Raw genomic sequence first — 72,089 nt, 5'->3', positions numbered from 1 at the left:
AATCTGTTTGATGTCCAAAACAGATATGCGTCAAAAACAGGTAAGTTTGAAGGGCTCCTGGAGCGTTATGACTTTGAAAATGAAAAAAATCCATCGTCCACCTCTTGGGCAACCATTGTAGCTCTAAATGTTATAAAAGATTTTATCATAGTTTAATTATTTCTTCAGCGGCATTTGAACTACCATGTCTCGAAGCACAAAAAAGTGCTACGTTTGATATAAAATATCTAAACAAAAAAATTTTACACAACATTAAATTTTTTTCTGCATATTACCGATTATAAGCACTACATCTGTAGCTAATTTCATTGCCCTAGCGCTTGTCATTAAAAACATATTTGTGCTGAAAAATGTCAATTTTAGGGCAATATTTGGAGGGATGAAAAAAACAAAGTAGTGCAAATATCAAAAAAGTGGATCGTTAGATTCTGCTCCGACATCATCTTAACAAAACTGCTATATTGTAACCCTGCTATCGTTAATGGATCGTTCATAAAACATGAACTAACGGAGCAAGTGAGGGTCCGCGCCATCATATTCGCAACGCTACAAATGCGCATGAACAGTAAAAACCAACACATACATAATATCAAATGAAAGAGGATTGCATTGCCTTTCGAATGACATCAATCCCACAAAGCAGTATTTAAAAGGAGATGAGTAATGACCTGCCAAAAAGTACCTAAACTGCCACATTCAGTGGGACCGTGGCCTTAAGCTCCTGCCTAGTTTCTGCCTCACTTGTGCTACGGTCTTTTCTTGCGATAGAAGGCCACGCAACATAGGCTACTCTTAGAATGCTGAATTCAACAGTAACACTCTAATTTGGTTAGATGCAATATTCACACGCACATCAGAGAAGTAAAATAGGAGTCGTTAGTAAACGTTTTTTATTAAAATATTTTTAGATGCCTTTAGCCCAGTTGGACAGGTATTTCGCTCAGTACAAAAGCTTGAATATGATTTACTGTGATAATTTTATGCATTCTAATATTAAACAAACAAAAAAATGCCCATGGTCTTTGTAGGTTTTGTCCAGCCGTCAAATTATGCCGTCTGCGCACATCACTGCCTGGAGCTTCACGACGAGCACCCTCTTGTGGTCTTCTTCTGATTTTTTTGATGGACGGCATATGGGCATGCTGTGCGGTCAACAAAACCCCAAGAGTTGTTCAGAGGTGTTCCCTTGTCCTTGACGGCCTAATAAAAAAAAAAAAAAAAAAGAAAAACACTCTTACAACACGGCAGTATTTAAACACTACCAAAACATGTGATATGGGACTTGTTACTCCTCTAAGATAAAGCGTATTTCCATTGTAGGGTTGTAAAAAACTGGGTATCGTGAATTAATTATATATATATATATACACGGTAAGAAGGTTCAACGGGCCGGTTGGACGTATAACGAAAGTGGAGGAGATCCAGGAAAGGCCTTTCTTTACTGCACCGACGTTTCAAGCGGGGACCGCTTTTCTTCAGGGTGAATGGTTGTGAAATGTCCTCTTCTTCTTGTTGATGTTCGTGTGGAAGAGGAAGAGTTACAATGAAGGGTATTAAAATATTCAGAACAGGAGCAAACAAATTATCGTAAATCCTTGAAATTAGTAATTATAAACAATGTTAATCCAAATCAATAAAACGAAATAAATTGATTTGTAGTATTTGTCACAGTCTTTGTTACAGCTCCTAAGCACAATCACCCCCGAGCAACCGGAGCGCACACAAAAGTAGCAATGAGGATGTGTTCGGGATTAACACCGCTTCGAGGGCGGAGATCTAGACAGCACAAGGGTGCCGTGGCGGTTTTTTATGAAGTATTTATGTCATATTTGAATGGAGGAGGAGGAGGAATAAACGTCTTTATTTGCTTGCAGAGCTAGGTCAAGCCTAGCCGGTGCGGCCCACACCATCCGACGCCCCAGCGCAGGGGGCCCGAGGTCGGACCTGCCTGCGCAGTAGATGATGCTTACGCGCCCAAGAATTTAACACAGCGGAAGGATTACCACGGGACGCACGCTCACGAGGATGTTCACGAGAGGCGTGGAACGAGCTCACGATGGCAGGCGCCTTTGGTGCAACAATGTCATCGACGCGCTCGGCTAGTACAGTCCGTGCAAAACCAAAATAATTGTGTGGCCTCGGCCCTACACACAGCGTGGCAGCCAAGTGAGCACGCCTGGACTTGCATTAATACCACAAGCAACCGAATTGAATTTGTGAATGAAAAGAGCCTCCTTCAACTCTCTGTCGTGATCAGAGCTAAATCCAGATTCCAGAAGGATGACACGTATGTTTTCAATGCTATGCTCTTTAAGATGCATGTGTTTTGAGAAGGGGAGCGTGAGTAAGGACTTGATATGAGACTTGTGATTGTTGAAGCGCAACCGAAATGAAGTACTGGTTTGTCCTATATAATCTATGTTACATAGTTTACAGCGTAAAAGATAAATAACGTTACGCGTACCACAGTTGAGGTTTCCAGTGATTTTGAAAGAAAAGCCAGAGTTCGCGCTAGTGACAAGATTGGTGGTTTCGACATAATCACAAATTTCACACCTGGGCGTCTGGCAAGGTCTACAACCAGAAACGTCAGAAGTTCTATTTTTCGAGTGCACCAATATGTCCTTAAGGCTTCTTCCTCGTCGATATACCACGCGTGGTGATACCGGAAAAAGGGTGCGTAGTTTATCGCCTTGCTGCAAAATACTGTGATGTTTCCTGAGAATATTGTTTAAATTTGGAAGGCGGGCTGAATATGTAACCACCAGGTTGGTGTGCTCGTTTTGTGACATTTTGGGTTGGGGTTGATTGGTAACTTGCTCTCGGTCGAGAGCACGTGCTTTTTCAATGGCCTTATCGACAATGGCTGGTGGATAATTCTGCTTGGATAGAACGAGTTTCAGATTGCTGGCGTTGCGTTCGAATTCATCTAAACTGGAGCATATTCTCCGGAATCTGTGAGCTTGAGAAAAGGGAATACTTGTTTTGCAATGTTTAGGGTGGGAGCTCTTGAAGTGCAGGTACTGTTGACGGTCCGTCGACTTCCTGAAGAGTTTTGTTGTAAAAGCATTCCCGCTGATCTCGACTGTCACGTCAAGAAAATCAATGCTCGTTTTAGAATAACTGTGCGAAAACGTAATACTGTGGTGGAGGCCGTTGAAGTCCCGAATGAAGTCTGTGAGGGCTGACTCCCCATGTGCCCATACCATAAATATATCATCGATGTATCGCTTATAAACCAGAGGTTGCAGAGAGCGACTAGACAAGAAGCGTGACTCTAAATCGGCCATAAAAAGATTTGCATAGTTAGGGGCCATCTTTGTGCCCATTGCAGTTCCCCGAGTCTGTAGAAAGTGTCGTCCTTCGAATTCAAAGTTGTTGTGTTCTAAAACTAACCTGAGAAGTGTTGCGAGGACGTCGTTGTTGGCACGAATTGTTGGAGGGTCATTGTTTGTCAATTTGTCAATTTCCTTATTATGAACCTTCCTCCTACGATGCCATCATACATAAAGGACACAAATCACTTTCTTCGAGAAATAACAGAACTTGTAATTCCTACTGACGCAATCCTGGTCACCATGGATGTTGCGTCTTTATATACAAACATGCCCCACCAAGGATCCTTCAGTGACGACATCAAGCTCTGCAAAGAGCACCTGCTGGCCATGCTGGAGGAGCGCTACAAGGGAGCCCAGGTGAGGAGCAGAGTCGAGACACTCGAGGGAGAGACGCAGCCCTCGAAGATCTTTCGCACAAACAAGCGGAAAAGGGCAACAGAAAACACCATCAAGGAGCTGCGGCAAGGAGCTCGTGTTTTCACCTCAAGAGAAGACATCGCGGGCGTCTTCGAGACGTCCTTCGGGGAGCTCTTCCGGGAGGAGAGGCTTGACGGTGTCGCCTTCGAGCCCTTTCTCCGGGGATCTCCTTCGGTTCCTGAGGGGGCGGTTGACATTTTGAACTGCCCAATCCGGAAGGCCGAGGTCCAACATGCAATCAAGCACCTTTCCCGTAACGAAGCTCCCGGCCCGGACGGCATCGGGTCAGAGTTTTACAAAATCTTTTCTGACGCTCTGTGCCCCATCTTGGCTCGAGTCTTCAATGACATCCGCAGACGAAGGCTACTTCCTCCGACCATGCGGCAAAGGTTCACGGTACTGATCCCGAAGAAATCTAAGAAGGGCCCTATTTCCGAGGTCGGGGACTTTAGGCCCATCAGTCTTCTTTGCTCTGATTATAAAATCCTGGCCAAGATCCTCGCAAGGCGACTTGACACAGGTCTCAAGTCCATCATAGGGCCCCATCAGACCTACGACCTTCGCGGGAGGAAAATATCTAGGAACCTCCACATCATGCGGGCGATCGGCGAGGCGACGGCGGAGGGTCACCAGCCCCTGGCGGTCCTGCAGCTGGACCTGCGGCAGGCCTTCGACCGGGTGTCCCACAGGTTCCTCCTGGCGGCGCTGGATCGATTCGGCGTGGGGGAGGAGCTGCGGGAGTGGATCGCGCTCTGCTACCGAGACATCTCCACGCGCCTTCTCATCAACGGCCAGAGGGGAGGTCCCATCTCCATCGGGAGGTCGGTTCGGCAGGGCTGCCCCCTCTCGCCCATCCTCTTCGCGCTGCAGTTGAAGCCACTCTGCCAGGCAGTCAATGCGGACCCATCCATCTCGGGTTTACGGCTTGGGGACGAAGACGTCCGCGTTCTGGCCTTCGCAGACGACGTCTCGTTTATCTGCTCGTCCAAGGTACAGGTGCAGACCATCCTGCGACACGTGGACCGGTTCTGCGCTGCCTCAGGGGCCATGATCAACCGACAGAAGTCGGCGGGGGCGTGGCTCGGTGAATGGGCGACTACGCCAAGAACTTTCGGAGGTATAGGATGGAGCACTTCGCTCGACGGCTACCTGGGTGTGCCGGTGGACCCGCAGCGATCAATGGCCGCAGTGTGGAGACCGACCGCCAACTCCGTTGCCGCCAAGCTGTCGCCCTGGCGGTGCAGAAACTTGTCTTTCTTCAGCCGGGCTCACGTGTGCAACACAGTCAGCTACCCAGCCGTGCTGTATAGAGCTCAGGCCGTCTGCTGCCCGGGCAGCCAGGCCGGAAAAGTACACCGGAACTGGGCCATGTTCGTGTGGAAGTCCGCCATGGAAAGCACACGAAGGACCAACCTCTTTCTGCACCAAGAGAGCGGAGGTCTGGGCCTCGTTAACATCGTGCTCAAGCTGCACGTGCAGCGTTTTCTGCTTTTCCGGGATGCAAGGGACCCGACCTTCATCGCCGTGCTGCACCACCTTGGATTCCCACATCTCGGGAATCGGATGATGAGCACGAGTGGCCGCACGACCAAGGGAGCCGCCCTGAGGTTCTACAAGGAAATCGCCAGCTCCATCGAGTTTCTGCAGGCCCAATTTTCCTGGGAATACCTGGCGACCGTCGGAAAGAGGCGGCTGTACTGGGATGCCGTTTCCGCATCCTTCCCGCCACCGCTCTACAGACAACCACCGACGCCCGACGACGCGACGCGACTTTACAAACTCGTGCGAATCCTTCCCATCCCTGTGGCGACAAGGGACTTCTTCGTCCGGATGCACATGGAGGTCCTTCCAGTTAAAACCTGGCTCCATCACAAGGGGTTCTTCGTGCCGTGGTCCCTAAACTGCGACCTTTGCGGGGCGCCCGAGACCATCCAGCACGTCCTAGTCGAGTGTAGCAATGCCTACCTCTTCTGGGACGAGATGAGGACGACGTTTGAGCTCAGGGACTCCTTCGAAGTGGAGTGGAGCGTCTTCAAGTATCTGCAACTCGAGGAGAGGGATAAGACGGAGGTGGCGCACGTGATGATGCTGCTGGGCCTGCACGCCATCTGGCAGTCGCGTACCGCAATGGTGCATTGCCATCTCGACGCGCGTCCAACCTGGAGCTACTTCGTGTCCACGTTGGGGTGGGTGCTCTCGGTGACGTCGCGGCAGCCGAACGCGGCTGATTGGGAGTGCATCGAGCGACAACTCGAGGAAGGGCGTCGCCGCTGCGTGCAACGACGTACGCCAGGCGTGGGAAACTGGCGAGTTCCTGTGAACTGTAGGCGCGTTGGCGTTGGCTGAGGTGCGCGGTGCGCGAAAGTGGACCGTGGCTCTTCCCCCCTTGGAACTTCGCGTCCTTTTTTGTTCGATTTATTGATTTTTTTTTTCGTACAGATTGCATAACCGCTCACGCGGTCTCATACTGTATCGTTTGCGTTTCCTCTCAATCGTTTCCGCCAAGTCTGGTCAGGTTTGTGTGACAGCTATTTACCGCACGGCGATAGCGTACCTTTCTTTTTTTTTCTCTCTTTTCAGAGTGTTTGTTTTTCTCACTCGTCTCTACAGTTTGTACAACGTTTTATACGAGCTATCCACCTGTCGTTTTCTGAATTACTTTTCAATTTGGTCTTGTATAATGTTCGCGGAACCTACTGCAAGGATGTCTGTAAATAACTTGTAAATAAACTTGTTTCGTTTGGGGAAAAAAAAAAAGAGGCATAGCATAGTGGTTAAGATGCCCGATTTGTATGGAAGTGGTCGCGAGTTCGACGCGCGGAGGACCAGTTTTTTTTTCTTTTTTTTTTTGAACATTTTGTTTTATTGAGGCATTTGGAGATATTTATGAGTGCGTATAGCTTTACTCTTATATAAATGCTGCCCTTGTTGATGAAATTCCCTCGGCAGTGGCAGTCAGACGTCATCTGATGGACCATCAGATGACGTCTGATGGTCCCTCACGTTCCACCAAGGCTGCTGACTGGCAGTCAGTGTCCCAAATTACGTACCTTGATGGAATTTTCAATAGGGGTCCATTATAAAATAAAAAATAAAAAAATACCGGAAACAATGCAAGGTACAAATCTGCACAACAGGCTTCCGAATTCAACTACTTCGTCATACTGGAGTCTGTTACAGTAATAAAAGCTTTGGATGGGCTGTGAGGACAGCATTCGCACTGAACTGGGTGCCTTGGTGACTATCACCAGTGTTGTGGAGTTGCTACTCCAGAGTTGGAGCGATTCCACACTTTCACAACCTTGGAATCGAATCCAAATAAAATGGTGGCAGCACTGGAATAGAATGGAAATGAAATTAGTAGGTGCATTTTACCCAAGAATAGAGTAGGAATGGAATAGGGCTTCGTTCTAATGCGAGCTGCGTCGATGCCATCAAAGGGGCTTTCGAAACGGCATCATTGCACTTAGGTAACTGACGGTTTGGTTATCTGACTGCTTATGCTCCCTCGAGGATGAAAGTGGCAACCCCAGTGAAGCAACCCAAACAGTAGAGTTGTAGGCGGACAAGGCGTCGTTCCTGGCGCTGCGAGATGCAATCATAAGGCTGTTGGGACTATGTGTGATTCCAGCACCAGTTGCAGGCCACCAGGCAGGGACAATGTCACACCATCCGCATTTCGTTAATACATGTGACTCCTCACTTATTTTGTATCTCGTAAAAGTGACGACATATACGATTCTTTTGTGGAGAAGATGGGTGACTTAGTTTTCCTCTCTGTCTTGGGGCCTTTACGCTCGGTGGTGCGATCGATATCTGCAGCGCCCCCATACCAATTGCCACTAGTGCTATGTGCGACCACCGCTCAACTTAGTAAAATCAATGATTGCAGGGAGGGTTTTGCATAATTTTGCAGTTGCCTACGCATTTCACAACGCCAGCTTTATGCTGACGTTATTTTGCGGTAACTAAGTACCAGCTGTCAAGTGCCATTTTTCACAATTGGGAGGGATTGAGAGGAATGGAATGGAGCAGTTCAGCCATTCCAGGAGTGGGGATGGGCCCAGTTTTTCCTTTTCAGGAGTTTGAAGGAATGGAATTAGTATTAGAAAATTCAATTCTCTGGAATGAAGTTGGGTGGAATGGTGAATCTTTCTTTTGTTTGCATGCCTAGAATGCTTGAGATGAATCGAGAATCTTGTTTGTTCGAGCTCGGAACCTTCTAGATACCTACGGGCTTACAAAAAGAGCTTCGCATGGCTGCTCGTGTCAGTCGTCCTTCCGTCGCCGTCAAAGTATGTGCGGTCTTCGTTACTTTATGTTTCTCGGCATAAGTTCGCTGCATTAAACACTTATTTTAAGCTTTATTAATCAAGTTTGTTTTTGTTCATGACATATTGGTGGATGTGCAGGGTAACGCAATCTATGCCCATGAAGCGTACCATCTGTGAACACTATAACTCTGAAGACGACGATGACTTCAACGACAACCATGACTACAAACTTGACGACGACCTTGATAATGAACCCGATGACGATACCTACGACAAGTGTGGTATCTGCCACGAAGACGAACAGGGCGACGACGCTTGGTTTGTCACTCAATACGAACAGAGGAAGTTTGCCAGCTTGGTCGCATTTTGATGCAAGCCACATCTTCCTGACGATGACTGCTACAATCTTTGTCGCCACGACGCCCAGTTTCAGCCTGGCTACCAAGTGTGAATCTAAACACCAATTCATCGTCGCAGCAAGGAACTGTTGAAGTGGTGCTTCGACCTCAAGGTTATTCGCTACTTGAGACCTAAGTTGTAAGTCGTTGGCCAATGGCACATCAACATTGTCACGCCGCCCTCTGCGACCCGAAGGTGATTCACGTCTTCCGACTCAACTGAACTAGGCATGCTCGGTAGGACTATGAAAATCTGCTATTTACGTGACTCTGTATTTTGACCTAGTCTTGTTTAAGCTGTTAATTTCATTTTGTGTTGCATAGAGACGATGAGTCTTTCACAAGAGGGGGGTAATGCCACGTGCAAATAGCAGAGTCAGCAGCGTGATCACTCTCATGCCGCTGACCCCGCCAGCGCATGTCCTTCTTATCTTTCTTTTGTTTGCGTGACTGAAATGATGAATGATGAGATGACTCGAGAATGTTTTTTGTTCGAGCTCAGAAACTTCTAGATACCCACGCGCTTACAAAAGGACCTTCGCATGGCTGCTTGAGGCAGTTGTCCTTCCGTTACCGTCAAAGGTATTTGTTACTTTATGTTTCTCAGCACAAGTTCGACGCATTACAGATTGATTGTAAATATGTATGTTTTTATTCGTGACAATATTTAGATGAATTTTGATAATTCAATCTTCTGATATTTCAAAATAAAGCGTGTGGCTTCCAGGGCCCGTTTGCTCGAAGCGCTAACCGCGGCTAAAGTTAGCCGCAGTACCTAGGAGAGGGATTTTGAATTCGCGTGACTGGCTCGGTAGGGATGCAGGGAAACATCGCGGTGCCCCGGTGAGTGAGCGCCGCTCGCTTTGAAACTAATATGTTGTTGTAGCTGCAATATTGGGCGCGTTAGTCAGCAATGAATGGTGCCGGAGGCTTTCACTTTGCCTTACCTCGTTTAAATCGCAAAGCACGAGCATATGACCTCGCCGCATTTTTTAGATAGTCTTTCGATTCTGGCCATTCCTAAGCCTAAATGAACGTGAAAAATGTCGGCATGGCAACGTTTTTGGAAAGTGGATTGCCTTGACTCAATCGGTCGGGTATTAATACCATACAAAAGCAGACAGTGTCCCAACAGACCCATAATAGACCTTTCTCTAAATTTCCCAAGCACCGAGGTGCATGCTACAAGGGTAGTTACACGTGTTGCACGTGCTGGCGTCTGCAGTAGTAACTGTTCTGAAGCAAAAAAGTCTAAAACAAATTTTCTCTTGCACGCGCGTTCGTCAAACTTTTATTATTATTATTTACTTAGAATCTTTTATAAGAGGAAGGCCAGTGCGCGCGGGCCGTAGAATTACACTTCCAGCGTTCTTCTCGATGCTTGGGTAATTTAGAAAAAGGTCTATTGGGATGCTGAGTCAATTGAGTCAAGACAATCCGCTTTCCAAAGACATTGCCAAGCCGACAATTACCGCGTTCATTTAGGCTTAGGAATGGCCAGAGTCGAAAGACTATCCAAAAAATGCGGCGAGGGCCTTGCTCATGCTTTGCGATGAAGTGAGGTAAGGCAAAGCGAAAGCCTCCTGCACCATTCGTTGCTGACTAACGCACCCAATATTGCAGCTATAACGTCATATTAGTTCCAAAGCGTGCGGCGCTCACTCACCGGGGCACCGCCTTATGTTTCCCCGTATCCCTACCAACCTCCCCCCCCCCCCCCCCCCCGCCCCAGTCACGTGATTTCAAAATCCCTCTCCTAGGTACTGCGGCTAACTTTAGCCGCGGTTAGCGCTTCGAGCAAACGGGCCCTGGAGTTTGAAATAATGAGAGTCGACTGTAAAACACCATTTTTGCTACCCCAAGTAGCAATTTATTTTAGTGTATTTTCTGGAATCTTTTATTCAGACCGAACACTTCTTTTTCAATACGCTTGCCGGATTTTAGTTGCACTGGTTTTGAATGCTCATAAAATTTAGACTATTTTGTATGGCCTAAACGTAGCAAGTGTTCAAAATAAATACAACCTAGTGCATCAGATACACAGAGAACACAATATTAGAAAATGCTACTTTTATTGAACACATTTGGAGTTTCTGTTGCATGCATACAGCGCTGTGAAGAAGTACACCATTCTTATATGAAAATAAGCTTCCCACCAGTGAAAATTCTCAAGCTGGACAGCCTTGTTGTAAGTCAGGCACGTTAAAGAGAACCCTGCAAAAGTTTTCATAAACACTTTTACAAAGTTGTTTCATCCGTACAGTAGCGAATTCAAGGTATATGTGTAGAAACTTCCCAAAATGCAAACATTATGTGAAGAAATTCAAAGTTGACGTCCTTGCAATTCCACTATCGGTAGCTGCTCTACCGTCAACAATGAAAAGAACTATACAAAGACTGCTGAGGCCACATAACGTAAGACATCGTGTCCAAGATTCGCCATGGACGGCATTGTTGGTAGTTGGACTTGTTTGTGCTCACTCTTTTACCCAGTTTGTCAATTGACAGCTATTTACAGTGCATGATAGGAACTATTTTATTTGTGTTGTAGAGACAAAAACATGTACATGTTGCCCTCCCCCCCTTCGCCCCCCCCCCCCCCCCCCCCCCTGAGTCTGGCAGGCGAGACCACTCAAAAATGTTTGAGAGTAGCTGTGTAGAACTGACATGTTCTGACATTCTGATGACACAATTATTCATACTAAAAGGCATGCTTAGCCGAAATTTGAAGCTTGCAAAACAACACTGGAGCGGTAGGCGGGACACTGCAAAACCCCCAAAACATCACACATACAGCATTATTTCTAACGGATGGCCGTACTTTTGGAAACATTTGGGATTCAACATGCCGACGAGACATGTGATGTCGCGATTCTCATTCTTTCTCCACTAGGCTTCCTCACCTTAAGTAGGTGAACCGAAGCGGGAAAAAGAGAAGCAAGGCTGCTTCCCCTCATTCTAAAGTGTACCAGGAGAAGTATGACGTCACATTTCTTGTTTGATTGCGCCCTTTCTTTTCCAAGAATACGGCCATCAGTTTGAGATATTAATGCAAGAGTGATGTTTCGGAGTTTGTAGAGCTCCATTCAAAGCTTCCGCGGCCTTACTTTATGAAATACAAATTTTGGTCCAGCATCCTTTTAAACAAGATTTTTCAAATTTTAGCATAATGAACATACAATTGGACAACTTGCTAATTTACAACGATGTCCTCCCGATGATGCCGTACAAAGGTTCTGTCACACGCACCAACCGAGAGGATTGCTGCAAGTCCATCCACCCTCAACGTTTAGTCACCTTTGAGCCCGAAGAACTGCTGTATGAGGCCCGTCCAGCCACTGAGCACGCAAAGAGAAACACGGGAAATAACACTCTGTGACGAGCAAAGTCTCTGGGCGGAAAGCCCTCCATGCCAAATGAGCACTGTTGGGTTACGGCAACGGCGTAATACACAGGTTGAGCTTCTTCGATGCCTTCACCACTGCGGTGGGTGGTCGTAGCTAGTTGTAGCAGATAGTGTCACGTTTGTTGCTCGTACCAAAACACCAGAGCCGCGTAGTATTCTTGTTGCCGAAGTTTATAAGCCTATGTTCCCGGTCTACACACACTACACAAAGCCAGCCACGAGCAAAGCTATACGCCTCGCAAGTGGGTTCATTTTAGTCTTCTGCGCATGAGAAAGGAAGTAGCGGTGACGTCAGAACGCCGAGCCCTGATTGGCTGATCGCGACCCCCAACTCAGCGTCGTCTGCTCCTTTGCAACGTCGTCTGCTCGCAACATCGTCTGCGTCTGTCTTACCTTTCCTGCAACTTTCGGAAGTGCAGGTCTTTACGAGCGAGCTCGACTTCGCCTTTCAGAGACGGCAGACGAAATAACTCGAGCGGTACGTTATTTTTGTCTAACAACTAGCGGGCACGCATCAAGGAAGGAAGTCAAAGGACTGACTGGCGAGGTGTCCCGAGGCGCCAAGGTTTGTTTGCTAAGAACCGAGAGTGAGCGTGTTAGTGTCCGCAAATTCCCTCCCAAATACTTTTTCCCTCCTTTCGTGTGCGGCGAGACCCCTCATTCTTTAACGGCGTGGGCGGGTTGGCGAAGTTAACGTCGTCTGCTTTACGTCTGCTAGTCAAAGCGATGGCTGCTTTACCTTTCCTGCGTCTGTCGGAGATTCACCGCTTTTTCATCGGCGAGAGCCACCGTTGCCTCGGGAAACAAGGAGATAACAAGAGGAAGAAATTGACCTCTTAATCTAAAACTGAAGTCAGCGATCAAAGTATAATACGGGAAGGGTTCACAAGGGTCGCGCGGGCATATTCCATTCAGCACACCAGCCGGTCGTGGGCAGACGGTCGCCGAGTCGCGGAGTGCCTGCTAGGCCTAACTGCCGTGCTCGCTTGGTCGCGTTCGGTGGAATCGTGGCCGTTGGAGCTTTTCCCGGGTGTTCGTAGATCCAGCGTTCTTGTTCGTCGTGGTCTGCTTTAAGTACTTTTCACTTTTTTCTTGCTGCTTGAAGTCGGGACGCGTGAGAAGCGCACGTAGAAAAATAACCGTCCGTGGGTCGTCGCGACCGCGACGCTGTCGGCCATGCTGATTTGATCGTAAGAAGTGCGTAAGACAGCTTCCGAGCTGTCGTAGGATTTCGTCGTAACCTGCGCAAAACTTACGAAAATTTCTTTTCGTGATTACGAATTTGTTCTTAAGTTATGTCTTACGCACATTTTTGGCGTAACATCGTTCCGTGAATCTGACCTCTGCACTTCCGAAAGTCGCAGGAAAGGTAAGACAGACGCAGACGACGTTGCAAAGGAGCAGACGACGCTCAGATAGGGGGTGGCGATCAGCCAATCAGGGCTCGGCGTTCTGACGTCACCGCTACCCCCTGCGCAAGAAGCAGACGAACTTGCCCTCCGCATAGCTAACCCGGTTTCTGCTTCGGCGACAAGCCGCCAGGGCGGTGACACCGCCGCTGAAACTTCTGCCTCGGCTCTTCAAACCAGGGCCCCTCAGTGCACAAGCATGACACTTGCTAGGCTGCTCTGCCTGTACCAAGTGACACGCGCACGCATGTTGCTCTCATAATTCTTCTGACTGTACGTGCCGCGAATTGTACACGGTCATACTGTGCACACGGCGAAAGTTCCCTTTTGAAAGTGCTCCACGGTCGGCCCATAATGCTGCAAACACATAGCACATGACCACTGTAGGTGATGACACTTGGAATACTTGTTATCCGTCGTTGTGGCGCAGTCGCTTTCTCAGTCGTCCTCACAAGGGGCAAGGAAAGGCAGGCACTGCATACAAAATCAATATATATTATAACACTGGCGGTGGCAAACTAGTTTCAAAGATGATACAGTCTCGTCTTCTTAATATGGACACCTCCGTACTATAGAATTTTTTTTAGAGCGCAGCACTTAGGGGCCCGTTCCCGGCTTGAGCGGCGTCGCCGTCGCCGTCGCCGTTGGCGTCGCCGTCGGCGTCGGCGTAACTAAGGTCACCCCAAGGTCACACGACCCCCAAGGTCACCCCAATGTCACGCGACCCCCAAGGTCATCCCAAGGTCACGTGACCCCCAAGGTCACCCCAAGGTCACGTGACCCCTCCCCAGGGTCACGTGACCCTGCCAAGTCACGTGACACCTCCGAGGTCACGTGACACCCCCGATGTCACGTGACCCCCGAGGTCACGTGACACCCCCCGAGGTCACGTGACCCCCCGCCGAGGTCACGTGACCTCCCAGATGACACCGGCATCCGCATCGTCGTCATCATCACTGATGACCTCACCGGCATCCGCATCGCCATCGTCATCATCACGGATGACGTCATCAGTGACGTCACTGATGACGTCACCGACATCCGCATCGTCATCGTCATCATCGCTGATGACGTCATCGGAGTCCGCATCATCATCGTCACTGATGACGTCATCAGTGACGTCACTAATAACATCATCGGCATCGTCACGTGACCCCTCAAGGTCACGACACCCCAGAGGTCACGTGACCCCCAAGTCACGTGACCCCCTGAGGTCACGTGACCCTGCCAAGTCACGTGACACCCCCGAGGTCACGTGACCCCCTGAGGTCACGTGACCCCCCGAAGTCACGTGACACCCCCCGAGGTCACGTGACACCCCCCGAGGTCACATGGCCACCCCCAGGGTCACGTGACCCCCCGCCGAGGTCACGTGACCTCCCAGATGACGTCACCGGCATCCGCATCGTCGTCATCATCACTGATGACGTCATCAGTGACGTCACTGATGACCTCACCGGCATCCGCATCGCCATCGTCATCATCACTGATGACGTCAACGGTATCCGCATCGTCATTGTCATCATCACGGATGACGTCATCAGTGACGTCACTGATGACGTCACCGACATCCGCATCGTCATCGTCATCATCGCTGATGACGTCATCGGAGTCTGCATCATCATCGTCACTGATGACGTCATCAGTGACGTCACTAATAACATCATCGGCATCGTCACGTGACCCCTCAAGGTCACGACCCCCCAAGGTCACGTGACCCCCCCAGGTCGCTTCACCCCTCCCAGTACCCTTCCCTCCTCCTCCTCAAGAGCTGCGCTCTAATTCGGCGTTACAGGGAGTTGTAAACGGCTTTCACTTTTTTTTCTATAATGTAAGGTGTTTATATGAGAAAATTAATTTAAAACAAAGATTGGATAACAAGCATAGCCAAACAAACAGTTTATTCAGCTAAACGATAATGAGATGCGAGTTTGCTCCACCGCTTAGCCGCTTGACATGTAGCACTACTGTCGTTTACAAGAACAGAAGGTTGTAAAGTGATGACCGGTTAAATAGCAAAAGATGTTGCACTGTGTGCACAAGACTGATGTAATTGACACTTAGCTGCCGGCCAGTTAGAATCCTATAATCTTATGATCGCAGACGGGAATGACATCTGGTGCCTACGGCCGGCCGGAATAATGCCTTGCTTCGTGATAGAAAAAGCACAAAATAAACACAGCATGAAGAAACCGGGTGTCACAAATTCAGGCTTCTCTCTATATTTTTTTTTTAAATACTTTTATGATCTTTTTTCGGATCACTTTAAGAGTCGCTACGGTCAGGAAGGGGGAGTGCGGTGCCGCTTTTAATCTCAGTTCGTCCTGTCGTAGTTCCTTTCTAGGTTCCTAACGGATTTGCTCGTTTGCGGAATGGGTTTTTGTTGACGGGCGACGTAGATCATCCCAGGTCACAGTTTGTGGCTTTGACCTCGCGGACGGAGGGGTGCGTATGCTGGCTCGCATCTGGTGCCGATTAGACATGCGGGGGCGCCGCTGGGATACAAAGATGTTTACGCTGGCTGGCGTGCTTTTTGAAGGCGGCGGCTTTCCTCAGTCTGCGGCCTGTCGTGTTCTACGTATCGGCGATAATTGATGTTTTTGGACTCGTACGGGGGAATGGATGGGCACATATGTTTGGTTGTCGAAAAAATGTAATAGGTTTTGCCATTTGGGTCGCTGCTGTGTAGCTTTGTTTTTCTTGAAGGTTGACTGACCCGAAAGGCGGGGAAACGGGAGGTTGGTCGGCAGACAAGCCTATAAAAGGGGGTTCGGGAACAAAGGAGGTAGTCCAACCCCAGAGCTGGCCGGGTCGCTGCTCAACGCGGTTACTCCCTGCACATGACTCTCGGAACGTTTAATTTTTGGCTTCTGCCCTGCCTGTCAGGCAAGTGTTCGAGTTTGTTTTGCTGAAGCGTGTGTGGCTGTGTGGTGCGCGGTGTCGACCTCATTAAGCTTCTAACCAGACCGCCGGACTCCGAGACGCCATGCTTCGGCCGACAACACCAGACTACGGACTGCTCTGGACTCAGCACCTACCGGAAAGCTAAGCCTGGTTTTCTACGACTTGTCTACTTCATCCTCTGGCTCTGAAGTACAAACTGTTGAACGTTGGGACGATTTTTACACAGTGCTACTTTCTGTCGCGACTGTTTTGGGGGATTATCCCATGTGTGTAGCGGTAACGCTCGAGTTCCATCTTGGTTTGCTCTCGTTGCTAGTTAGTGTCGGGTTTCGTCACTGTTTTGTTGGCTTCTTCCTGTTTTATGAGCGTTGAGTCTTTTTAGTATTAGTTTCTGGCTCGCAGGGCCCCAGAGTGTTGAGCTGGAGTGTGGTTTGTGTTGAGTGCTCTACAGTGAAACCCGTTTAGAATGAACACAGGTACAGCGAAATATTGTTGGCATCAAACTCACGGAAAATATAAATAAAAATGCGTGTAAAAAGTACTTTTTATAACGAACAATATATTGGCTATATTGAACTTTTTCCACCCGGGAAGGCTTCCAAAATGTGCAAACAATCGCCTTCTAGCCTGTCCCTTCCAATCCACAAAAAAATCTAGGAAAGAAAGCAAATTCTAAAAGCTGAAGCCGCGAACGAAGTTGACAAAGATAAGCGATTAAGGGGAGAAAGCTGAAAAGAAAAAAACTGCACGCACTCAAAGAGAAAAACAAAAAAACCTCATCCCAAAGCGGTTGCCTATGAAGAGAAGTGATTCGGAAGGGGAGATAAGCTGAAAAAGAAAACTCTACAAGCATGCAAAAAATTAAAAAAAAAAACACACATTCCAGCGCTTTGTCACAAGGTGTAAGAGAAGAGATGAGAGAGAAAAAGAAACTCTCACATTACAACAAACGCATCGTGGAAGTTTGTTGTAGCGGGTTTTTGCTATATCCAACTGATTGGAGCATTCCCTGCTGTGCGTTATACACGGGTTTGACTGTATTGCCGTGCGCGGCTTAGGTTTTCACTTTATTTAATCTAACCCTCTGTTTGCTTATCCTCCCTGTGTCATTGCCTTTCTCTAGTGATTATACACCAGGCGTTGGCCTAGCGCTTGTCACCGGTCGAACTTAGCTCTTTTGTTCTTTCTCTCGTTTATCCGTAAGTTCTCGTTTATCCTCAGAGTGGATCATTAATTTATTTTTATTAATTTGGTCCCACTCCGTGACAAACTGACGTACGCGACAGGACCGGTGGCATGGTGTAAGGTTAGGGAGATGACCCCACTGCGGAGGAGGGCCACGAGGGAGAACGAAGGCGGGCGATTTGAGTAATTGTTTGTTTCTTGCTTTGGGTGTGAGAGTTATTGTGCTACCATGTCGCGAGTAGAATTAACCACGCTTGGGAGAGAGCTGGGCTACGAGGGAGTGGAAGTGCGAAACTGGGCGAGAGATGAGATGAATCGGGAGGACGAGCGGCAAGTCAAGGCGAAGGAAATGATAGAGTTGAAGATTCGGCTTAAAGAAGTCGAAAATGCGAGCCCTACGAATGGGGCTCTGGTGACTCACAGCGCCGTCCTAACGAGCCCTCAACGATGAGAAGGACGACGACTTAGACGCATATATATGATGCTCGCATTGTGTTTGAAGGGCGAGGCACTGTCGGTAATTTCTCGACTTGCACCGGAGGAGTCCGTTGACTATGAAGGTGTGAAGAAGGCATTGATAAAACAGTTCCGTCTGACTGCAGAAGGATTCCGGGAAAGTATCGGAACGCCAAACCGGAAAGCGGGGAAACGGGAGCACAGTTTGTAGCATGCCTGGCGAGCATATTCGACCGTTGGGTCAAACTTGCCGAGACGATCAAGGAGTACGACGCTTTCCAGAATCTAGTGCTCACTGAACATTTCATGAAGGGGTGCTCGCTAAAGCTCGCCATCTTCATCAAGGAGAGAGGATCTAAGGCTCTGGACGACATGGCCGACTTGGCCGATCGGTTTTTGGAAGCACAAGAGGCCCAATCTCTTGGATTCAAGGCGGAAGAGAAGAAACCGAACCCTGATGCTCCACAAGACATTAACAAGGAACCTGCGGGAGAAGGACGGCCTCCCTTAAGATGCTTCCTCTGCGACCGCATGGGACACTGGGCTGCTGACTGCCGGGAGTAAGGCCCGAAGACACCCTCCTGCAGGCGGGGATACGGCCCATTCGTCACATGTCGATTCGTCATAGGGTAACTGGTAACAGGCCCGTTCGTCACATCGGAACATTCATCATAGGATGATTCGTCACGCTGGCAGTTCGTCACACAATGACCCTAAAATTGTTAAACGTTTTATTTCTATTTTGTTAGGGAAGCTACGAAAGGGGGTCACCCAACCACATGCGTACAAGGTCAGTGAGGTTGACCACTGTACGAACGGGAACAATAGCATGTCCCAATGACCCCAAGATAAGGCGACGTGCAGCCTTTTGGCTGCATGTTGTCTTATCTGGATAACCTTACTATAGTCAGTTACAGGTTAAAGGACCCATGAAACGAATTTTGGGCTGGAGTAAATCAATTTATATTGGGATCTTACTAATAGCACATCGTTCAGTGGGCCAAAAGAACAAAGGTAGAAGGTCAGAAGCCTGACTTTCGCTACAAAAATTTGCAAAACATAGCGGACTATTCCGTACCTCCTTCCCTTCGTAAACTCTCCGCCTTTTCACTGTGATACATCCGCCGACCCCGCAGCGCCTCACCGGGCTACTTGCCACCATAACCGGGCCCCCGCAGCGCGTCACCAGGGCCCAAGCGCACGTCACACGACACCGGACCTCACTTAATCCCTTTACCCCTAGGCTGACAATGCGGTGGAAGCTACACGCTTGCCGGACCAATCAGCCGCCTCCCTTTCATCACCTGACCTCAGTCTCTGCGGGTCGGTATGCGCGAGAGAGCGTGATCACGTGGAAAATGTGTGGCTGGCCCAACGAGCACGTAGCTTCCACAGCACTGTCAGCTTCGGGGTGAACGGGGTGGGGAAAGCAACTAGTCGGAATTTTGAGCGACGGGCTAATCTTCTAGGGGGACAATGGCTCTGTCCGGGCTACACAAGGGAGATTCCGAGCAAGAGGGGACTCCCCCCTTTCCGACTTCTTGAACTGTTTGGTACAATGCGCGATTTATGAGTGGAGGAGGAAAGCTATACAGAAAAAAGTTGAAAAAGCGTTTCATGACTCCTTTAAAGGGCCCATGAAACGATTTTTCGGTTGGGATAAATCATTTTATATTGGGATTTTACTAATAGCACATCGTTCAGTGGACCAAAAGAAAAAAAGTAGAAAGTCAAAAGCCTGACTTTCAGTGCGAAAATTTGAAAACAGAGCGGACTATTTCGTACCTCCTCCCCTTCGCAACCTCTCTGCCTTTTCACTGTGATACATCCGCGGTCCCAAAAGCGCGTTATCGGGTCCAAACTGACGTCACACGCAACCGGACCTCACTTATTCCCTTCACCCCTAAGCTGACATTGTGGTGGAAGCTACGCGCTTGCCGGACCAATCAGCCGCCTCCCTTTCATCACCTTACTTCATTCTCTGCAGCCACATTTGCCACGCTCACGTGGGAAGTGTGGCTGGCCCAACGGGCACGTAGCTTCAACAGCACTGTCAGCTTCGGAATGAACGGGGTGGGGAAAGCAACTTTTGTCTGAATTTTGAGCGACGGGCTAATCTTCTAGGGGGAGAATGGATGTGTCCGGGATTACACAAACGAGAGTGCGAGCAAGAGGGGACTCCCCCTTTTCGTCTTCTTTAACTGTTTGGTGGAATGCGCGATTTATGAGTTGAGGAGGAAAGCGAAACAGGAAAAAGTTGGAAAAGCGTTTCATGACCCCTTTAAGAAGGTAGCGGCAAATGCCCCTCAAAGGGAATCAGATATCCCTCCGCCACCTCCGCATCCAATAGCATCCCACCGTTTCCGTGACGTCGCAGCCAACGCGCGAGGAGGGTCTTGCCTTTCTGTACATATTTGCTTTATCTTTCGACTTTGTCTTAGCATTGTGGAAGCCACGAGAGGGAGATTAGAGTTCTCCCCCACCAACGGAAACAAATACGACTTTCGGGGATTAGCTTCCCCCCCGATGGATACAAAGGCTGCTTTCAAGGGCTCGGTTCCCTCTCGGATGAATACAAAGGTCGCTTTCTTAAAAAGTGGGATCGGAGACAAGTTGGAATTCATTGAAGCGGAACAAGGAGCGTTTCCACTGAACTCTTCTTTCGACTGCGGAGGGATTTGAAACAGGCGCATCACACTTGTGGGAGGAGCTTCTCCTACCTTCTTGACTTGTAACCGACTATAACAGAATAACTTCGAGAACATAAAGATCACAATAAGAAAAAACCCACTAAACCCTATTTTTTATTTTTTTTTTTGTGCCCCGCTTTAGGGCTTACATGCCGGTTTCTCCTGACTTATCAAAGACGGATCTCTTTTGCTTCCCATGTCTCTCTCGATTTCTAAATGGAGGTAGTTACTACTAAGAGAGGTGGCGATATGTTTCTTCACGAAGGACATTCGTATACACTTGCATTAAGGTTAACAAAGCTACGTTGTAATGGGCCTGCCGGCGAAGGGGAGTTTGTAAAACTAAGATAGTCACCGATCACGCCAAGACTCGTGAAATCTCTTATTCCAGTGACCATACGCATCCATTTGACGCCACTGAGATAAACGTGCTTCGGGTTCGTCATGAGATGAAGGAAAAGGCTAGTATGTACCAAAATTTATTCCTGCTCTTATATCCCCAAAACAAGTTCACTAGTGTCTTTATTCCCGTAAAACGGCGTCTAGCCCCGTACCAAATATTTCTGGATGCGGCTGGCTGTGTCAGTCACGACACTGCATCGCAGATTCCCGCACCGTCAACACTTCGGCGCACAATCCGCAAGCAAAGGAAGCGGCGAATTTCGAGTTCAGCGTATCATCTTGCAGAGCCGACATACGATGCAGTGCAAAATCACAGTGGGCGACATATTATGATAATGATGTCTGTTTTACCTGCATACAGACGGCAGCCAAAGGAGATTCCTTTGGCTGTGGTCTGCGACAGCGAAAGAATCCTGATCTTTGCTATCGAGCGCAACTTGAGCTGTCTGGCTCAGGCGACTACATGGTTCGCGGAGGGACCTTTAGGTCACCTCGGCACAGTTTTACCTACTCTACACGCTCCGTGTACAGTTGGTAAAGACATGCCACAGCCAATGGCGTGGTAGTGCCAATGGTTTACGTCTTGCTGCCCAACAAACCTAAAGCTGCCTACACAAGGTAAGCATTCAAGAGCTCTGATAAACGTATAAAACGAAAAGCTCGGTGGCCCTATTATTGGATATGTGTTCAAACACTTCCAGATATGTTCGCTCTTTTTAAGGTTTTTCGACGTCGTGCTGAGTCACATGGGGGCGAACCGCCTTGAGGTAGCGGCCATCAACGCGATATAAGCCATGATTCCCGGCGCTAGGGTACAGGGATGCTTTTTTCACTTATCGCAGTCGGTGTACAGAAATCTGTGCTCCAGTGGTCACCAGGGTCGCTACGATTCAGATGAAGAGTTTGCTGTTCTGGTATACGGCATTATATTTATATGCCTTTTTTTCAGTTAAGCTAATTGGTTACTTTATTTCTTGTGGACCGATGTCTCACTCGTGGCGGACTACTTCGAGAACGTGTATATCGGGAGACCCGATGGAAACTGCTTCTCGTCGGCGACCTTCCCTCCTCTGGTTCGGTCAGTCAGTAAATCAACACAAGCAGAAATGTCAAGGACGAACAACAGCATCGAAGCGTGGCACCGGGGACTGCAGGTGAGAACTAACCTAATTATCTGAGAGCTTGGAAGTTTTCTGTAGCGCATTTTTCCATTTGTGGCTCAAAATTTGAGTACGGTGCCCGCTCAAAAAGCTTTCTCCACGAGTGTGTGTGTTCTTTTTTTCTTTTTATGCCAGAGCAGCGTGGGCTGCAGTTCCCCAAGGTCTGGGTGTTCCTGGGCTGCATCACGAGAGAGCAGTCCTTGACACAGATGAAGCTGACTCAAGCAGAGGGCGGCACGACATCGTCGAGGGTAGGGTGTCCAAGAGGCACGCCGATTGCAACCGGCATCTTCAGATCATGGCGAGCCGCTGCGATGGTCGCTATCGTCTTGAAACCTTGAGGAATATCGGAATATGAGAGCTCGGAATATCGGTTTTTAGTTTGGTTTTATTTCGCTCAATAAACCTGTTGTTTTTTAAGTACAAGGATGACTAGTTTGGATGTTCCCACTCTTCAGTAAAACTGCAATATAACGTACTTATCTTTATTGCATGCAAAGTAAAGTGAATATAAGTTGTTCAAATTCGTGAAAATCCGGTTCGCACAGTGACAAACTTTCCCGGTGACAAATTCCCCTATGACGAATGTTCCGCTGTGACGAACGGGCCTATTACCAGTTGGCCTATGACGAATTCTGGGCAACATTCCCGGGGCTCTGGCAGCAGGAAAGCCCGATCCCGAATGTGATGTAGACGCAGCTGATGACGGGATCACCACCGAAGCCGACAGGAAAGATGAAGTCGAGTCTACCACGAGTGCCGCCGTGGAAACCAGGCTTCAAAAGAAGAGCAGCCAGACGACTGGATCTAAGCCACTAAAGGTCCCGGAAATCCAAAATGAAACCGTCACTCGCGAAGCTCTGTGGGCGGAACAACGTAAGGACGAGGGCCTCCGGAGCTGTTTCCTGAACGAGGGCAAGGAAATGACTTTCAAGAAGAAGAGACATCCTTGCGAGTTCGTTATCAAGGAGGTGGATCTGGGGCACTCGACAAATTTGTTTCACGGCAACCTGCTGACGAAGTACGAAGAGCGACAGACGGAGTGGGCAACGAATGCCTGCAACATAGTAACTTATGAAAAAAAGGAACGAAACAGGATTTCTCTTTACTAATGGAAGCAAGCGAGAGCTCGAAAGACGTTGTGTTTGGGACGGGCCTTAGCCCTCAGCAGAGGACGGACGCCGAGGCAGTAGCAGAGGAGTTCCACAGAATCTTCTCGGACTTTCCGAGAAGGACCAATCTCCTCGGATATGAACCAAAAACCTCTACTGATCTGCCAGTGCGAACGAAGCAGTACCCGCTGCCATATGCGGTATGAGGCGTCATTGAACAGCAAGTTTAGTACATAAAGGGCAGGGAAAACGTTGGAGGCAATTATTTAGGCAGGCGGCGGAGAAAACGATATAGAGACTCCTCGCGCTTAAGTTTCTCTAGAACGTCGGAATACGCGACACCCAGCAGCGAAGTGTCGATAGTGCCGGTGAGAGTGGCGGGACAACGATCAGCCCAGGATAGCGGCTTCGTCACTTTTATGCGACGGTGTCTTCGGTTTCCGCTCTCTGCAGCTTCCACCGGGACGATAGCCCTGCCTAATTGTGCTACCTTTGCGCACCACAGTTTGTGCGGTTGTCAGCGCCCGAGCGAAAGCTCGCGCAAAAGAACCGGCAAGCAGTCAAGTCGTTTCCAATCGTCGGTGTGGCTGAACACCGGCTGTGTGAATCGGGCCTAACGATATTGCGTGATATAGAGACCTGAGCCGGCTTGCTCAAAGCAAATCTAACGTTCTTGAACAGCATGTAACAAAAATTTGAGACGTGCTACGTTCTATACAAACTTGATAAAAAAATCAAACACTCACCTTCGACTCCCAAGACCGCCGTACCGCTTCGAGGCAAAAGCAACATGGCGCTCGACGTTTTGGGGCAGCGTTGGGGTGTTGGCGGTGTTGGCCTGGATGTTTTCAGTGTTGCTTACACGCCTAGTCGTGTAAACCGAAACCGAAACACCAATTTTTACTACCCCAAGTAATTTTTTGACGATTTATCACTAGCAGAGCGTGTAAGAATATGCTAAGGAGTGAAAATGGGGTGTAAACAGGGTGAATATTACATTTTCGCTAACAGTGCATGGCTCCTACACACACAGCGAAAAAGTACACCCCTGGACGTGTAAACCGTTGTCCCAGGGCGGACTCCCCAAATGGTGTTCTTTTTACACGCGAGGTTCGGTATATTTTGTTTGCACCCGAGGTCTCGTGTAAAATGAACATCTTTGAACGTGTACTTCGTTCTGCGATCACACGTCTAGGGGTGTTTTTTTACAATGGCGGCCGTTTGATGTAAGACGGGTTCTACGAGCGAGGCCCAGCGCTTTACACGGCTTTTCGCCGCAGCGAAAGCGTAGTTTGCACGTGTTTGTTCGTAATCGTCCATACGCGCTAAACTACCGCAGGCATTCACCACCAAGCGCCGACGCCGTATCCTTTACGGCGATTACGCGGCAGTGGGAGCGACCATCGACTGCATCCACCAGCGTGTTTCCCCATAGAGCAGGTCCCGTTCGCGTGGCGGCTCAGCCGATCGCCGAGGCCTCATGCCGGTTGCATTGTCGCCGACAAAGGGTAGTTTCCACAGGAGGAATCTTTTCGCGACCACAGACATGAACTTTATTGAAAAAGCCCGTTTGCCGTGAGCGACGACGGATCGCTCCGACACCGACCCGACCCTACCCGACCGGCGTTTCCGACGTCCAGCTCATCCTTTTACCGCGAGCAAAGTTGTGCGCGACGTTTCGACGTATCCACTCATACCTCGTGTGTACGCAAATTTTGCGGCTTTCCGGATACGAATCGGCTACTGAAACGGCCAGCGAACGAAGACGAACTGAACGCCGACGATGCGCGCCATTTAAACACGCGCTTACTTTTCTACTAGACTGTAGCTATAGTGGTGTGGTTCCTTAAACACTAAATGGACTACGTACGAACAAAGCTAAAATAAAATTGGGCGGCTGCTTGCGCCACCTAGTGAGTATGCGGGAAACTACAAAAATGAGAGACATTTTGGCATTTGCGGAAGTGACTCGCTCGAACGAACGGCGGCATACCAACATATACATCACACCACACACCACAAGATCAACATACAAGCATACACATGCACAAACAAAGAACAGAGGCACTAGCGACCCGACACTTCTCAATGCCAGTAGTGACCCGCTCGGTATATATAGCAGACTTTTTGTTTCAGAGGAAGGTCCGGTGACCCCCACCGTATTGTACATGAACGTAACGATACTACACAATTATTACTTATATAGTACGGTTGCATAAATATAATTTGGGAAGGTACACATTTCTCTTAGTCTAGATTATGGCTGAAAGACACCTTATATTAAAGAAAAACTGTTTCGAGCTAGCCAGAATGTAGCAAAATCTAGTTTCGTTTTCGGAAGTTCGAGCGCTCAAGGCTGGAATGCGCTAGCGAAGTGTGTGCTTGCTTCTTCCAAACTATACTCCATTGTATGACGCTTTCAAAGCTGCTGGCTGCAGCCCCCGTCTTGGTTTAGGGTTTGATTTACACGGGCTCCCGTGGAAATGAAATTATGCGCGCTCGAGTCGATATTCTTGACAGCGTGAAGTATAAACCGCATGTAAACGATTTTGCGAGCGACGAAAAAAGCGACGGCAACCCGCTTCGCTGACGCTCGGTCACTCGCGCGACGACGGAAGCCGCATGAAAGCGAAACGATGTTTTCTAGAAATCCAAAAACCGAGTGACGCGACGAGCGATAGTAAGAAATCTTCGTCATTCGTCGCTGACTCTCGTCGCTGCCGCCGTCGGCCGCTAAATCGCTTTATGCAGTTCAACCTTTATACTCACGCTAGTGCCGACTTGCATTACCCGCTGAGCCCAAGCAAGCGATAAGGATATTCAAATATGTCACAACAGTGGTGTGCATTCGCTAAGAAAACATATATCTCAAATTCCTGCAGTTTGACGTCGGGATCCGTTACTTGTTCTGCTGTCACATTGGCGACACGGTCACTAAAGAGAAACTAGTCAGTTTGTTTTATCAGAAATTATGAAAACCTTATCAAGCCACTGTTAGCACAAGCGCTCTGGCATTTCATATAAACAGTTTAGAAAAAGCTGAACACGAAACAGGTAACTTAATTTTCCAAGCATAATAATAATAAACAGTCTTAGAAAAGACATATATATTTTTTAAGTTTGTTTCAAATAAAAAACTAAAAAAGGAGCCTTCAGCTGCACTATAACGTAAATACTTTGGGAAAAAAATATCTATCGAGAAGCAGGTTTTGCAATCTCTAATTTGCTTCTTTCAACTTTCCAGTTACTTTATGCGTACTTGCAGATTGTATCCTGACAAGTTTAGACAAAATTGTACAAAAAGTAACAGTCTATATAAAATTTATAGCTTAATTCAATTCACATTTGTTTGATAATGTTCAATCTTAAAAATTACAGTTTTAAATTTCACATCTATTATTACACGTGATTGAATTACATGCTGCTTGATGCTTGCTGTGCCGTCCCCCCCCCCCCCCCCCCTTTTTAAATATATATATCCTGTATATTTGCTGGTTAGTTGATGTAAACCTTTTAATGTCGTGTTATTTGTTTGTTGTAGGCGTGTGAATGCATATGTTGTACAATGGCCTGTATCCTCTAAATAAAATTAAAAAAAAAAAACCAGTGAGCAGGAAAAGTCTGGAAGACTAAGGTAAACACAGAGCCGTGCAAAAAGGCATTCAGTGCATGAAACAGACACAGATATGGGCCTCTGGCGGTCCATTGGTTCAGCCTCCACACCGCCTAAAGACGGCAGTGTTGCAATATTATGAACCAGCGCACAGGTAGACAGTTACCCAAAATCCAAACATAAAAAGCTCGCATCAGCGCTGTGCGAGTGTATATTTTTGTGTATTTGGATTTTGAGTAACTAGTCTACCTGTGCGCTGGTTCGTAATTATGCCTTACCAACTCGCCCAATCTGCCGTATTAAGTGTTGTAAAACACTTAGATCAACTATAATGCTAATGACTGCAGTGTATAAAAGCAAGCTACTCGTCAGAACGAGCTCGACGGTACGAGAATAAAGAGAATGTTTTCACAGTTAAATTCAGAGTTTGTTGCACCGTCTCTTATGTTCTCAACATCGAAAGTGCTACAAATTGGTGACCTGGACATGATGATAGACTCCGAGCACCTGCTATCCAGGGGAATGTTCTTCGTGGCCAAGGACACGGCAACGGCTCTGCCTTTTCGGACGAAAATGCAGTAGGCACATCTTCAACTTTCACAGTCTCCACATCTGCAGCACCTTTGCCACCGCCTCTGCTCTGTCGCATCTAGCACCGGCATCTCCCAGCAATGGGCTGCGACCACCTTGCTTGCCCCACCGGCTCGGCCCCAAGTGAATATTCATCGACATTTTCACACTGTTCACAAGGCATGTAGCTAGCCGACCAGGGTCTCCTCATCGTTGCTACGTCAGGCATTCGCTCTCAGCTCGGTTCCTCATCTTAGGGGATGTTGCATCGGCCCTGCAGTCGGCTGGCATCCCCCTTTCAGTCCGAGGCTGTGCACTCCAAACGGATCGAGCTGGACTGAAAGCACAACAGGGTCGATTTCCCCCGTCTGCTGCCTCATTTCCTGACCTCGGCGTCGACTACCATGCACGGCTTCCGAACGCTCTTTCCTGCTTTCTAGTATGTCATCCTGCTTGCGGTACATGTAAACAGCAACAACACCTCTCTGGAGCCGCAATCACTTCAACGAAATCGTGCCATTCCTCACAGTGCAGAGCTGAGGGCGATAGCTCTGCGGCAATCTATCGGTTCAGCCTCGGCACCGCCAAGGATGACAATGCTACTCATACTCGTTGCCGTGAGCTCAACGACATGAAAATAAATAGAACGTTTTTATTGCTCGGAGTCGGTCACAGCATTTTTTCCGTCCTCAACATCATATACTCTATAGGTAGGAAGCAAGAGACACACTTGAGATGAAAAGAACAAATGCTCAGGTTACACATGCCGCAGGGGTCCAGAAATATTCATCATGTCGAATATTGTTTTGGTTTTTGAACAGAAGACAAACATCATTGTCGCGCAATCAAAATGAATACTTACGAAACACCTAAGTCCCAGTGTAAGTGGTCATTGCTGATCCGCGGCTGTGTTATATATTTATTTAAAAGTGCACCGATGATAACACCAGCAGGTTTGGCAAAAATATCGAGATTACAATGCTTGTTACCGTCTTAACAAAGAAGAGTTGTCCATTATAAAATACAAAATAAAAAGTACCGGAAACAATGCAAGGTACAAATCTGCACAACAGGCTTCCGAATTCAACTACTTCGTTGTACTGGAGTCTGTTACAGTAATAACAGCTTTGGATGGGCTGTGAGGACATGCAGCATTCGCACTGAACTGGGTGCCTTGGTGACTATCACCAGTGTTGTGGAGTTGTCACTCCAGAATTGGAACGATTCCACACTTCCACAACCCTGGAATCGAATGCAAATAAAATAGTGGCAGCACTGGAATCAAATGGAAATGAAATTAGTAGCTGCATTTTGTCCAGAATAGAGTAGGAATGGAATAGGGCTTTGTTCTAATGCGAGCTGCGTCGATGCCGTCAAAGGGGCTTTCGGAACGGCATTATTGCACTTAGGTAACTGACGGTTTGGTTATCTGACTGCTTATGTTCCCTCGAGGATGAAAGTGGCAACCCCAGTGAAGCAACCCAAACTGTAGAGTTGTAGGCGGACAAGGCGTCGTTCCTGGCGCTGCGAGATGCAATCATAAGGCTGTTGGGACTATGTGTGAATACTGCACCAGTTGCAGGCCACCAGGCAGGGACAATGTCAGACCGCCCGGATTTTGTTAAAACACGTGACTCCTCACTTATTTTGTATCTCGTAAAAGTGGACGACATAGGAAGCGAGGAAGCCGGCCGTGTCGCGGCGGTCGCCGATTGTTCGCCGCGACCTGGCGGTAGCCGCCGCAGGAGCATCGGGCAGCAATGGCGACAAACAGCACGGTAGACAGTGTCCCCGTCGTGATTACGACGGAATTTAAGGCAGTTACGAGTTCGGAAAGTTCCTTCGGGAGCCGGTGCCGCCGGCTCAGAATCATCGCGAAGTAATAGCAACGAACATCACAAAGGACAGTGGGCGGCTAAGAATCCGTAAAGCTTCTTAGGTAGCCGGTGCAGAATCATCGGGGGAAGCAGTGGCGATTAGCAGCACAGCGGTCAATGTTCCCGGGGTGATTACGACGGGGTTTAAGGCGGTTACGAATCCAGAAAGCTTCTTCTGTGGTGCCAATATGACGAAGAGAAAACTGTTTCATGAATCTGGCCGCGTGTGCGACGTGAAGGAGATCCGTTTCGACGGACAAGTGGATGTCACGGGGCGCCGTACTCTGCAAACAAAATTAAGCGCGCCCGCAAAAAAATTTTGTTGGCGTTGAGTGGACTGCGGTAATTATGTATGTTTATTTTTGAATCAGCTTGAAAATAACTGGGCGATTTTTTTTCGCGCCGTTCCGCGATTCTCTTTACTATCTTCCTGTAAGCTGATGGAAACATCCAACGGTAGGCTTAGGAGGGCGTCCGCTTCTCGATTCCGGTGAAGTATTTGCTGCATACTTTAGAGTTTGCCGTCGGTGTCGATGCTGTTCCATCGTCGCTGGAAGAGAAAAAAAAGTTAACTGTATTATTCGTCAGCAGCTTAAACAAAGCGCGACCTGGAAGGTGAGAAACACCACTAACCTGTATGGACGCACAAGTCGTACCATCAGTGGCCGTACCCAGGTCGCGCAGTACTCCGCCTCGTACGGCTTCGAAGGGACGATGTAGTACTTCGTGCCGTGCGCGATCTTGCCGACCACGCAGCAATTGTTGCGGCTTTCTTGGTGCGGAATAGCCATCCCAGAAATTACAGCGCTAACCCACTACAACGCACAACCAACGCAGCGACTGGCAGAAGATGCCCGATGCAACGGACCCGTTTGCCGCTAGGGGCGCCCTGGTCGGGGCTTGAATTAGATCCGCACGGTTCCTATATACGATTCTTCTGTGTGGAAGATGGGTGACTTAGTTTTCCTCTCTATTATGAGGCCTTTACGCTCGGTGGTGCGATCGATATCTGCAGCGCCCCCATACCAATTGCCACTAGTGCTATGTGCGACCACCACTCAACTTAGTAAAATAGATGATTGCAGGTAGGGTTTTGCATAATTTTGCAGTTGCCTACGCATTTCTCGCCAGCTTTATCATGACGTTATTTCCCGGTAACTTAGTACTAGCTGTCAAGTGCCATCTTTCACAATTGGGAGGGATTGAGAGGAATGGAATGGAGCAGTTCAGCCATTCCAGGAGTGGGGATGGGCCCAGCTTTTCCTTTCCAGGAGTTCGAAGGAATGGAATTAGTATTAGAAAATCCAATTCTCTGGAATGGAGTTGGGAGGAATGGCGAATCTTTTTTTTGTTTGCATGCCTAGAATGTTTGAGATGAATCGAGAATCTTGTTTGTTCGAGCTCGGAACCTTCTAGATACCTACATGCTTACAAAAAGAGCTTTGCATGGCTGCTCGAGTCAGTTGTCCTTCCGTCGCTGTCAAAGTACGAACGGTCTTCGTTACTTTATGTTTCTCGGCACAAGTTCGCTGCATTAAACATTGATTTTAAGTTTTATTAATCAAGTTTGTTTTTGTTCATGACATATTGGTGGATGTGCAGGGTAACGCAATCTATGCCCATGAAGCGTACCATCTGTGAACACTATAACTCTGAAGACGACGATTGTGAAGGCGACGTCTTTGAAATCATCCGAGGACGACTCCAACTGTGACATCAACGACGACCTCAACTATGGCCTCGGAAACGACCCGGACAATGAACTTGACAAAGCCCCTGGCTACCACACTTTCATGACGACTTCTACGCTGATGATGAAACGGACGACGACTCCAAAGACCAACCCCGGCTACAATGTCAACAACCAACCTGACTACGGCCTCGATGACAAACAGTCTTCGACCTTGATGACGAGACTGATGACGACACTGATGATGACCCAGGCAAAGACTCGAACAAATGACATGGAAGACGATCTCGACTACGGCTTTGTCAGCGACCCAAGGACAATCCGGACGATGACTTCAACGACAACCACGACTACAAACTTGACGACGACCTTGATAATGAACCCGATGACGATACCTACGACAAGTGTGGTATCTGCCACGAAGACGAACAGGACGACGACGCTTGGTTTGTCACTCAACGAACGGAGGAAGTTTGCCAGCTTGGTCGCATTTTGATGCAAGCCACATCTCCCCGACGATGACTGCTACAATCTTTGTCGCCACGACGCCCAGTTTCAGCCTGGCTACCAAGTATGAATCTAAACACCAATTCATCGTCGCAGCAAGGAACTGTTAAAGTGGTGCTTCGACCTCAAGGTTATTCGCTACATGAGACCTAAGTTGTAAGTCGTTGGCCAATGGCACATCAACATTGTCACGCAGGCCTCTGCGACCCGAAGGTGATTCACGTCTTCCGACTCAACTGAACTAGGTATGCTCGGTAGGACTGTGAAAATCTGCTATTTACTGACTCTGTATTTTGAGCTAGTCTTGTTTAAGGTGTTAATTTAATTTTGTGTTGCATAGAGACGGTGAGTCTTTCACAAGAGGGGGTTTAATGCCACGTGCAAATAGCAGAGTCAGCAGCGTGATCACTCTCATGCCGCTGACCCCGCCAGCGCATGTCCTTCTTATCTTTCTTTTGTTTGCGTGACTGAAATGATGAATGATGAGATGACTCGAGAATGTTTTTTGTTCGAGCTCAGAAACTTCTAGATACCCACGCGCTTACAAAAGGACCTTTGCATTGCTGCTTGAGGCAGTTGTCCTTCCGTTAACGTCAAAGGTCTTTGTTACTTTATGTTTCTCAGCACAAGTTCGACGCATTACAAACTGATTGTAAGTTTTATAAATAAGTATGTTTTTATTCATGACAATATTTAGATGAATTTTGATAATGCAATCTTCTGATATTTCAAACTAAAGTGTGTGGCTTCCAGGGTTTGTTTGCTCGAAGCGCTAACCGCGGCTAAAGTTAGCCGCAGTATCTAGGAGAGGGATTTTGAATTCACGTGACTGGCTCGGTAGGGATGCAGGGAAACATCGCGGTGCCCCGGTGAGTGAGCGCCGCTCGCTTTGAAACTAATATGTTGTTGTAGCTGCAATATTGGGCGCGTTAGTCAGCAATGAATGGTGCCGGAGGCTTTCGCTTTGCCTTACCTCATTTAAATCGCAAAGCATGAGCATATGACCTTGTTGCATTTTTTAGATAGTCTTTCGATTCTGGCCATTCCTAAGCCTAAATGAACGCGAAAAATGTTGGCATGGCAACGTTTTTGGAAAGTAGATTGCCTGGACTCAATCGGTCGGGCCTTAGATTAACACTTCCAGCGTTCTTCTCGATGCTTGGGTAATTTAGAAAAAGGTCTATTGGGATGCTGTCTGCTTTTTTGTATAATCAATACCAAACCGATTGAGTCAAGACAATCCGCTTTCCAAAGACGTTGCCAAGCCGACAATTACCGCGTTAATTTAGGCTTAGGAATGGCCAGAGTCGAAAGACTCTAAAAAATGCGGCGAGGGCCTTGCTCATGCTTTGCAATGAAGTGAGGTAAGGCAAAGCGAAAGCCTCCTGCACCATTCGTTACTGACTAACGCGCCTGATATTGCAGCTACGACATATTAGTTCCAAATGTGCGGCGCTCACTAACCGGGGCACCGCCCCATGTTTCCCCGCATCCCTACCTACCGAGTCACGGGATTTCAAAATCCCTCTCCTAGGTACCGCGGCTAACTTTAGCCACGGTTAGCGCTTCGAGCAAACGGGCCCTGGAGTTTGAAATAATGAGAGTCGACTGTAAAACACCATTTTTGCTACCACAAGTAGCAATTTATTTTAGTGTATTTTCTGGAATTTTTTATTCAGACCGAACACTTCTTTTTCAATACGCTTGCCGGATTTTAGTTGCACTGGTTTTGAATGTTCATAAAATTTAGACTATTTTGTATGGCCTAAACGTAGCAAGTGTTCAAAACAAATACAACCTAGTGCATCAGATACACAGAGAACACAAAATTAGGAAATTCTACTTTTATTGAACACATCTGGAGTTTCTGTTGCATACATACAGCGCTGTGAAGAAGTACACCATTCTTATATGAAAACGAGCTTCCCACCAGTGAAATTTCTCAAGTTGGACAGCCTTGTTGTAAGTCAGGCACTTTAAATAGAACCCTGCAAAAGTTTTCATAAACACTTTTACAAAGTTGTTTCATCCGTACAGTAGCGACTTCAAGGTATATGTGTAGAAACTTCCCAAAATGCAAACATTATATGAAGAAATTCAAAGTTGACGTCCTTGCAATTCCACTATCGGTAGCTACTCTACCGTCAACAATGAAAATAACTATACAAAGACTGCTGAGGCCACATAACGTGAGACATGATGTCCAGGATTCGCCATGGGCGGCATTGTTGGTAGTTGGACTTGTTTGTGCTCACTCTTTTACCCAGTCTGTCAATTGACAGCTATTTACAGTGCATGATAGGAACTATTTGTGCTGTAGAGATAAAAACATGTACATGTTGCCCTCCTCCCCCTTCCCCCCCTTGAATCTGGCAGGCGAGACCACTCAAAAATGTTTGAGAGTAGCTGTGTAGAACTGACATGTTTTAACATTCTGAGGACACAATTATTTATACTAAAAGGCATGCTTAACCGAAATTTGAAGCTTGCAAAACAACACTGGAGCGGTAGGCGGGACACTGCAAAACCCCCAAAACATCACACATACAGCATTATTTCTAACGGATGGCCGTACTTTTGGAAACATGTGGGATTCAACATGCCGACGAGACATGTGATGTCGCGATTCTCATTCTTTCTCCACTAGGCTTCCTCCCCTTAAGGAGGTGAACCGAAGCGGGAATGAGAGAAGTGAGGCCGCTTCCCCTCATTTTAAAGTGTACCAGGAGAAGTATGACGTCACATTTCTTGTTTGATTGCACCCTTTCTTTTCCAAGAATACGGCAATTCGTTTGAGATATTAATGTAAGAGTGATGTTTCGGAGTTTGTAGAGCTCCATTCAAAGCTTCCGCGGCCTTATTTTATGAAATCCAAATTTTGGTCCAGCATCCTTTTAAACAAGATTTTTCAAATTTTAGCATAATGAACATACAGTTGGACAACTTGCTAACTTACAACGGTGTCCTTCCGATGATGCCGTACAAAGGTTCTGTCACACGCACCAACCGAGAGGATTGCTGCAAGTCCATCCACCCTCAACATTTAGTCACCTTTGAGCCTGAAGAACTGGTGTATGAGGCCCGTCCAGCCACTGAGCACGCAAAGAGAAACACGGGAAATAACACTCTGTGACGAGCAAAGTCTCTGGGCGGAAAGCCCCCCATGCCAAATGAGCACTGTTGGGTTACAGCAACGGCGTAATACACAGGTTGCGCTTCTTCGATGCCTTCACCGCTGCGGTGGGTGGTCGTAGCTAGTTGTAGCAGATAATGTCACGTTTGTTGCTCGTATCAAAACACCAGAGCCGGGTAGTATTCTTGTTGCCAAAATTTATAAGCCTATGTTCCCGGTCTACACACACTACACAAAGCCAGCCACGAGCAAAGCTAGCTAACCCTGTTTCTGCTTCGGCGAGAAGCCGCCAGGGCGGTGACACCGCCCTGGCGGTGTCACTTGCTAGGCTGCTCTGCCTGCACCAACTGACACGCGCCCGCATGTTGCCTCTCATAATTCTTCTGACTGTACGTGCCCCGTATTGTACACGGTCATACTGTGCACACGGCGAAAGTTCCCTTTTGAAAGTGCTCCACGGTTGGCCCATAATGCTGCGAACACATAGCACATGACCACTATAGGTGATGACACTTGGAATACTTGTTATCCGTCGTTGTGGCGCAGTCGTTTTCTCAGTCGTCCTCACAAGGGGCAAGGAAAGGCAGGCACTGCATACAAAATCAATACATATTATAACACCGGCTGTGGCAAACTAGTTTCAAAGATGATACAGTCACGTCTTCTTAATATGGACACCTCCGTACTATAGAATTTTTTTTCTATAATGTAAGGTGTTTATATGAGAAAATAATTTAAAACAAAGATTGGATAACAAGCATAGCCAAACAAACAGTTTATTCAGCTAAACGATAATGAGATGCGAGTTTGCTCCACCGCTTAGCCGTTTGACATGTAGCACTACTGTCGTTTACAAGAACAGAAGGCTGTAAAGTGATGACCGGTTAAATAGCAAAAGATGTTGCACTGTATGCACAAGACGGATGTAATTGACACTTAGCTGCCGGCCAGTTAGGATCCTATAATCTTATGATCGCAAACGGGAATGACATCTGGTGCCTACGGCCGGCCGGAATAATGTCTTGTTTCGTGATAGAAAAAGCACAAAATAAACACAGGATGAAGAAACCGGGTGTCACAAATTCAGGCTTCTCTTTATTTTTTTTTTTAAATACTTTTATGATTTTTTTTCGGACCACTTTAAGAGTCGCTACGGTCAGGAAGGGGGAGTGCGGTGCCGCTTTTAATCTCAGTTCGTCCCGTCGTAGTTCCTTTCTAAGTCCCTAACGGATTTGCTCGTTTGCGGAATGGGTTTTTGTTGACGGGCGACGTAGATCATCCCAGGTCACAGTTTGTGGCTTTGACCTCGCGGACGGAGGGGTGCGTATGCTGGCTCGCATCTGGTGCCGATTAGACATGCGGGGGCGCCGCTGGGATACAAAGATGTTTACGCTGGCTGGCGTGCTTTTTGAAGGCGGCGGCTTTCCTCAGTCTGCCGCCTGTCGTGTTCTACGTATCGGCGATAATTGATGTTTTTGGACTCGTACGGGGGAATGGATGGGCACATATGTTTGGTTGTCGAAAAAATGTAATAGGTTTTGCCATTTGGGTCGCTGCTGTGTAGCTTTGTTTTTCTTGAAGGTTGACTGACCCGAAAGGCGGGGAAACGGGAGGTTGGTCGGTAGACAAGCCTATAAAAGGGGTTCGGGAACAAAGAAGGTAGTCCAACCCCAGAGCTGGCCGGGTCGCTGCTCAACGCGGTTACTCCCTGCACATGACTCTTGGAACGTTTAATTTTTGGCTTCTGCCCTGCCTGTCAGGCAAGTGTTCGAGTTTGTTTTGCTGAAGCGTGTGTGGCTGTGTGGTGCGCGGTGTCGACCTCATTAAGCTTCTAACCAGACCGCCGGACTCCACGACGCCATTCTTCGACCGACAACACCAGACTACGGACTGCTCTGAACTCAGCACCTACCGGAAAGCTAAGCCTGGTTTTCTACGACTTGTCTACTTCATCCTCTGGCTCTGAAGTACATACGGTTGAACGTTGGGACGATTTTTACACAGTGCTACTTTCTGTCGCGACTGTTTTGGGGGATTATCCCATGTGTGTAGCGGTAACGCTCGAGTTCCATCTCGGTTTTCTCTCGTTGTTAGTGTCGGGTTTTCGTCACTGTTTTGTTGGCTTGTTCCTGTTTTATGAGCGTTGAGTCTTTTTAGTATTAGTTTTTGGCTCGCAGGGCCCCATAGCGTTGAGCTGGAGTGTGGTTTGTGTTGAGTGCTCTACAGTGAAACCCGTTTAGAATGAACACAGGTACAGCGAATTATTGTTGGTATCAAACTCATTGAAAATATAAGTAAAAATGCGTGTAAAAAGTACTTTTTATAACGAACAATATATTGGCTATATTGAACTTTTTCTACCCGGGAAGGCTTCCAAAATGTGCAAACAATCGCCTTCTACCCTGTCCCTTCCAATCCACAAAAAAATCTAGGAAAGAAAGCAAATTCTAAAAGCTGAAGCCGCGGACGAAGTTGACAAAGAGAAGTGATTAAGGGGAGAAAGCTAAAAAGAAAAAAACTGCACGCACTCAAAGAGAAAAACAAAAAAACCTCATCCCAAAGCGGTTGCCTATGAAGAGAAGTGATTCGGAAGGGGAGATAAGCTAAAAAAGAAAACTCTACAAGCATGCAAAAAATAAAAAAAAAACACATTCCAGCGCTTTGTTACAAGGTGTAAGAGAAGAGATGAGAGAGAAAAAGAAACTCTCACCTTACAACAAACGCATCGTGGAAGTTGTTGTAGAGGGTTTTTGCTATATCCAACTGATTGGAGCATTCCCTGCTTTGCGTTATACACGGGTTTGACTGTATTGCCGTGCGCGGCTTAGGTTTTCACTTTATTAAATCTAACCCTCTGTTTGCTTATCCTCCCTGTGTCATTGCCTTTCTCTACTGATTATACACCAGGCGTGGACCTAGCGCTGGTCACCGGTCGAACTTGTAGGGGACGAGGAAGAAGAGAGGAATAGGGCGAGGCGCGAGGGACGAGAAGAAAAAGGGAAAAGGAAGAGGTGGGACGGGACAGCACGGGCGAGGCAGTCGAATCCGGCGGAGCTCGAGGACAGAAGCCTTTCCATCGCGGGGTCGCGGACCCAGACCTTCACGTCATACAAGGGCCTGCACCATCGAGGCAGACTTGCAAGGCAGCGGCGTTCACCACAACCGGGGAGGCCAAGCCACCGGCACAGCAGATAACTGTATTTATAAAACCTCTTCTTTTGTCGGCTGGTGTCGTCTGGTTTCTCGGTGAGCGAGCGGAGCGCGGTCCGAGCGGGCAGGGGCAATAGGACACCCACATAAATTGGCGCTTCCAACGTGGGGCCCGATCGGATTGCCGCTGCTCCTGTTCGTCCCGGGAGGCGACACACATTGCGCCCCGTTCTCTTTTTGGACGGAAGTTCCCACCCAAGCCCGTTGAGTGTTAGTTAGACACTAACGATGTCAAGGTCAGCTCGGAATAAGGGCGTCCCGGCCGAGAGAGATGTCCAGGCGGTGTGAGACGTCGCTGCAGGTGCGCAAGAAGGGGCGAATGCACAGGCGCGCGGCGCAGCGACGCCGGGGACCGGGACTTTGCTTACGGCTGCGGCGACAGGCGCGGGAGACGTCAACGAACTTCTACGTTCCATGACGGCGATGTTCGAGACGTTTTCGCGACAAATGGGGACCGCCCCAACAGTCGCGAACGCGGCACCGATGTCCGTGCCCCGTCCGCGGTTAAGCGTGCCCACCCCGAGTTACTCGGGATACTCAGATGGCAAATCGGTGCACGATTTTCTTCAGGACTTGGACACATACATTGTCGCGTTGGGGGCATCGGACGTAACGGCCTTGACGCAGATCGTCCCCATCGCATTGACGGGCGACGCCGCGCGCTGGAGGCGGCTGCAAAGACCGTTGCAGACAATGGTAGATTTTCGGGTGCGATTCACGGAGGAATTTTTACCTCCCGACTATGAGATGCGGATCAGGGACGAATTGGCTAGCCGCACTCAGCAGCCGGACGAGAGCCTCGTGGAGTATGTCCGCGCATTACAAGAACTCGAGGGCTGAGCCTGCAGCGTCCGACGCAGAAAAGGTAGCTAGGGCAATCCGCCAGTGTCACCCTAGGTTCAAAGCCTACCTGCGTGGACGCGATTTTGTTAACCTAGAAGTGCTTGCCAGAGAAGCGCGAACCGTTCAGGCGGGCTTGCTCGCTGAGCTACAGTATCGCCCCCCTCCACGGGCAGAGGAATCTCTGGAGCCGGATTGCGCCTGGGCAGGACGAGGGACAGGAGTTTGCGACGACCCACGTACGCCGTACGTAGCCGTTACAGGACGCAGGAGTGGCGAAAGTGCTGTGCCCCGCGCCCTAGATCCCTTCGCTTTTGAACAGAGGCGCAGGGCAGCTGACGCGGGCTCTTCCAGGGCGCATCCCCGTAGGGGAGGCGGCACAGCCGACCACCGCGGAGTTGCGGATCATTACGAGGGTCGCGGGAACTACATTGACCCTCGGCGTGACACTGCATCGGGGGTTGGCAATGGCGGACACCCAGCACACAATGACAGAAGTCAGGTCAGGTGCTTTAAATGCAATCAGCTTGGGCATATCAAGCGCCAGTGCACATGGACGGCAGCTCCCCCCCACGGGGCTCAGGGAAACGGGAGAGGCCGGCGCCACTAATTGGACTTCCCGACTCGCGGTTGCCGGCCGCTGCCGAGGCCCCTCATCAGTCTGCCAACGGGGCTGGAGTTGCGGTCAGCGACAGGTCGGTGTTTGCCCCGTCGGCATTTCGAACTCAGGGTTTGACATCTGAGAAGGGGCCGTAGTGCGCGTCGAGATCGGTGGTAACATTTACTACGCACTAATTGATACCGGTTCGACTCTTTCCCTAATCGGCGACAGAGTCTACGAAGACTGTCGCCGACGAGGACTTCACGTGCGGGAAGTTTCCACCACTCTGCGTTTAGCAGCAGGATCGGCTAGGGCACAAAGCGCAATACGCCTTCACCTTAGCCTCGACGGCAGACGAAGGAGGCAGCGTTTTCTCTATCTGCCAGGCATGCAAATCCCTGTGATCTTAGGACAGGACTTCGTCTGCCGGGAGGGGATTATCATAGACTTGAAGAATAACGGGTACCACTATAATCCGTTGACTTCCCTTATCCCCTTTGCCGTCCCACCGAGTTTCGGTCAGGACACAGAACGCTCACTAGTCGGATCACGAGAGGAGCAAACACTAGCTGCGCGAGTCGTATCGGGAAACGTTCAAGCGATTGTCGCTTCTTATAACGGGCCGGTAGAACAACGGCGTAGGTTAGCAGACGCCCTGCATCGTCACGCAGCTATGTTTACCGAGAGGCCAGGACTTACAAATATTTTACAACACAGAATTGACACAGGAGATGCTGGACCATGGGGCTGTAATCCCAGACCGCTGAGTGCGCACAAGCGAGCTCTCCTAGATAAGGCTCTCGATGAAATGATAGACACAGGAGCCGTGCGGCCGTCACAAAGCCCCTGGGCTTTTCCGGTAGTGTTAGCGCCGAAAAAAGACGGTACCGCTCGCCTCTGCGTTGACTACCGCCGACTTAACGAGGTGACACGAAGGGATTCATATCCCTTTTCATCTATTGAGTCCATCATGTACTCGTTGGGTAGCGCGAGAGTTTTCACTACCTTGGATTGTAGTAGAGGTTTTTTGCAGATCCAGGTAGCACCAGACGATGTCCAGAAGACGGCGTTCACCTGTCGCAGGGGTCTGTTTCAGTTTATCCGCCTTCCGTTCGGATTGTCTAACTCACCATCGAGTTTCCAACGGCTTATGGACATCGTGCTGGCGGACGCGAAGTTTAACCTTGCAATGGCGTACATGGACGACGTTGTAATATTCTCAAAGTCGTTCGAAGAGCACCTAGCACACCTTGAGATCATCTTAAGTAGGATGAGCAAGGCGGGACTAACGATTAATCCAAAAAAGGTGCAGCTCGCGGCCTCAACCCTAATTAAAAATACACCAGGCAATCCTGGTGTGACATCAAAGAATCCTGATGTGACACCAGAATATCTGTTGTGCCCACCAGCGATGCTGATGTATCGAGCACACCAGCCTGGCGTGCCCACCAGAAATGCTGGTGTACCCGCACATCAGCCTGATGGGTACACCAAGGGAGTCTGGTGTCACATCACAAGGACTCATGCGCCGACCAGGCAGCCTGGTGTGCACACCACGCAGTTTGATGTGACACCAGAGTCGTGTTTTTGTTGACTTCTCCCCCCAGTCCGCGCGTGTGTTTTCTATTAGTTTGTGTGCCGCTCCGTCCCCCGACGGGGTGCCTTGTTTCCTCCCGTCTTGGTGGTCGCCGGAAACCCCGCGGCGGGCTCCTTTGTGCTCAAGAAGTGTCCCCCTCGTCCCGAGCACTTTCCCGGGCGGCCTTGAGCAGCTTGGGGCGCTCGCCGGCTCGCCTCTTCGAGGGTTTCTCCTTCCCTTTCCGCCGGTATTCTTGTTTAAGTTTGAGAATGTAAAGAAGTCTTCTTTGTGAGTCGAAGCCGAAAAGATGTGTTGGTGCGCTTTCCTTACTTCCGACGAGCTTGGTTTGGTAGCAAAGAAACAAAGGAAGCTAGTAATTATTACGATTTTTGGGGCCGAAATGCCTACTACGAGCGAGGAGGGCGTCGACCGCCTGAAGCGAAAGAGGATTACCCTGCGAGCTGCCACAACAAAGATCATCAACGAGACTGGCGTCTGCTGGCCACGGATCCAACCGACATCGGTGAGCTCGAAGAAACATTTGATATTCTTCTACTTAAGGAGGTTTCCCTGAAAGAGCTGGACAAGAAAATCGAGCTATCTGTCGAATATGATGCCTTAGAAGAGGAAATTTCTGGTGCGGAGGGGTACGCGGAACGGATCAGCGTAACTAAGACACGAGTCAACCGCAAGCTGAAAGGCCAAGAATTTCGGAACGACAGGGCGTCCGGTTCTTCGACGCACGGCAGTGGCTCCGGACAAACTCCAGTTGATCACGGCCAACTCCCTACAACAGTAAAGCTCCAGAAGCTTTACTGTTGTGCTTTTTTGCTTTTTTGAATAAAGTAATTATGGCAGCAGCGTTGTTGTCAAACTTATCATTGTATGCTTTTTTGTGAGTAAAGCAACACCCAGTCAACAGGTGATATATCATATTACAACAAAACCTGATGTCCCGCCAGAACACCAGATTTCTGGTGTAACATCAGAACACCAGATTTCTGGTGTCATACCCACACATCAGATTTCTGGTGTCACAACAGAACACCAGGTTTCTGGTGTCACACCAGAAAACGTCCCAAATCACATCTGTGAAAAAGTCTGGTGTAACATCAAGTCCCACCAGCCCTCGAGCTGGTGTATTTTTCACTAGGGAAGAATTAATCTCCTAGGTTTTATTGTAGATGAGGGCACCTTGAGGCCGAGTGAGGATAAGTTGAGGGCCATTCTTGATTATCCACCACCGCATGACGTGAAGAGCCTTCAAAGGTTCCTTGGAATGGTCGGTTTCTATCGGCAGTTTATCCCAGGGTGCGCTGGACTCGCCCGACCATTGAACCTGCTGCTCCACAAAGGCTCGAGATGGGCCTGGGGCGGAGAACAAGAGGTAGCTTTCTCTTCCCTCACGAAGGCGATAGCAGATACAGCCAGTCTGTGCCTGCCAGACCTTAACCGTCCGTTCGTGGTACAGACAGATGCGAGCGACTACGGTGTCGGAGCGGTGTTATTGCAAGAACATGACGGACAGCTGCGCCCGGTGGCATTCGCCAGCCGAATTCTACACCGCCAGAACGCAATTACAGCGTGACGGAGAAGGAGGGCCTGGCCGTCATGTTTGCTCCAAAGAAATTCGACCTGTATTTAGGCGGGACCACCTTCGTCATTCAGACAGACCACGCCGCTCTCACCTGGATTCAAAGGTTGAAAGAGCCGGCGGGGAGGTTAGCTCGGTGGGCACTCACTTTGCAGCGATACTCCTATACTGTCGAGTACCGAAAGGGCTCCACCAACAAGGTTGCAGACGCACTTTCTCGGGCGCCCCATGATAGTGGTTGGAAGGAGGAGACGCAACCAGGGGATTGCGAGAGACAAGCTTCCCGCGCGGCCGCTCATAAGCGAGACAGCGGGAAGGGATCGATGCAACAGGAGCTCGTCGCAGTGTTAGGAGGCCGCATGAGGGAACAGAGGATCGTGGCTTGGGGTGAAGTGGTGAGCAAGGAAGAGCTTGTCGAGGCCCAAAAGGCAGATGGTTTTTGTCAGCGGGTGTTGGGGAAAATTGCGGAAATGGCAAGCAACACCGGGCACGCTAGCGGTGAATTTAACGAACATATTGATTCATACCTGCTGGGTCAGGACGGCTTATTGCTCCGCTACATTCCAACGATCGACGACGAGGAGGGGAACGACTCTCCCTTCAGGGTGGTGATTCCTAGGAGGCTACGGAGGCGGTTTATCGGATACTTCCACGACTCGGCTTTGGCTGGTCATGGCAGCGGCAGCAAGACTTTTCAAAAGTTATGTCGCGTCGCGACCTGGCCGGGGATGAGACAGGACACACTCCGATAAGCCCGTAGCTGCCCAGCCTGCCAGAAAGCGAAGCCGCGAGGGGGAAAGCCCCCAGGCCTGATGCAGCCTGTAGTGAGTCACTACCCGTGGGAGATGGTTGCTTGCGACATCATCGGCCCACTTCCAAAAAGTCCCCGTGGGAACCAGTATTTATTGGAAATAACCGATCATTTCTCAAAATGGGTGGAGGTACACCCGCTGAGGAGGCTGGTCTCGGAGCGCATCTGGGAGAAGTTGTTGGAAACTTTCATGCGCTTCGGTATACCCACGTGTCTCATCAGCGATAATGCTAGCTATTTTACCAGCAGAGTGTTCACTGACTCCTGCTTGGCGCTAAACATAAAACACAGGAGGACAACACCATACCATCCTCAGGCTAATATCACTGAAAGAGTGGATCGGAACTTGAAGAGTATGTTGATCGCGCTAACAGAGAGACACCGGGACTGGGATCAGTACGTCAGCGAGATGGGCTTCGCCATCCGGACGACTGTGAACAGATCGACTGGGTTCACGCCAGCGCTTCTAAACTTGGGTAAAGAGCTACCGTCTCCGCTAGAGAACGGATTACGGAACAACCAAGCACCACTAGAGCGCTCACTTTCTAAATACGCGGTAGAATTAAAGAACCGCTTGGCGAGCGCAATGCACGACGCTAAAGAGAATCTCGATGCTGCAAGGATCGAGTAGGCTGCCCAGTACGATAAGAGTCATCGTCACCTGGAATACAAGGTGGGGGACCTGGTCCTTAGGAGAACCCATCCTTTGAGCAATGCAGCGAGTGGATTCGCAGCCTCACTTGCTCCGAAGTGGGAAGGGCCCTACGTGGTAAAGGCACGACAGTCACGTCTTACCTACAGGCTTGCTCAGCGAAATACGAACGAGGAGTCTGGCCCGGTTCACATCACAGACCTGAAAAAGTACCATCTTCGTGATTGGGATGACGATGAACGAGAACGCACACAAGGGGACGAGGAACTCCTTGTCCCGGGCGTTTCTGACGTGCAACCCACAACGCGCTGTAAGCGCGGCAGTCAAACGGTGCATGAACCTGTCGGGGAAGAACTTGACAGTGGCTCTGCCCGGCATTACTATTTACGGCCTAGAAATTTATATTTTCAGGGTTACTAATTCTGTTTCTTCTGCCCAGAATGCCACCCCGGAGAGGTCGACGCGGAGGCTACCGTCCCAGGGGTCAACCGGGATCGGGCACAAGACCACCCGGTTCGGGAGGCAGCCAGGCTGGGTGGCAAGAGGCTGGCCGGCCCAGCCCACAGAGTTATCGACCCTGGGGTAGACCAGCCGGTGGCTCAATGCAGCGGGACGCGGGGAGCTCCACTTCCCCAAACGGTTCGGCTAGCCGATATGGATCAGACCGGTCCAACTCGCGCGGAGGCCGCCCATGGAGACGGCCACGCCATTTCCGAGGAGCTGGTTCCCCCGCTCAGTCTTCTACTCCGAACGGGGTGAGCCCAGCTACGTCGAGGGGACAACCAGAGTCAACGCAGAACGGTGTGAACGGAACCGAGAGGGGAAGACCAAGGGGACGCAGGCCCCTTTGCCACATCGTGGCAACCTGGACGACGTGCGACGGGCGAGAAGACCGCCATTTTGTTTCAAGACAGCGTTGGAGAAACCAACCGGGACCAACCCTGTCCCAACCCCTCGACCAGGTCCCGCAGCCCTTCAGGGGACGCACATTGCCGGCTTTTTCCGGCGTGCGTCCCCTGAAGGGGACGCACGCCGTGCGTCCCCTTCAGGGGACGCACGGCGTGCGTCCCCTTCTTCTCGTCCCTCGCACGACGTGCGAGGGACGAGAAGAAAAAGGGAAGCGGAAGAGGTGGGACGAGACAGCACGGGCGAGGCAGTCGAATCCGGCGGAGCACGAGGACAGAAGCCTTTCCACCGCGGGGTCGCAGGCCCAGACCTTCACGTCATACCAGGGCCTGCACCATCGAGGCAGACTTGCAAGGCAGTGGCGGTCACCACAACCGGGGAGGCCAAGCCACCGGCACAGCAGAGAACTGTATTTATAAGACCTCTTCTTTTGTCGGCTGGTGTCGTCTGGTTTCTCGGTGAGCGAGCGGAGCGCGGTCCGAGCGGGCAGGGGCAATAGGACACCCACAAACTTAGCACTTTTGTTCTTTCTCTCGTTTATCCGTAAGTTCTCGTTTATCCTCAGAGTGGATCATTAATTTATTTTATTAATTTGACCCCCACTCCGTGCCAAACTGACGTCCGCGACAGGACCGGTGGCATGGTGTAAGGTTAGGGAGATGACCCCACTGCGGAGGAGGGCCACGAGGGAGAACGAAGGCGGGCGATTTGAGTGATTGTTTGTTTCTTGCTTTGGGTGTGAGAGTTATTGTGCTACCATGTCGCGAGTAGAATTAACCACGCTTGGGAGAGAGCTGGGCTACGAGGGCGTGGAACTGCGAAACTGGGTGAGAGATGAGATGAATCGGGAGGACGAGCGGCAAGTCAAGGCGAAAGAAATGATAGAGTTGAAGATTCGGCTTAAAGAAGTCGAAAATGCGAGCCCTACGAATGGGGCTCTGGTGACTCACAGCGCCGTCCTAACGAGCCCTCAACGATGAAAAGGACGACGACTTAGACGCATATCTCCTTCAATTCGAGCGTTTAGCCCTGGGATAACTCTGCCCTCGCGACCAATGGGCTATGATGCTCGCATTGTGTTTGAAGGGCGAGGCACTGTCGGTAATTTCTCGACTTGCACTGGAGGAGTCCGTTGACTATGAAGGCGTGAAGAAAGCGTTGATAAAACAGTTCCGTCTGACTGCAGAAGGATTCCGGGAAAGTATCGGAACGCCAAACCGGAAAGCGGGGAAACGAGAGCACAGTTTGCAGCATGCCTGGCGAGCCTATTCGACCGTTTGGTCAAACTTGCCGAGACGATCAAGAAGTACGACGCTTTCCAGAATCTAGTGCTCACTGAACAATTCATAAAGGGGTGCTCGCTAAAGCTCGCCATCTTCATCAAGGAGAGAGGATCTAAGGCTCTGGACGACATGGCCGACTTGGCCGATCGGTTTTTGGAAGCACAAGAGGCCCAATCTCTTGGATTCAAGGCGGAGGAGAAGAAACCGAAACCTGATGCTCCACAAGACATTAACAAGGAACCTGCGGGAGAAGGACGGCCTCCCTTAAGATGCTTCCTCTGCGACCGCATGGGACACTGGGCTGCTGACTGCCGGGAGTAAGGCCCGAAGACTCCCTCCTGCAGGCGGTGTGGTTGGGCGGGCCACACCGCAAATTCCTGCCAGGAAGGATCCCAAGAAAGACCCAGGGGGCGATCTCAAGCTTTCTGCTGCGTGGCTGCTGAGAACGCCCAGATGACCGACGGGCTCATTCAGAACGGGTACAAGAAATTGAAGAATGGACAGTGACTCCCGATCGTAAGTTCGATCATTGCGGCCGAAACGAAGCACTTGACGGATAGAGTACCAGTACGAATTGGAAAAGTGGGAAAACGGGTCGTCACAATACTCCGCGACATCGGGGGCAACACCGTTGTCGTTTGGAGGAGCCTTATCGCAGATGAGGACCTCACGGGAACGTCTAAAGCGGTTTACCTGGTGGATGGCACGGTCAGGGTACTCCCCGAAGCCAGGCTGTCGATGCGCACTTCCTTCTTCAGCGGCGAGGTAACAGCACTCTGCATGGAGGGTCCATTATACGACATAATTCTGGGCAACTTTCCCGGGGCTCTGGCAGCAGGAAAGCCCGATCCCGAATGTGATGTAGACGCAACTGATGACGGGATCACCACCGAAGCCGACAGGAAAGATGAAGTCGAGTCTACCACGCGTGCCGCCATGGAAACCAGGCTTCAAAAGAAGAGCAGCCAGACGGCTGGATCTAAGCCAATAAAGGTCCCGGAAATCTAAAATGAAACCGTCACTCCCGAAGCTCTGTGGGCAGAACAACGTAAGGACCAGGGCCTCCGGAGCTGTTTCCTGAACGAGGGCAAGGAAATGACTTTCAAGAAGAAGAGACATCCTTGCGAGTTCGTTATCAAGGAGGTGGATCTGGGGCACTCGACAAATTTGTTTCACGGCAACCTGCTGACGAAGTACGAAGAGCGACAGACGGAGTGGGCAACGAATGCCTGCAACATAGTAACTTATGAAAAAAAGGAACGCGAACAGGATTTCTCTTTACTAATGGAAGCAAGCGAGAGCTCGAAAGACGTTGTGTTTGGGACGGGCCTTAGCCCTCAGCAGAGGACGGACGCCGAGGCAGTAGCAGAGAAGTTCCACAGAATCTTCTCGGACTTTCTGAGAAGGACCAATCTCCTCGGATATGAACCAAAAATCTCTACTGATCTGCCAGTGCGAACGAAGCAGTACCCGCTGCCATATGCGGCATGAGGCGTCATTGAAAAGCAAGTTTAGTACATAAAGGGCAGGGAAAACGTTGGAGCCAATTATTTAGGCAGGCGGCGGAGAAAACGATATAGAGACTCCTCGCGCTTAAGTTTCTCTACAACGTCGGAATACGAGACACCCAGCAGCGAAGTGTCGATAGTGCCGGAGAGAGCGGCGGGACAACGATCAGCGCAGGATAGCGGCTTCTTCACTTTTATGCGACGGTGTCTTCCGTTTCCGCTCTCTGCAGCTTCCACCGGGACGATAGCCGTGCCTAATTGTGCTAGCTTTGCGCACCACAGTTTGTACGGTTCTCAGCGCCCGAGCGAAAGCTCGCACAAAAGAACCGTCAAGCAGTCAAGTCGTTTCCAATCGTCGGTGTGGCGGAACGCCGGCTGTGTGAATCGGGCCTAACGATATTGCGTGATACACGATAGAGACCTGAGCCGGCTTACTCAAAGCGAATCTAACGTTCTTGAACAGCATGTAACAAAAATTTGAGACGTGCTACGTTCTATACAAACTTGATAAAAAAATAAAACACTCACCTTCGACTCCCAAGACCGCCATACCGCTTCGAGGCAAAAGCAACATGGCGCTCGACGTTTTGGGGCAGCGTTGGGGTGTTGGCGGTGTTGGCCTGGATGTCTTCAGTGTTGCTTACACGCCTAGTCGTGTAAACCGAAACCGAAACACCATTTTTTACTACCCCAAGTAATTTTTTGACGATTTATCACTAGCAGAGGGTGTAAGAATATGCTAAGGAGTGAAAATGGGGTGTAAACAGGGTGAATATTACATTTTCGCTAACAGTGCATGGCTCCTACAGCCGTCTGGATAGGGCTTACTTTCCCGCGAACTTCCCGTTCCCTGTGACCCGGTGCGAGACCGTGCCCCTCCCGCCTGGCACGGGGTTCATCTCGGACCACCGCGCACTGCTCGTGGCACTGGCGGTTCCTGAGTACGGGGCTGGAAGAAGCGCCCTGTGACACATGGACGTGAACTTCCTTCGGGATCCGTCTTCCGTTGCTGAACTTCGAAGCAGCATTGCAGAAACGTTGAGTCAACAACCAGTGGGACGGTCTGAAAGCCGTCTGGCAGGCCTTGCTGGCCTCGGCTGGCAGGCGCCGCAGAGCTCAGCAAACTGCAACTCTGAACGACCTGATAAGGCGGATGCGCATTGTTCAGCGGGGAGGGACAGGGACCTTGCTCATGCAAGAGTACCTGAGCGTGCTTTGGGCGCGCTACAGCCGCGTACTTAGGTACAACTCTCGAACCACCAGTGCCCAATTTCTGAGGGGTAGACCTGTGTCCCCCCCCCCCCCCCCCCCCAAGTTTCTGCGGTATTTGCGCGTGTCTCGCGGGGGAGGGAGGGAGGGGGGGGGGTGCGGGGCCTCTACGCGGGTTTCGCAGCTGGTCCTGCCGGACGGCAGGTTGTCATCCAGGCAGGATGACAAAGACGCCGTGTTCCGGGAGTATATCTCTTCCTTGTACGCTGCAGCTCAAAGCGATAACCCCAGTGAATTTGCCGCAGACGTGCGTCAGTTTTGTGGGGACCTCCCTGACGTTCCGACTGAGATGAGCGAGGGGTTGGTGCGTCCCGCCACCCGTCAGGAGGTGGAGGACGTTTTTCGTGCCATGAAGACCGGCTCGGCCCCGGGTCCGGACGGCTTGCCTACAGAATTTTACTCAAAGTATTGGGACGTTGTGGGCGACGCGCTGGTCAGGGTTATTAACACATTCCTAGATTCGGGCTACGCCCCCGATTCTTTTAAAATTGGACGAGTCATTTTAATCCCCAAGACGGGAGTTTCTGGCTCCGATCCTCAATCGTGGCGGCCAATCACGCTACTAAACGCGGATTACAAGATACTAACCAGTCTGTTAAGTAAGTGGCTTCGCGATATTTTGCCCGTGATCATTAGTCCGTTTCAGACGTGCAGCGTCCCCGGGCGCACGATCTTTTCTTCTTTAACTTTCACGAGAGACCTTTTTGCATACGCGTGTTGAAGATGTCTTAACGGTTGTTTTATTTCTCTTGATCAAGCCAAAGCTTTTGACAGAGTTGAGCACAATTACCTCTTTTGTGTCTTAGCTACGTTTAGATTTTCCAGTCTGTTTATAAATTTGTTAGAAAATTTGTACTCAAACATGTCTAGTGAGCTTTTAGTAAACGGGCGCCTGACAGCGGCTTTCCCCGTAACGAGAGGAGTGCGTCAGGGCTGCCCGTTATCGCCACTGCTCTTTGTTTTGTGTATCGATCCTTTGCGTCGTAGAATTCACACAAGCGAAAATGTTTGGGGTTTCCCGCTTCCGGGGCTAAGTACAGTTTCTGTTTCAGCATATGCTGATGATGTTTCTTTATTTTTGCGCGACAGTGACAGTTTTCTGGCAGTAGATCGTATCTTTTCGAACTACTCCGCGCTGTCTGGGGCTCAATTGAACCCCAGGAAAAGCCAGGCTTTGTCTTTTGGTTCGTTCCCGCGTACTTCACTTGGTGCTATCCCGTTTGTCCAAACTATTTATATACTAGGCGTACCTTTCTCGCACGAGGGAGTGTCACACCTGGCTTGGGACGAGGTCTTTGGTGAAGCTCGAACACAAGTTCGGCTGGCGTCCGAGTTTGAATTATCGCTTAGTGACAAAGTTTTTTTGATCAAAAGTGTAATCTGCGCCCAGCTCTAATACGTGTCGCGGGTGGCACTTCCTCCTGCTGTTTTTACCCGACGTATGACATCTTTATTGTTTTCTCTTATATGGAAAGGGAAGACTGAGCTCGTTGCCAGACCGGCGCTGCGTCTACCGCGGTCCAGCGGCGGCCTGAGCATTCCGTGTCTCAGTACGTTTGCGCAGGTACTGGCCCTCCGCTGCGTGTTAGATATTTTAGAAGATGTAGACTATATCGGCCGTGCTCTAATGCTGTACTGGTTGGGTCATTTGCGCCGGACGCTCGTGCCTCGGGGACTGGGGAACCTGGCTCCGGCGGCGGAGACACCTCTGCCGCATTACGCGGCGGTCGTCGCGACGCAGCGCCGGGTCACCCAAGATTTACACAGCGTTTACATTCAACAGCTACCAGCATCCCGTGCTTGTAAGTCGCTTTGTGCCGCAGAGGTGTCTCCGGCGAACCAGTCACGTAGCTCCCAGGTGTCTTGGGAGAGCCTTGTTTCTGCGGACGTCCCTGCGCAGGCAGCCGATACTGGCTGGAAATTTGGGTGGGGGGTCCTACCAACGAGAGACCGACTAGGACACTGGGGAGTTTCCGCTACCGACAGCTGTCCCAACTGCCCTTCTATCGAATCAAATGAGCATTCCCTCGTCGGCTGTGTTGTCGCCAGGACGTTCTGGAAACTAGTGGCACGGGCCTTCGCGGTGCGCCTCCTCGCGCAGAGACGACCCAACCGTTTCCCTAGACTTTTAGAAATTTTAACGCGCCAAGACTTGTAGGAGTTTAGGTGTCGCGCTGTGGTCCATCGTCGCCGTTTCAGGCCTCTGTTCCCCATGCTCCCAACTTTAAGAGAGCAAGTTGCGGACTATCTGGAGAAACAACTGTGGACGCTTGGGGAGCAAGAGTTCCTAAGACTGTGGCACTCGCGGTTTCTTCTCGTTAATAACAACAGAATTTTGCTGCGGCCTACTCCGGTTCTGCACGGAATGTGACATAAATGAGTGGTGAAGTGTGGCCTGCGTGCCACCAACTGTGAGCAGTGTAGTCATAGGTGTGGCATTTGTGCCAAGATCTTCGTAAATATGTAAATAAACTTTTCTTTCCAGCAGACTTGTACACGTTACTGAAAAATAGTAAGAAATTACATTTACAATTACTGAAGGCTAAATTGTAATTTATTAAAATTACAGTTACCTTGCCATAAAAGTAAGTGACCGTTACCCCCAAGAGTTATCCGTTACTTTCGTGGCGTTACTTTCAACAATATTGACCTAAATTAAGAAACAAAGGGAAGAGGGTTATTCAAGTTCTTATTGTTGACACCTGTGCCATTTATTTACCTTGAGTATTTTGAGCAATAGCTGACTCTCGAAAGTGTCGTCAGACATTTTGTGTCATCTCTTACTCAATATGTTGACTGCTACGCTGAGCATCATTTGAACTGAGACACTGGATGGGAGTGCCAAATTGTGCCTCACGAATGTTTTATGCTCTTCATTGAGCGTTTTCATCGAAGCAATGGAAGTACTATTTACTTTGAAGATAGAGTTAAGCTTTATCGCTGCAGCCGTTGCCGGATGTTCGAGAGTTTTAGTAGAGTCGGTAACAGTAAGGTGATAATTAAATAATAATTAAGGTTTGGCTCGACATTCTTCTTCCTTTGGTTCTGAACAGGTCGAGCCTCGGTTGAGACGTTGGTGAATTAGAAAAAAAGTTGCCAATATTTAAATATAAGTAATCGAGAAAAAAAAACAGGACACTGATAACAACAATTAATTAGAACGTTGGTTAAAACAAGGAAATGTTGACGCACGTTTGCCATGTGTACCTTTCTTGGTGCCGCTCAAAACGCACGGAGCACGGACCGACTGCAGTTTACTCCGGTGTTCTCCAGATAGACGTCCGGCGATGCCATGGGCAGCGAAGGGCAGAAACCTAAGTAAGCCGCGCAATGGCCCCACTCACTATTTTCACTCTCTCCTCAAGCCCACAATATCAAGTCTACGTTAGCCCCCGTTATGCTTTATTCGTAAAACTATCTGCTTGAGATAAGATGCGTCCTGCTGGGGCAAAAAACAGGAAGAAGAAAAAAGAAAGACTATTACCATTTTCGAAGTGCTCGCAGAAAGCTGACTTACAAAAAGAGTAAGTGAGATGCAGATAAACTGGCTGGAATCGACAAATAAAGTGGGCCAACCCTAGAAGTTGGACTATAAATAAGTAAATAGCTTTTAAAACATGGTCAAATAAGGTTCAAGAAGCAGAGAAAATACATCCTGTTTTCTAAGAGAAGATGATAATTGAGCATCGACGAACGAGGATGCTTGTGGCTGTAACACCTTCACATATTATCACATCTCTTTTAGTGGATTTTAAAGTAGACGGCGCTTTGTCTTGTGTTGTGACATTATAAAAATGGTCCTAGTCACTATTAGCCCCAAGACGTTTGCGTGGCGCCCCCTTACAGCAAACCGGGGTGACGTCACGGCGAGGAGAGAATTTTCCCCCGGCTCGCCCCGTTCGCCCTGTGGCGGCTGTGACGACGCCAGCTGTCGTCGCGCTCGTTTCTATTTAATTTTTTTTGGTCTGTTTTTCGTAGGAACTGTAATTTTTTTTTATGTGCCTTTATTGAGGTATGGCCTGTAGCTACAGGCGAAACTTCAACCAATATTTTCAGCGTGGTTGACAGAGCAGGCAACGTATGAATCTCAGCTGGTATATGAAAATAAAGAATTATGGCCACAATTGCAGGAGCATCACTATAGATTTACATGGCGTACAATGAATGCTGCTGATGGTCTGAATGAATGGGCAGGTTATGTATACTATTTTTTGTTTTGTATCTCCGTTTTTAAACAAGATCGCCGAAGAAGAAAAGCTGCATGCTGCTCGGGCAACATACTAAATACAGTCTCGGCCATCGGGAGAGAATCAGAAGTAAGACAGCCCAAGTGCAGGGGCAAAGTGAAAATACAAGGAACATTTATTATATACATTGCTCGCATATGACCTTTGCTGTATTCGGATAGTATTTCAATGCACTACACGGGTGATATCTGTGGACTTGTTTATATCAACCCTCAAGTAATGTATAACAAACGTAAGCGAAGGTGTCTAGCTCGTTATTAGTCCGTTAAGCCCTAACATTGAGATTTTACTTAAATCGAATTGTCCTGAAGCTAAAATACCAGAACCTTTTCTCACGCAGACTGTCGCCCTTCACGGGTTACACATTTTGTGCAACTAGTGCCGCAACTACCACTGGACAGACGTTTGAATGCTTGCTTTTACTCCTGTTTTCCTCTGTTGTCAGAGAGTCCAGCTGTTGGTAGTCTGGAGGCTGAAGAAGCTTTTGGGGACCTGCAGCAGTGTCTCTTTTAATTGTAAATGACAATTCAGACAAAATGGTGTATTTTCCAAATACGCAAGGCTGGAATAAAAATGTCAGGAAAAAGTATAAACATTCCAAATTATTTGGGCAGTTCAATACATATCATACAGGAAACTGCGGGCAATTCGGCCGTTTTCGCTAATACCATACAAACTAATTTCCAGTAATTCTGCATCTTTGAAGAAATATGCCTGCATACGTGTATAAACTATATAATTTGCGAAGAAGCTACATTTATGTAAAACAACCCTGTTCCATGAGCACTTGAAAGATTATCAGACACAGGGCCTTTAAAACATATGCGAACCAGCGTATGCAGATCGGCAGCGCAGAGTCGGAGTACCGAGTTAATTTGCCGACCACCCAAAGGCCCATGATATAAATGCCACTAAAAATGCCTTGAAAGCGGGATGTAATATCGTCCTAAATCGAGAACATGCAAGGGTCAAAATTCCAGCGTCTGAAACACTTGCGCCACCGCTCCACCGATCCTTCGCAAAATTGCCTTGAGTCGTGTGGACGGGCGTGTCGTCCACTCGACAGATATAGCTTTCGGGATTTGCAACCCAATTTTAAAGGTAAAGGGGAAAAGCAGGCTTATAAAATGTACGGAAGCACGTCAATATGGGCCTGACTCAACGTCTTGTACACCGGGTAAACGAAGTCCAGCTCCTCGAAGAGCTTGCGGCACACAACACCAAACCAGGAAACCGGTGCTGGGAAAAGAGCCGATGCGAGATCGCGGAGCGCAGTCATCGCCCTGACGTCACGGTGCGCCTCACCCAACCAGGGCGCGGCGACCGCAGCGACGCTTGTGTTCGCTCTCGGGGCTAATAACCAAGAAGGACATTGTTAATTCTTGTCTGTGCTCTTAAAGCGCAACTCCGCTCAAATCCGAAAAATTTAGGCTTACATGTGATTCAAATTCACAAAGCGCTACTAAGCAACTCTACGTCTCCGAATTCGCGAAATGTGGAATATTATTTGTGTAATCCTAGTATAAACATCAGCTGATACCGAAACCGAAACTTCGGTTGTGTCAGGCAACATTGGCCTCGGGTCGTCAGAGTCATGGCGACGTCACGTCGAAGCACGTGGTCTTGTGACGTTCGGGAGGGAGCGAGGTACAGGACACGCGACGTGGGCAGGTCGCTTCGCATGGCGTGGACGGTGATGGCCCGGGGGAGAGGTGGAAGGGGAGAAGACGAAAGAGGAGGAGGGGAGTGGAGAAGCAGACCGATAAGCGCGCAGGGCAGCGCAAACTAGGGCATCCGTGTTACGGTGATCACATGAACGCCCGGTCAGCCAACACCGGGAGGAGAAACTCATGACGTCATCATTCCATTTCGCTCTGAGAAGTAAAAACAAACAAAACGTGAGAATGACGTAGTCATGCCTCTGACGTAGTGGCTCAATGTTGGCTGCTCCAACTCCGTCGCATTGACGCGCTGACGATTGCGCCTCACGTCGCACGCTAGAGTTGGCAGATTTCGGCGACTTGGCTCACTTGAAGGTTTGCTGGCCAGTTTATTAAATATATAAACGGAATTAGGTCGTAATATTTGACATGGGGTCTTGCTATACGATACTGAAGAGGGCTACATAGTTTTCTAAATATCAAAAATGAGGCAAAGTTGCCCTTTAACGCCTTGAGCTTCTCGGGGAGGCATACAATCACTTGGTGCCTTCCTCTCCCCGCCGTCGATCAGAAAGAAAAAAACAAAGACACTAAAAAAAGCGTGAACAACTTGCCCCTTCCCCCCCCTTTTTTTTTGTAGAAATGTTTATTTCGATTTTTTTACATTGTTTGTTAGGTTCAAAAACTTGGTGTTGCAAAAAAAAAAAAAAAAGGCTTTGCGGAACTGAAGAGTGCCAAGCCTCCCTTTACCAAAATGAACACGACTTTTTCTTTAGAAGAGGGGGGGGGGGGGGGGGGGCTGGTCCAAAAAAAAATGTAACGGATTACAAGGAATCCGTTACGTAAATTATGTAAGGGAATTACTCTAAAATTACTCTAGAAAATATGTAATTATTCAGTTACTAAATTACCGATAAATGTAACGGATTACAAGTAATTTCGTTACTTGTAACGGATTACGTACAAGTCTGCTTTCCAGTATCTGTTCTTTTCAGCTTAATATCCGAGAGGGGCCCTTTATGGGTCCTCGATATTAACTTTATTTTTGTAGCGAAGTGGGGTTCTCCGGGCTTGTCCGGAACCTGCCAGTGTCGGTCCTGCATTGCAGTATAGCGGGGATCGGCCCACTTCCTTCGGGAACAAAACATTTTAATCCAAAATGAGATTCTAGCACATGGTAAGATTCTAGAAAAGTAGAACACTTCTCGGCGAGATGCGTTCCACTGTGCTGGAATCAAGTGTACCTGCCTCTGGGTTACCGTGGTGACGCGAAGCGAACTTTTCCGAGCACTAGCAGCGGCTCAGACGGGCCATCGCGTCCATCGCCAAAAAAAAAAGAAGCTTTCCGAGCCCCATGACTCGGACGAGAACTAGAGCCTCACATTTTAGCATAGGCTGTATTTACAGTGCCGTCCGAAAGAAAGTCGAAGGACGCGTGTATCACTGGGGAGCTCGTTGACATCCCCCCCACCCCCCTCTATGGCTCTGCTTTGCGGCGACAGTATGCGGCTGCTAATTACAGAACTATTAATCCACTTGGCCCCGTCGTAAACGCCGCTTCGCGGCGTCCAGCCGGCAACCGAAACCCCGCCGTCCCCCATGCACATCCGGAAAGGAAATCCCACTCGATTTTGTTCAGCGAAGTTTCATCGACAGGATTCGTTTTTTTTTTTATCAGTGTTAATTGTAAAAAAGAAATGTCGTACACATGATTTCGAGTCAAGAAGTCCAACGCGTCAAGAGGTCCAACGAGTCAAGAGGTCCATTATTGGACCTCTTGACTCGTTGGACCTCCTGACGCGTTGGACCCCTTGACTCGCCGTGGATATCTTGACTCGTTGGACCTCTTGACGTGTTGGACCTCTTTACCCATATTGGATCTCTTGACTCGTGCCGCGATGTGTCAAGAGGTCCAACGCGCTAAGAGGTCTAATATAGGATATTTTTACTCGTTTCATCTCTTGGTGTGAAATATGTACAGGCAAGAGGTGTGAAATAAGTAGAAACAAAACAAAACAAAACAAAAAAAAAGAAGAAGAAGAAAAGAAACTACCTTGTTGGAAAATTTCGAAGATGGAAAGATGGCGGAAAAGGCTCATACAAGCGTAACCGTAATATGGGACATCCTATACAAGCGAATCGGCGGATCCAGTATAGTGGATTACGGCGGAACGATAGAGGTAGGCGGAACCATACAAGCGTGTCGTATTATGGGACATCCTATACCAGCGTAGTGGAAAATGGCGGAACCATGTGGAACCATACATGCATAACGTAATATGGGACAACCTATACCAGCTAAAAGGCGATACCACGACGGTGGAGCCACATGGCTCCAACATGCTGGTTTCGCCTTTTCACTGTTGTACAGGGCGATTTAGTTTTAAGCTTTACATACATGTTTAGAAAGGTCGTGAAAGCTAAATTAATGCGGTTTGTGCAGGCGAGTTATACAGCCAGGCGTACGTAGTATAGGGACCTAATCGTAACAATCAGTCAGATAATTAAATACAATTTGTTAATTAACTTTTTAATTAGGTTAAAATGAAAATATGGTTTCAATTAGAAACTTGCAACTTATTGAAAACCACAAAATCAACTCTTTTTTGAAGTATATAATGCAGGGGTAGCCTTTTACGCGTTCTGTAAAAACGCTTTATTTAGACGAGTTTCAAGGTTTCAGTTTCTTATCAGAGCTCATCTCTGCGCCCAAGGTCCTGTTCCCCCTTAGACACGCAATGCACGTGCGCCTTGCTTCCCTCCATCCTACGAGGGAGGCGAGGGGGCGGCTTCCCACTGCGGCCACCGGGCAGCAGGACCGCAGGTGCAAAGATGCGCTCTGGTAAGAAACCAAAGTCTGGAAACGCGTCCAAATTGACCATTTTTTTAGAACGCCATAAATGCTGCTCTTATTTTATATCTTCACAAAGAAAGTTGATTTAGTGTGTTTTGATGATGCTTAGCAAGTTTCTAATTGGAACCATGGGTCTATTTTCACTGATTAAAAATTTCAGGAACATACTATACTTAGAGAGAGGCTGAACGGTTTTGTATTTGAGAAAACACTTTTAAATCTTCTTCACATGACCTCCAGAATCTCAAATATCAAATTTGGTAATTTTATAAATCGAGGCTGCATAGAGTCATTTTTAAAGCGCTGTGAAAGCACTTCCCTGGAGAGCGACATCACAAAAGTGGCTTTCGAAATCTTTGCTCATGCATCTTCAGCACCTATCAAAGCTATGCACGCACGTGCTATTTTTTAAAAGGGCAGAAAAATGTGTCACGACTGGTGCCAATGCAGGAGAATATACCTAGAAAACTTGAGATTGGACGCGCGGCCCTTAAGCGACACGCTTGGCGGCCGAAAGGTCTTCTTACGATGTCACTATTGGTAGGATGTTTTTTTGTTTTCTCACGTTTAGTCATATCTTTGTGGAAAACGAACGGGATATTCAGATTCGCGAGATAAAACTATGCTAAAATGAACCTTCATCTAGTTTTCTGAAAGAAGACTGGCACATCTCCGTAATAAGCTGACTGATCATTACAAATTAGCCTTTTATACTATGCCGCCCTGGCCATATAACTCACGTGCACAGACCGCGTAAATGTAGCTTTTACGGCTTTTTTTAAAAAAATCTGTAAAATATACAAAAAAACACTCTCTAGAATGTACCCCAATACGATGCGATTGTATGGTTCCTTTCCCGCTTGCATTGTTCAAGAAAGACCTGTGGACATCCAGCGTTTGATTGGAATGCTGGATGTCAGCGAGTCTACATCAGTGAGTGGTTTCAAACAAGCATGATGTTTGCACACCAGTAAGCTCTTATCCGAGGCTCACCAGGAGCACTAAGAGCAGAGGCAAAATGTCGTGACGTGGTAAATTTGGTTGCAGGTATTTATTTTTAGAAGAACTGCAAGCAGCAAAGCTTAACTTTGCTCAAAAGAAGATAATTAAAAATTCAATACTGAACAATGGTGTCCCTTGAGCTGTCAGACCAAACTCCCACTCTTGCCACTCAGGAGTTCCTAACTTGTGCGTAGAGGATCAGCACAACCCAGATTTGTGCTGCAAGCGCACCTGCAATATAAAAGTTGAAAAAACATGAGATGAAATATGAGACATAGTTAAACGTGAGCGCGTTGGTTTAGATGACTTATTACAGAAAGAATAAACAGAAAGGACGGACAAGGACGGACATCTTTCGACTTTCAACTTCTAATAAAGAACGCTACATGTTGTTGAAAGTCGAAAGATGTCCGTCCTTGTCCGTCCTTTCTGTTTATTCTTTCTGTAATAAGTCAAATATGAGACGTTTACAATTCTCTGTAATGTGAAATTAGAGCACAGATCTTGAAGAGGAGGATGGGAGGGTATGACCCCCCCCACCCCCTAACCCTCCTACTCTTTTGCTCCCTCCCATTAAGCGAAAAATTTCCCTGAATTTAGCGGGAAAATTTGCCCACTAAGTTTAGCGGGTTAAGTTTTCCACAAAATTTAGCGCGGAAATTGATGTCACATGACCTCAACACAAATGCAGTTTTCCCGCTAAAAGTAGCCGGGAAAATGACGTTGCATGACCGCGTCATGTCATCCATAAAAGATTCAGTTTCTCAGCTAGACTTAGCGGAAATTTTAACGTCACATGACCGCAACATTAATTCAATTTCCTGCCAAGTTTAATTGGGCAGTTACGCCGAGGGCGACGCCGCGAAACGCGGAAACGGGTGCTAAGAGCTGCGCTAAAAAAACTAAATGCATCATGTGAAATAAGGTGAAAATTAGAGATAAGGAAAAGAGAAGAGAATCTAAGATACCGTTCTCAGATCCTTCCTTTTGTCCGTTCTCAAATGTTTTGATTTCAAGAAATGTTTATATCTTTATTCATACCCAGAGAACCCCTCCCAGTTTCAGCATGAATGCAATAAATCAATGCAGACTAGACCTTGTAAACTATAATGCACATGAAAATGAATGTTCGCCACATAGTCATGTATGAGTCAGTGGCTCAGATCTCTAAATACATTTGTACTGAGGAACATTCTTAAATAAAACTTCTGGGCTTTGAATTCGACAGTTTGTACTTCCATAAGGAACACTGTATGGCACTGATTTTTTTTGTGACACATCAGAAACAGCAGTGTCACCCTTGCATACCTAACAAGAATTTGTATTTTTTTTCTGCATGGCATGTGCTATTTTAATGCTTATACCCTCCTTTAACCTCCTTTAACAAAATTTCTTTTGTAGAGCTTTTTATTGGTTCTTATTTAACTCGCACGACAGATTCGGGACCTTGAATTCTCACTCGGCTTTAACAGTTTTATATATAATGTAATAGTGAAAGACAAGATTAATGGTCTTGAGTATGGCTCAACAAGCACAGATGTTGAGAAAGTACTAAAGAAAACTCAAATGTCAAAATAAAAATAAGCTGGAATGTGGATACAATTAAGGACATGGTCATGAATACAGTAGCAGATTCAATATGAAGAATACGTGTTAGACGCACACTCAAAGAAACCTGTTGCATCGATATTCATGCAAATTACTTCGCAGACCCCAGCGCTGCAGTCTCGGGTGCGAGTTCGCTGAATGAGTCCACTGAAAATGAGTGCAGACGGAAAAAGCAGTTTGATCTGCGACAATGAGCATTACATAGGCAAGTGACATGTCATTGTTACTGTTACAGTGCCGAATGTTTCAAACTGGAAGTCGTATCATTCTGCGAGTTCCATCCCTATATTACAGGGTTTGGCTCTCTCGAATTCTTTGTGAGAAAAATTATGAACTGTAAATGTCTAGCGTAGTTCTAGAAAAACTACTTTCAGAATCCTAACTCAGCATCGTAAAGAATATAAAAAGTTTCTAGAGATAAGGTTAGTGCAGGAGTTGAATAAACTAAATACTTAGTTTTGTGAAACCATCTTGCCGTAGTAAATGTATAAAGTTCCCCTAGGTAGAGCTAGTCATTACGGATGATTGTGCCCATTGCATACCATAAAAATTTAATTTGCGACCTACAATATTTACAGACTCAACCAACTCTGAATAAGTGGAACACTTGGCACTAAAGATTGGTCTCACCATGACTGTCTGCAAACATCCACATAATTTCCATAAACCTACGCATTTCAAGAAAATATTTGGAGCGAGCTGTTTAAACTGCCATAACACTTTTTAACACTAATAGAAAGCCTGTAGTGGGCCACAACTTAAGCAGTTTTTACTTCATTATGAAGGGCAATAACAAATATGTGAAGCTTAAAACTAGGCCTGCACTGAATTGCTTTCTTAAGTTGAACGTGCTATGCTCGGTTCAATATATCATCTTTGCAGAGCTGACAATGTGCAAGTTCCCATGTTTTTTATATTTCACATCTCCCAACTGCAGGGTGGGGTAGGTACATAAGATTAATGACGCCAACGTAACACAATGATTATTTTAAAATTTTGTTTGGGTATGGCACTAGCGAAGCCATCTGCGGGAAGTTATTTCTGTGACTCCGTCGAACCTACATCCATGGGCTTTAAGTTCACATGTGAATCATGTCTGCAGACGCCTTTTTGTAATTGGAACTCCATCCAACCCGAGATTTGAATGTTTTTTGCATTTTAGGCTTAGTAGTGCTTTTGCTGTTTCACTTCAAGAATAGGTAAGAATGCTTATTTCGAGTAGCATACCTAACACTTGGTGGCATGAGGACTCCCTTGTCGTGATGCTAATCGAAAGTCACAGGCAGGGAGATACTGTGATGCTCTTGTTGCTGGGATTACCTCCCCCATGGTCCTGGCCTGACCACAGAAGAAGATTGAGTCCAAGCTTGTGGCCACTAGGATCTCCAGATCTTGAGGCAACCAAGTAGCTGGAAATAAAAACAAATCACAATCAAGTATTTGGCAGAGCTGCACTAGAATGGCTAGCATATTCCTTCATTATCAGCACATAGATCCTTTTTTTATACTTTGTACTTGTACCTATTAGAAAACTGCTCCTTCACAGCCACAGTCATAGACACACCCCAGGACAAGGCCACACAGGCCTTGAAATGATGGGTACCGAATTAAGGCGAATGATCAAATGCATTCATTTAACCCTCTTTCACCCCAACCTGGGAGATTTCTGTCAAATATTCACATTTAACTCTAAAGACTATAAAAAAACCTACTACTGCAATGCAGAGCCGTATAGTGGGAGAGTTTAGCCAGTGGGTGTGGTGACAAAGGTGCCGGAGAGGAGGAAAGGGAGGAGAGCGCCGAAGGAAAGAGAGAGAAGGCAGCAAAAAGGAGACGACCGCTATTTTGACGCAACGCTGTTGGCGCGGAGCACTGCTGAGGCTATGTGTCGTCTGCTACTGGCTTAATTCATTTTTGCCTTTATAAAAGTTTGCGTTTAAACATGGAGAAACTTCTTTCTTTAGGTTTTTAGGCCACCGAGGAATAACACTATATTATTTTATTGCCAGAGCCTGCCAAATAAAAGCGAAGGGCAGGTGTTTGGATAGAAAGAGTTTAGTTGGCGCACCAAGAGGCTAACCAATAAAAATGGGTACCACTCTGCGCAAAATGCCTGAAAAGCGTGCATCACTACTTGGCACTAACAGCGGCACACACTATCTATTTTACTGACTAAAGGGTACTAGATCATTATTTTCAGCTAACTAGTCAAAACAGATACTCTTGCCGACTTGCTTTTTAGGAAAAGTTTTAAATTTACAAGAACTATTAAGACAACGGCTAAAAAAAAAGCAATGGCAAAACCAACAATCGAATTCGCCTGCTCTCCAGTAGCACGACATCTATAGAAGGCAGACCTGCAGAATGAACAAGCAGTCTAAAGAAGAGTATGTCCCATGTATAATTTGTTTCCATGCTGCAAAGCAAGTGCTGGAAAGAGGTTTCACGACATTAACAAAATTTCTTGCAATCAGTTGAGAACAAGTTAGAGCAGTGAATTTGTCCTTGCCCTTGGCATAACGTTTTAGTGTTGCCCATGGAAACTCAAATAAATTTGTGAATAAAAACAAAAAAGACTAACCTTCATAAAAAAAAATCTAACTTTCGCAAAGAAAAGTTATCATGAACAAAATATGTGGGATACAGTTGTACAGCGTCCATTTTTGTGCTGAATCAAGTTTGAAGCAAATCTGCGACAATGAAAAGAAAACACCTGAGTACATTAGGGAAAGACAGAAAGGATGCATACCTACAACAAAAAAATTTAGAACGACCACGGGCAGGAACCTCTGGTGAGGCTCTCGGAGTGACACCCTACAATGGGCCTGCGCAGACCAGAGAACAAGATCGGTCAGAGCTTGCAGCCATAAGGTGCTTCATACCATGAAGTTCCAGAAGTAGCTGCAATTGGAAGCAAAGTGCATTTCATTTCTCTGCAGAATGCGAGAGTTTAATAGCTAGTATGCATTCATAAGTTGATACAGTCACAAATGCAGATTTTTCAATGCAGCACTATATCACCAAATTGTTAACCGTGCCGGGCAACACTAAAAACCGGGAGCATTATTCCAAACTATCTCAGTTTAAAGTTAACCACGGCAGAAGCTGCAAGCCATGTGACCTTCTAGTTGGATGCCATGGTACGTCGAGCTTATAATCATGTCTCACACTGTTTTTGCTGCAATGGCTTGTAGTGTCAAATGTGGTCCAGCTTAAAGAGATGCAAAGTATAGACGTTTGTGAGCGGGGCCCTGACCTAGTCTTCAGCTACATTGCGAGGAAGGACGTTTCAACCGGGATGTTTGCTGTCTGCATCCACACGACCAGCTTGTGCACAGCGATTGCTCAAGCCGAGTACATGTCCTCGACAGTGCCATTATTTGACAAGCAGTTTTATGAATGTTAAACATGACTGACTTGCAGAGAGACTGCATCTCAACAACTAATGACTTGGGATACCATACTGAATACTGATATATTAACTGAATGCAAAACAAATTACCTGGCAGGCATTAAATTTATCAACAGGGTGGGTCGACTCCGCATTAAGTTGGAGTCGATGCGTCAGGCACGTAGCCAGGATTTTGTTTCAGGGGGGGCCCGCTCATAACAAAACGCTGTATGAGGGGGAGGGGGGAGAGGAGGACCCATGCAAAATGGAAGATATCGGGGGGGGGGGGGGGGGGGAGGAGGGGGGGGGGCGGGCCTCATAATACTCCCCCTGGCTACGTGCCTGTGATGCGTAATAGGACAATACAAACAAAGATATGCCTTACAATTCCTTTTGCACCCCCAAAATGATGTGTTTCTGAAGGTAAGATACACAATGTTCTTGATTCAGAAAGTGCCTCAGCTGTACAAATGCATATGCAGTAAGGGCACTCGCCAAGCCTATTCTCCTCAGCTCTGTGCAGGTTAAGCTAAGTTAGAGTATAGAGGTACACGCTCACTGACAGCATGAGAAAGGCAGGGAGAAGTCTCCGTTGTTCCACTACCAGCCCGTCTGCAACCTTCGATGACGTTTCGGCGCCTCATGAGCCTGGAGCAAGCACATCTGTCCAAAGTGGGGTGAAAAGCACAAGCACGTGCTGGAGGACGCCAAGCCATTCTCTTTTTGTCATCGGCTATTCTACATATTTTAGTATATATTTTTAAGTGAGAAAAGGTATTGCAAATATGCAGTCCAACTTTGACCATAATACAGAAGTCTGATAAAGATAGTTGCCATTCACCATTTTCCAGATAAGTGCTCCCACCTATCGGAACATCTACACATGTGGTGCGTGAGTGGGTTCAGGACTGAGACGCTAGAAAATGAAGCGCTCACAAGGCTTGTCTGGCCCTTCCAACCATGCGGGTACATTCATCGCAAATCCCAGATTTTTAGACAAAATGATTTAGAATAAGCAAATCTTGTCTACGCCCGAGGTAGACATTGAATTGTGATTCCCCCATATTGTGCCAACCATCCTTCAACCTGCGGTACCACCTGCAAATGAACTATGTTGTGCTGCGGCACGCGTCCACGCTGCCTGCTTGAGAAGAAAACCACTGCTCGTGTTGAAGACGACATCCCACAATGTAGAGGTAACAATGTTTAACGAACTAAAACAAAATTGATATCATTCAATAGACACAGATAGGCTTACAAAGTGTCGACACCATGACTGTTGTTGTTGGTTTTACTCCTGCATACAATCATAAGTGACTTCCTCTTTCCTCCGATGTACAGTAAAACCCCCTTATCTTCGTGGCCCCTATTTCTTCTCGAATCGGTCACAGAGGACATAATCGCAGCCACTGAATTCTCCAAAATTAAAGGCCGCGAAAATTAAAGGTTCGCCAACATTAAAGAGTTTACTGTTCTTCCGTGTGCCACATGATGTTAACATTTCAAGGAGGCTGAAGGTATTGGTTTAAGAAAAAAATTACCTATGAAAAAAAATGCCCTTCTCCAGGTTAGGCACGCGAGGTTCTTTTGCACTACCTATAAGTAGGGTGTGTATTTTCCGGTTTTAACCGAAAAACACCGATAAACATCCGTCGGTGACGAAAATATAAAATCGGTTAAAACCGAAAAACACCGGTGGTTGGATTTTTTCGTTCTGGTTAAAACCGAAAAACACCGGTCGTGGCATGATTCCGACCTAGCAAAACCTTTTCCCCGTAGAGGTTCGTCAAACGTGTTATCTCGTGGATCCTTCCAGTGTTTGTATATGGCTTGCACATGGCGTCAGTTCGCCCACCTTTCTGGAGGTCAAAAGCGTCTAGTGAACGCAGTGGAAGCTAAGCTCTCACACGCCTTTCCCCTATGGTGTCTCCCATGGCCCCCTTTTGTCGAAAAATTAACGCGGTGGAGGGTAGGCTCTCGTGCCTTTTCCCTATTGTGTCTGGTCAAGTGATGTCGGTGCAAGCCACGTATTCAGAGGTTGCTGTGGTTCCTGAAAGACACTGCCAACGTCCGTGTCATACAGGAGCGTGCGTTTTCATAATTGTGGGTTGTGAACCGCAAGCAACCTGCTGCCATGACGGATGCAAGCCTCTCAAAGTATGCTTGCATCTACTATAATAACCAAGTGTGAGAAAAAGATGCTTCCTAAAAAAGAAGTGCATGAAATATGTGAATAAAATTGGAACTCTGTCTGTGATCAATCGCATTTTTTTCCACCGATAATCACCGATTTTAGCCTTGTCGTGAGACGTTCCACCGAAATACACCGGTGTTTTGAAAATAAATAAACACCGAAAAACATCCGCCGATTTTTCTCACAAATAAACACCGGAAAGTACACACCCTACCTATAAGGCGGCAAGTTTATTTCGGCAGAGCTTTTGGTTAAACGGAGTCACAAAAGTAGCTATACTTGGAATCAACTATTTTGTGCTGCATTATAAAGCTAGAGTAAATTCCACTGTGCTTCTGCACAGCACTGTTTGTTGCGAGAGCATATGTGGTTTAGTGTTGCATCCCATTTGCATGATCTAGAGAAACTAGCGCTGACAGAGTTGGAGCACTAAAAAAAAAAAAAAAACAGCCGACTGTGGAAACATTGAGAGATGCACACATGCAAACTGTGCATTTCTTAAAAGTGGATTCGAGCAAAGGTAAAGACAATATGTATACTTACGGCGGCCATACTTGCCTTTCCCAAGCATGACCACTTTTCCCTCGGTAGCACCATCCAGTAAGCACCAGCAACACGCCCATGAGATGCCGCCGACTCATGGATTGAATGACGACCTGCCTTAAATCTTGGAAGGAGATCCGGAACACTGCTTTAGGCCAGATGTTGTATCTGGAGGGGGCAGGGACTAAAAGTAAAAATTAACAAATTTATCTGAAGCGCTACATTCCTATAGCATAAACTCTAGGATAGCAGTATTTTTTTTTTAGGTCAGTGATGCGTTTTAATTAAACACAAATGGTTGGTTTATATGATGAACCATCAGCCCCTATTTTCCTTAAGTGTAACGGAGTGTCTAACGTTACGTCCGACGGAACCCGAAATAAAAATTAAAGTTACGCCCAACGTAACTGTCAAGCATTCGAGTTGCGTCCGACGTAACCCAAAATAAAAATTAAAGTTACCGTATTTACTCGAAAATAGGTCGAACCCTATTTATTGGATCCACCGAGAACAAAAAAAATATTCAAATATAGGTCGACCTTTTTTTTTTATTTTTAAGAACAGGGGAAATTTTGGGCAAAAGAAAGAAAAAAACCTTTATTTACATCACTCTCAGCTAAATCACGGGGCGATGCCAAAAACTTCATCACCGTCAGAACTTCTGGACATGTCATCATCGTCCGAAGCTTCGTCAGCTGGGTAGACATCCTCGCAAATTCGCAGCAATACTTCACTGACACCGTTGTAAAATGACGACAAGAAACGAAAAAAGGTGCGAAGCGACGGAAGACAAACTACAAAGACGCAAGCAAAGCCGCCGTGTCGCCATGAGCAACACGCGAGCCGAGCCGCCTCAAGCAACTAACAAAAATAACATCTTTTTTTTTTTTTTTTCGTGCGCGTTTGCGAGGATGGAGGGTAAAGCAACCGGCGGACTCTTCCTATACCTCCCATTGGGACTCCAATTGCAGACGGCAGCGCCAAATCTTCCCTAACGGGCGTTGGGTTTCTTCAAAAGTATTAAAAAATAGACAAAACAATACGCGCGCTGTCGTCATGGCAACCGCTTGGTTATGGGAGAGGGTGTGAGAAGTGTGGTCCCTCCTCTCCCTCTCTCTCACCCTCGGCCACCTCGGCGACAAAAGGATGCGAGTTCGTTCGAAGTTCGGAGCAGCCTCCGAACTCCGAACGAATTTGCATCCTATTGTCGCTGATATTGAGAGAACAGGGAACTGCTCCCATTGCCGCCGTCTCGTTCTTCCACAATACAATGTGTTTACCTTTTTTTGCGAATGTCCGACGCTCCGAAACGATTGCACTTGACTTTGCGTCGCTCGATTGATATCAGCTTGGCAAACATTGCATGTTCAGTGACAGCCAGTTCTCATAAAATGGTCACTCAATGAATGCAAAGTACGCCCAGCCGCTGCTGTTTAGCGGCTTAAGATGGGTGCACATCGCCAGTCTGAGCACAAGTCCAAACTTCTTTTGCAAGTTCTTTTTTATTAGGCACGCTCTTTATACAGAAAAAAAAAAAAGTTTGCTGCACGGCACAACAAAGTAACAAAATGTACACGAAACTACTATTCAAGTATTCACAGACCTGCAATAACACATTTAACTTTGCGGTAGTTAGCGACAGTGATTCGATCGCCACGGTGTCTCGCAGGTTCCTTCTGCAGCGAGCTGCTCCACGCACGAGCTGCGGTGCTCTAACACCGATACCGCCCACACCGCTCATTTTAAGATACATGCGCTGTCCCTTGTGACCTTCTACAATAACTCTACCATAAAGAAACATGCACCAGCAAGTTTTCGGCAATCCGAAACTGTATAACCAAAAGTATAGCAGCCCGTCTTTACCTTTCGTCATTCGACCGGGAACCCAAAGAACTTGGCAGAGATGTTGCCACTGGAATTAGAGCACCACTGAGTCGAGCAATAGACAAGGTTTCGCTTCCTCCGTGTTTTGGTGGAAGAAATAGACCGATAACCAATAGGTCAACGCCACTGCCCGCTGCCGCAAACGAAAACCACCACCGCACCGTTGGCACAGGCGCCGTCGAGCAGCCGACGCATCCGCGAGCGCGGCAGCCGACGCGCAACTGTTCTCAACGGTCAAAATACAAAAAACAACCGGCCAATGAGAGCAAAGTATGAGGGCGAAACTTTAGCTAACCAAAATATTTGTTTCATCTTACCAGGATAATTTTTGAAATCTGTAAGCAGCAACAATAATATGTATCTCATCCTATTAAATAAACCTTCCGGCGTAAACCGGAAAGACTTAATAGAACACCAACGGATAAGACATGGCGCTCAAATAGCTAAACGGAAGTCGCTCGAAGTGTCCGCCGGTTGGGTAAAGTGCATGGCGCATCGCGTTCCTCTCCTTACCCGTTGCCCAGCAAGGGGAACGCTAGAGGCGCGATGTCGAAATCCGACGCACGAGGGGTGCGCGCGATAGCGGCACCGGCCACCGCGGGCGGCGAGCCATTTCGGCAACCAAAAGCTTTTTGAAACAAGAAGCGGCGCGGCTCTACGGCAACGCCGGCTCGGTGACTCGATAGCTCCATGCCTCCGGTAGGGTCGCAAAATTTGGTCGCGAATGTAGGTGTCGAAATTCTTTAGTCACAATTTCCAAAGAAAAGAAAAGGTCGACTTATATTCGAATAAACACGGCAGTCAGCCGCGCGCGACGAGACACACATTATGAAAGCGATTGGTGCGAGCGACCAAGGCGATGAGCGACGTTTTCTAGAAGCCCAAGAACCGAGCGGCGCAAGCAGCGAGAGTGAGAAATCCTCGGCGCCGGCTCTCGTAGCTTCTCGCCGTCGCTCGTCTCGTTGATCGCTATATTGCTAACATGCCGTTCAGAAAGGCGCTCTAAGTGCTTACCATTGCATTGGGACCAGCCTCGCATCCAACCGTAACCAGTCTAAATTTTTTTTTTAGCCGCCCAGGTAGAAGTTAACATCGTACATACACCGTTTTCAAGCATGGCTCCTCGTTCATTGCTCGATTTACATTTTCGGCAAATGACCGCAATGAAGCACAGTTATTCTAGTTCAAAATTGTCACGAACACTTGGCACGCATGCTTATATTGTAGCGCACCTAACGTAATTTAAAAGTAGAACGAAAACGGGACGAGATTCGCTTACCGCTTCACGGATCCTAGGCCTAACGGCTGTACTTGGAAGTCGCCTGCGGTCCGGCGATCGGACGAGTCGAGCTGGCCTGACGCAGGCTGACTACGCCTGGTTGAACTATTGGAGGCGCCGTCCAGTTGAGAGCCAGAGACGCAGTAGAAACGGACCGCAAAACATCTGTCCCGTAACCGTAAACGAGCCAACAACCCCCCACACCGCTCTATCTTCGCCATCTCCGCGACGACCGGAAGTGGAAGCCGCGAAGTTAGAAAAGCCGCGGCAGCGGAAGCCACTGGGCGGAAGCTTTAAGTTTCGGTTTCGCTTTTCTCCAACGCAGGCTACGGTCGCTACGGTTTCGGGCTGGTGGGTTTGTCGGGTTTGTGGCTGGTTGCGACGACGCGAGGGGCCACGAAAAGACGCCAAGTTGGCCGAGTACGAGTCACGGCCCACGATACGAGCAACGGGCCGTTTGCCGCTGTCGATCGGTGATGAGGTATCCGCGGCTTGGTGTCACGATCGGTTTGTTGCCGTGCACGTTGACTCAAAGCTCGAAGTTATGCAGTTCCGTTCCGGCACCAGCCGCACCACGTTTTCCGGTGCATCGCGCGTGGAGGCCTTTCGACGCATTCAGTGAACGTAAAGATCGTGCCCGCTGTCTTCGGTGCTGTGGAAGAAGTTGGGAGACGGAAGGCGTTTAGGACTCCAGGCCGGGCCGCCGGTTCACTCTGAACGAGAGGCGACGTGTGTGTGCACGCTTTGAGGAAGCCTCCGCGTTTCGCCGCGCTAGACCTCGCCGATCGCGACCGGACCAACCGGACCCCGAGTCCGAGAGGCTCTTACGGAGCCAGGAACTGCACCGAGGTAGGAGCTGCTCGTTCTGCGCTACCATGCAGTGCTCTACAGTGCTCGGAGCTCTCGGTGTCATTCGTGCTTGCACCGAAGCCTTTGCGACCCCTTCGGACGCGCAAGTCGTACTTCGCAAAGGTTTGGACGGGGCCGCCCTCACCGAGCAGCTCCGCTATATTCCGCTTACTTATGATCGCAATAAAAGCTTGCGTTCTCGGGAAAAAAAATTGCGGGACCGCTCTCCGCGCCGCCGACGAGGTTGGCCGCCGCCATGTTCTCAGCTGTTCACTCGCTCCCGCAGCGAGCGCCTTCCGATAATCCTCCCCGTTCCAAAATGCGATGCGCTTTGCGCATTATGCCGTTTACATGACCGCATATTGAATGCGGCAACTGGATTCAATGCGACTAAGTCGCATTCGTGTAAACGTGGCTTATGTTCTTTTTCGACATGTATGGTGTATGTAACGATAGCGGTGGTGAACGATGGACGGTTTTTTCGGAAGATGGCGGTCGTCTTTCTGCATGTATGATTTGGTTATACCGGTGGTCCTGTGGTATAAGCGTTTTATTGGAAAGACGGCAGTCGTTTACGCCATCGGACGCAAAATCATACCAGCCACACCGAATCATATTGGCAAGCAAAGTGGCTGCCAGTATAGACAGACCCGGAGCCATAGCGGTGCCGGTATCTCCAGTTATGCAGAACGCCAAACCAAACTAGCTGCATACCTAACACAAAGAAATTAAGTTGGTGTCATACCAGAACTGTACAAGCAGCAGGATTGTTTCTTGTACGTTTTTCCAATAGGGATACGAGGACACAATTAAGCTTTTTCTTATAATGTGAGAATGCCTGAGCACTAGCTTTGCCCGAGTGGTGTTGCCACAACGAATAGCGCGCTAGTTTCACGATCAAGAGCAGGGACTCAAACCGTAACCGTAACCGAAACAGAAAACCGTTTAGGAACGAAACTTTTTCTGTAACCGTAACCGGAACGAAACCGTTATTTGATATTTATAAAAACCGTAACCGTAACCGGAACCGTAAATTATTCACCGGTAACCGGTTTTAACCAATATTAACCGAAAAATAAACTATTAGTTTTTCTGAAGTATGACCTGGAGGAGGGATCTTAAATTGTTGTGGCCATTTGACAGAGTTACTGTCAGCGAGTGGTGCATCTGGTGACATATTTCCATTCAATCTGACTTTAGGAATAAGAATACTCAGATTGAATTAGGGGTCGAGCTTATAATTAAAAAAATTCTATATTTCTAAATCTGCCACACTCCTACATCGCTACATGTATTCAGTACGTGTCGCTTTCAGTGTATTAACTAATAAGTTCGAATTCTCAGATGTCCATCCAACTCGGTTCTATCAAAACCACCGATGTTCCTGACATGCAGTAGCCAGTATAAAGAAACGAGGTAAACTGGCCATCATGCAGAGCTAGCGGAAAAGAAAACATGGGCCCGTTTGCTCGAAGCGCTAACTGCGGCTAAAGTTAGCAGCAGTACCTAGGAGAGGGAGTTTGAAATCACGTGACTGGGGGCTGGGATGCCGGGAAGCATGGCGGCGCCCCGGTGCGTGAGCGCCGCTCGCTTTGTAACTAATATGTCGTTGTAGCTGCACTATCGGGCGCGTTAGTCAGCAACGAATGGTGCGGGAGGCTTTCGCTTTGCCTTACCTCGCTTAAATCGCAAAGCACGAGCAATGACTTCGCGGCATTTGTTGCATAGTCTTTCGATTCTGGCCTTTCTAAGCCTAAATGAACGCGATAATGGACCTTTTCCGAGA

At 48.2% G+C, this 72,089-nt stretch overlaps 2 pseudogenes; both read left to right on the top strand.

Moving 5' to 3' along the window:
• The first annotated feature begins 22,962 nt into the window (after positions 1–22,962).
• LOC120836549 lies at positions 22,963–47,374 on the top strand (annotated as a pseudogene).
• Positions 47,375–55,654: 8,280 nt separating this feature from the next.
• Positions 55,655–55,832, top strand: LOC115322898 (annotated as a pseudogene).
• The last annotated feature ends 16,257 nt before the right edge of the window (positions 55,833–72,089 follow it).

This window comes from Ixodes scapularis, unplaced genomic scaffold, assembly GCF_016920785.2.
Source record: "Ixodes scapularis isolate PalLabHiFi unplaced genomic scaffold, ASM1692078v2 PGA_scaffold10__122_contigs__length_95168666, whole genome shotgun sequence".
Classification (NCBI taxonomy): domain Eukaryota; kingdom Metazoa; phylum Arthropoda; class Arachnida; order Ixodida; family Ixodidae; genus Ixodes; species Ixodes scapularis.
This window is presented reverse-complemented; position numbering and strand designations above follow the sequence as displayed.